The sequence below is a fragment of the Natrix helvetica genome (assembly GCF_964273705.1).
Source record: "Natrix helvetica genome assembly, chromosome: 3".
Lineage (NCBI taxonomy): Eukaryota > Metazoa > Chordata > Lepidosauria > Squamata > Natricidae > Natrix > Natrix helvetica.
In genome coordinates this window covers 129425631-129497719 of record NC_138549.1, presented here as the reverse complement: position 1 = coordinate 129497719, position 72089 = coordinate 129425631, and the positions used below count along the sequence as shown (strand labels likewise).

At 40.1% G+C, this 72089-nt stretch overlaps 1 protein-coding gene and 1 long non-coding RNA gene across 2 annotated transcripts; one reads left to right on the top strand and one right to left on the bottom strand.

Annotated features, from left to right (window-relative positions):
- Positions 1 to 13425: 13425 nt before the first annotated feature.
- Positions 13426 to 18364, bottom strand: LOC309389295. The gene is made up of 2 exons (XR_014174925.1): positions 18230 to 18364; positions 13426 to 16295 (listed from the first exon to the last, which is right to left on the bottom strand). It is a non-coding gene; the product is annotated as an uncharacterized lncRNA (long non-coding RNA).
- Positions 18365 to 18601: 237 nt separating this feature from the next.
- Positions 18602 to 40825, top strand: NUAK2 (NUAK family kinase 2; the record flags this gene model as incomplete). Its single annotated transcript, XM_081947483.1, has 7 exons — positions 18602 to 18808; positions 27782 to 27902; positions 30667 to 30818; positions 32712 to 32777; positions 34158 to 34277; positions 34661 to 34793; positions 37838 to 40825. The coding sequence occupies 7 exons, from the start codon at positions 18602 to 18604 to the stop codon at positions 38974 to 38976; spliced, it is 1938 nt and encodes a 645-aa protein (XP_081803609.1). The 3' UTR covers positions 38977 to 40825.
- Positions 40826 to 72089: the final 31264 nt, after the last annotated feature.

Genomic DNA, 72089 nt, shown 5'->3' with positions numbered 1-72089 from the left:
TGGCATCATTTGGCAAGAGCTGGAAGAAATTCTACTTTTCCTCCTGAGCGCTATCTTGCTTCATATCTACTCAAGAATGACTGCAAAGAGGAGAAAGAAAAAGTGTCATTGTTTGAATGCAGGGTGCAGAAAAGGGCCATGAAAACGATCAAGATGTCAGAGTGGCTTTCCTATGAGAAATGGATAAAGTATACAGCTTAGAGAGCCAGTTTGGCATAGTGGTTAAGGCACTTACTCACTTCCAGGCAAGATGGGTGGCATATAAGTTGAATAAAGTGTAATATAAGTTAAATAAATAAATAAAAATAAATGATAAAAATAGATTAAAATAAATAAATAAATAAATAAATAAATAAATAAATAAATAAATAAATAAATAAATAAATAAATAAATACTAGAAACTGGGAGATGATGAATTCTAGTCCCATTTTAGGCATAAAGCTACCTGTAAATTTGTCCAAGCAGGCAGTCTCTGAAAATCAGACACAATTAAACAAAAAAAACATAGCTATTAAGCTTGGAAAATGATTAAGGATTAGGGTATTATTTAAAATTATACACGAGGTAGAAAGGGTTGGTAAGAGAGGTAATATATTAAATAAAAGCACGTCCACATGCTGTTGCAAACCAGTCTCCAGTTTCTGGAACTTCATACACTGAAATTTATTTTATAATATAAAATATACTTTTATAGGGTAGAATTGTTTTTTCGTTGATGGTTTTTCTCCCAGTCTCATTTTATAAATGGAATAAATAGAATAGAATCTTTTATCAGAAAGTAAAAATAGGACAAAATGCGGGAATATCCTGGAGAGGAATAGCAAAACAGAAGCTCAATTAGCCTTTCTCCTGGAGGGAACCTGATATAAATGATTGTCAGTGCCAACAAGTGACATACCTCTTGTTGGGGATGTCTAAGGCAAATTATATGAGTCTTTTTTGCAAGTCCATGAGGAAAATTAAGTCTATTTTTCAGCAGTGGGATCAGAGAAATTTCCTATCTTTGAAAATGATACTTGATGGATCTCACCAGGCCTAAGGCGACAGGAGAAAACATAAACCAGGCAATTTAAGCTGGTGATCAAACCAGCTCTATTGCACAGGGTCTTTGATCGTAATTGCTAATTGTGGCAGAGTTAGTTATCTTTGCTGAGGTTGATGGGAAACTGCTTGTCAGGATAAAACATTAAAATAAAAACCCTCTGTCTGCCAAAAATATAGATATAAACATATCCAGTTGCTTCTGAAGTCTCACCCATAAAGACCTGGTATATGATGATTTGATAGATGGTAGGCTAACTGTGCTTCTGCAAAATATCTGGACTTCATGTATTGAAAGAATGTAATTTACACGTAAATATGGAATGGCCTTTGTGCTTGAGCATGCTTCCATACCAGTGCTGGGTTCCGGATTCCGTTCCAACCGGTACGGTTGGAACGGCCCTAGAGTTAGGCACATGCACATGCATAGTGTGCGTGCACACCTATGCGGTGAGCGCATGCGGTCTAGCGTCAAATGACTCTTCCACAAGCCTCTGTGATGCTCCAGCTGCTCAGCGGAGCGTCACACAGGTGCCATATGCGCCATGTGCGTGCACAGAAGCGCCAACAGCATAAAGCACCGGTAAGGAGTGTGGGCGGATGGAGGGGCCCTCCGGAGCACCGTACCAGAACGGTATCCGGTGCTCCGGGCAGGATCCGGTACGTTCGTACCGGGGTGTACCGCCTGCAACCCACCACTGTTCCATACTTCTGCTTGTATTTAGCATGTTTAGTGCATCTATTTTTACAGTATTTATTTCATATAGTTTGATTTCTAAATAACTGTAGCATTTCTTAATGACCATGGTGATCAGTTTATGACTGCTGTGTTTGCTTAATGACCACCACAAAAATGGTCCTAAAATCAGGCACAGTTATATAATGACCCAATTTACAACTGACAGAACCCTCAACTATAATTGTGGGCTCCTTTACAGTTATAAGTCAAGGATTCCTGTAACCAAAAATAGTCTATGTAAATGGACTCTGGCTTTGTCTGCCTAGACTAAGCGGGACCAATGGTACAGTATTTTTTTAAAAAATTAAGAAATGAGAGATCTCTATCTTCCATGAACCAAAACAGGAGAAATGCTTTTGTCTGGGGTAGGAGAAAGACTGTCAGTATTAACTGGAAGCAACTCTCTGGGATTGCAGATTTGTAAACCCCACCCCCCCGGAAAGCAAGTAATAGAAACATGGCTTCTCCATGACCAACATGATCAAGGACCCAATGAAAAATCTGACATGAAGACTCCTGCTATCCTGACATCTTCTGCTTACACAGGAAGTTGATTGATATATGATGAGTTTGGGAACAGACAGCATTGGCTGGATATAGTGCTGAAGTAATTGACCTCTCATGCAGATGAACATGCATGGCTGATTGTGATTCACGGTCTGAATTATGGGTTTTTATAGGTTTGTTCATTCCAGTGGACTGTAGCTATAATACATAAGGTTACATACAAAACCTGTCTTTTATTTCATCTTTTATAGAAACAGAGAATGGCTTTGGAACAGAGACAAACACAATTAGAGCCCAAACAGACTTCAGATAGAATCCTTAATATTGCCAAACCAAGATGCAACTTGCAGTTACTAACTGCGCCCAGAGATTTCAAAAGCTGGTTTGTCATTCTGTCTCCAATAGCTCATAGTGAGCCTATGAGCAGATGGTACCAGCTGGGATGTTTGTTTGTTTTCCTACCACAATCTGCCAGTGTAATCTGTTCCTAATGGGGCCCAGGTGCTGCCCCTTTGAAGTTCCCTTTTATATAACTCTTAGCATTTGATATTTAATTTTTAGCTTAGTGGCTTGAAAGGAGAAGAATTTTGTTGGGGAGTTCAATCAAACAATTTCTGTTTTGGAAAGATTATTCTTAGGGCTGAAAGTGCTGAGTTTTGCAATCCAGAAGAAGTGGGCACATTTCATTTGAAATACAAGGAACATGGCCTTGTCTCAGTAGAACTGAAGCAGATATTTTCAATGCACAATTTCAAAATTTTGATCAGAAATATTCCACAGACTTGTTTTGCATTAGAATCATCAAGTAATCCTGATTAAGACTAACTTTATGATACTGCAGATAGACAAGAAGTATTCTGCTTAAATTTATAAGCATAGCAAAGATCTATGTTTGGCTTAATCACATATGGCATATTGTCAGGTTTCAATGCCATTGGAAGAAAACTGAGTTATATTCTCACTTTGGCCAAGAGTCATCTGGGTGACCTTGGGCTAGTCCTTTCGCTCAGCCGTAGGAAAGAGACAATGGCAAACCACTTCTGAAAAACCTTGCCAAGAAAACTATATCAATTAGTGGCCCGGTTATGCTTGTCTTCATTATGACATAATTACTGTACTTACTGTACTATTTGTGCCAGGCTTACAAGATTTTCTAAACATTGGTTATTCAATTTGATAAAAGAGAACTTACTTTTGAAATTCTTTCAAAGAAGAACCTTGGTGAAATAACCACGCCTGGTAGTGCACTCCTGTATTTATTTAATTATCATGTGGCCAAAGGATGCGAGCACTTTTTCTTGTCCAATTTTCTCTCGGCCATCTGCAGCCTCTTTGGATTCCTATGTTTCCATTTAATCCCAAAGGGGAAAAATCATATAGGACCTTCTCCCATCAGGATTTTCCTATGGTGACCATTTTCACCTAAGGATAGTGGTGGGCAATTAATTTTCCCAAGGGGCCACATGAGAAACTGGGACAATTGTGGAAAGCTGCCTCTGCCATCTCCACCCTATTGTTGCAGGCCAGATAGGGACAATCAAAGAACCAGATGTGGCCTGCAGACCATAAAATGCCCAAATTTGACCCTTACCCTTGAAAAATATTCAGAGCATCATCTTCCCCTGGAGAACTTCAAGGAAATAATTTCCCCAATTTTTCTTACTACAAATTTGGTGGAGAATGTTAATTTTTGTCTACATTTGCATCTATACAAATGATTCAGCATAAGCTCACATCAGTCAAACCTCTATCCTCATTTGTTCACTTTTTGGGGTGTGTGTCAAAAGTTTGTTTTCCGACTAATGGAAAAACTCTATTAACTTTACTGAACAGCTGGCTGTCTAGATAAAACATCTGAGTCATGATTTGCTTTAATTAGTTTTTTTTTAACCAACCAGTAACTTCTCTTTACCCAAGTCAGACAAAAAGCAGGTGTGAAATTAACCCTCCTTTGAAGAACAACCAAGACATTAGCTCTAATCTAATCTTCCAGTTTCAGTGGCAAATAGGGCAAACCCATTAACACTACTAGGGAGAAATATTTGGGGAATAATTTATAGCTCTCCAATTTAATTATTGCTATTTGGCTACTGCAACAACAGAAGTTCTCTGCCAGTAATACGAAGCATGTTCCATCCTGCTAAGCTTTTTCCATCCAGTTCTATAGGATCAAGAATTTGGGGAGAAATGGGCAAGAAAAAGAGACCTTTTTCAGTCATGGAAGTGAATGACTGTCATTAGGCAAGTGATTGCCTTGAGAGAATAAATGATGAAAATATATTTGTATAGACTGAACAATGAAAATCTGATCAGGAAATGAAAAAAGTTGGTTGAAAGTGGCCCAGACACTAATTCTAAGGGATTTTTAAAAATGAGTATGTTTAAATGCTAAGACTGAAGTTATATAACGTCAGAACTTTCCAAGAAGAATATATGTTTGAGGCTAGGATTCAATGCACATAATCATATTTATGTGCAAGGTGCATTTCACTCTAGTTGTTTCAAATTCATCATAAAGGATTCTCACCATTTACAGATATTTTTTTCTAAAATAAAATGAGTTCTATGTTTGTGACATACCCATATAATCAATCCATCCCTTTAGGTCACATAAGCAGATACTACTCACTTGCAATTATATATATTTCCTCTTTCTCCTATGATAGTCTTATCCAAATATATCAGGACTTCCAGATATTTTGGAGTTAAGCTCTCACAATTCCTAGCCAGTCCTCCCATAATGAAAGACATTAGCCTGAGGAAAGGTGTTGCATGCACTGTCCTGAAAATAAATCTTAGGGATTTAAAAAAACTTAGGTGTGGTTTGTGGAAAGCATTGTGATTTAAGGATGGTGGAACTGTTCTATCATCTAGTCAGTCTGTTGAGTTACTTGTAAACTAGCTGTCCTTCATCTGGTCATAATGTACAATGGAGATATTTGTACTGCTAATAATGGTGCACGGAATCCTATATCAGATGGGGTTGCATATGTGCTATGGGCTTCCCAGTAACTTCAGCAACATTGGATGACTACATTTGACAGCATTTTAATTGCCCGTGATGTCTTCATCTTGTGCCACGCTGACGTCAAATGAGGAGACGCACCGGAAAACACTGCTGCTCAAGTTCTCCCCGAACATTATCTTGAATCCCAGTTATGTCCCTTAAATTGCATTGACTGAAAAAAACATGTTATAAATGTGCACATGGAAAAATATCCAGGGTTACGTAGGTTTATTTTTCTTGTTGTAACATAAGGTGGATATGCAAGGTTTTCCAATTAGTACACAAAACAACCATGAAAGGAGGTGATTCTCATGCAGTAAGATTTACAGTTGTGGAACGTGGTGTCCTAAAATCTACTCTAGGATGCTGTGTTATTTTCAGCTGGCAGAGATAATCAAAGTCATGAGGATAATGGGAAAGATGGAAGTAGATGGGGTTAAATACTTCCAATACAATTTTATGATATTTCAAATAGTGTACATATTTCAAATGTATACACAATTCAAATATTTTGGCCACCCAATGAGAAGAAAGGACACACTGGAGGAGAGACGAATGCTGGGAAAGATTGAGGGCAAAAGAAGAAGGGGACGACAGAGAATGAGATGGTTGGATAGAGTCACCGAAGCAGTAGGGGTGAGTTTAAATGGACTCCAGAGGATGGTAGAGGACAAGAAGGCCTGGGTTGGACACAACTTTGCAACTAACAATAATATACACAACTCACAGATTTGTATGACCCAATTTAAAAATTCTCCATGATCCAATATACAAGTGGAGACCACAAGATCTGCTTGACCTAGGTTTATCTGAACTGCACTAGGGACAGACCACAAGGTTCTGCCCACTGGAGGAGGGCACAGACAACCTTTATATATTTGTATAGTAAATGCTGATCAGTAATGACATCAAACACAAGCAATATGATTTAGATTGTTCTGCCTCTAGTGAGATAACCAGAATAATAAAGTGGAGGTCAGCACCACAGTAGTCAATTTTTATAATGGTTTTCTTTCTAATTCTTATTTAAAAATACAAGTGCTGATTTAATATAACTTGTGAGCCAGCATCTGCAAATGCCTAAGCAAAGCTATTAAGGAGGTGTACTTGAATTAAGGAGCATTTGGAAGTATAGAGGCTTTTGTTTTACTGCTTCAATACTCTAAATCTTCTTTAATAAGAGGAATAATATAAACCGTATATTAGATATCAGGTAATAACTGACAGACAACCAGCAACAGTTAACTGATTTATTTAACTTAGTAACTGAACTGGACTGAAAGCCGGTTGACAGCTATTTATATTCTCCAGCTGTCAAGCCGGTAGCCAATAGGGGCTCGACGCTCGTGCCGCCCTGGAACCTGTTTGAAACGACCAATCCTGGGCGCGCGTGGACAGGCCTCCTCTAGCGCCACCTGCTGGTGGACGCTCCGAGTATACAACACTCCTTCCCCCTTGTCCGCGCATGCGTAATCCTGGAACCTGGTTGGCCTTCTGCGCACGCGCTGCGATCTTCTTAGCTGTGGAGTGACCGTCGCCGTAGAGGGAGGATCGCTTCGAGGAAGTGTCCATGAAGGCCCAAACCGTGGAACTCCTCTCAACTCACCAGGTAGATAGCTTGCCGGTATCGGATCATTGATGTGGCCGCCGGAGCTAGTTGTTCGCTCAGATCTGGGCCGATGGGCGGCGTCGTTAGGTCTTGGTGAACTTGGAATAACGTTTGGAACATTTGAGCTGTTTGATGAGGCACCAGTGTCTCTTCGCCTCAGCTGATCTATGTGCCTCCTCCACACTCTTCCATCTCCAAGGAGGACCCTATAGGAACAGGGCCCTGTTAGCTCCGATACAACACCAGGCACCCATTTAGGATCCCCTGCAAAGTTTTTAGCGAACACTCTTTCCCCTACAATGAAAACCCTAGGGGGGGGAGAGGAGGGGTAGGAAGGGGTAGCGTAAAAGGGATGCAATCTGTCTAACGTCGTACGGAGTTTCCTTCCCATTAACAACTCGGAAGGGGCTTTGCCAGTTATTGGGCAGGGGGTGGTGTGCTGGCATCTTAAGAATGTGGCTACTCGTTGCTGCATTGGCAAATGAGCCATGCGTGCCAGTGATTCCTTGGCAGTGCGCACCGCGCGCTCTGCCATTCCATTAGCCGCCGGGTGGAATGGAGCCACGGGAGCGTGGCGAATGCCCTGGCGTTGGAGAAATGTTTGAAATTCTTGTGAAGTAAATTGGGGCCCGTTATCTGACACTATGATGTCAGATAACCCATGTGTTGTGAATAAGTTGTCTAAGATTTTTATAGTGGCTGCAGACGTAGTGGAATGCATAGGGAACATTTCTACCCATTTTGACCACGCGTCAATTACCAAGAAGAAGGTGGTTCCCTCTACTGGTCCTAAAAAATCCACGTGGAGTCTGCTCCACGGCGATCTGGGTTGTTCCCATTCTCTGGATGGGGCTGCTGGAGGTGCGGGGCGGACCTGCTGGCATTGGGGGCATTTCTGTACCCACGCTGCAATGTCCGCATCCATGGAGGGCCACCAGACGTAACTGCGCCCCAGGCATTTCATACGGACAATGCCAGGGTGGCCCTCATGGAGACGAGATAGCAGTGCCTGGCGCAATTTGCTTGGGATGACTATTCTGTGTCCCCAGAGCAGGCAGCCTTGGAGAGATGACAGTTCCGTTCGGCGGCGATAGAATGGCAGTAGTGGCTGATCTATATCAGAATTAGGCCATCCACTGCGGACGAAATAAATTATTTTTGATATGATGGGGTCTGCTTTGGAATGTATTGCTATGTCTGATGCAGACAGTGGAAGTTGCAATTCATCTAAAAGGCAGATTGTTTCTGTAGGAGCTGGGTCCAATACCGGAATCGGTAAAGGGCAGCGGCTTAAAGCATCTGCATTTCCCATTGTAATGCCTGGCTTATGGATCAGCGTGTAGTTATAGGCTGATAAGAATTCCGCCCAACGGGACATGCGGGGAGATAAAATTTCTGGAGTGGGGCGGTCGCCAGCTAAAATGCCTAGGAGTGGTTTGTGGTCCGTTAGGAGGGTAAAAGGCCGCCCATACGGGTAATGGTGGAAACGTTTTACTCCCGCAACGGCGGCCAGCGCCTCCTTGTCCAGCTGGCTATAATTACGCTCAGGCTTGGACAAGGTGCGGGAGTAGAACGCTATGGGGGCCTCTGAGCCGTCAGGATATACGTGGCTCAGCACTGCGCCAACTCCAAATGGAGAGGCGTCGCAAGCTAGCTGCAGGGGCCATTTCTCGTCGTATTGCGCTAGCACTGGTGGAGCTGTCAAAGCCTTTTTGACAGCCGCGAGCGCCTGCGCCTCGCGGCTGGTCCAGAGCCATGGTGCTGAAGAGTCTAAAAGTCGGTGGAGGGGCTCTGCTAACGACGCTTTGTGGGGAATGAACGACGAATAAAAATTGAGGAGGCCTAGGAAAGCCTGTAACTCGACCTTATTGGTTGGGGTTGGTGCGGAAAGAATTGCCTCCACTTTTTTTGGTGATGGGTGGATTCCATCTTTATTAATTAGGAATCCTAGGAATTCGACGGCAGGAACTCCCAATTTACACTTTGATGCCTTAAGATGGAGGCCTGCAGCCCGGAATTTTTGGAGGACCGCACGTAGGGATTTTATTAGCGTTGGGGCGTCTTTGGCTGCGATGAGCACATCATCGAAATAAGGTGTGACCCCAGGAATGCCATGGAGCAACCGCTCCATCAATCCTTGGAATATTCCTGGGGCCACACTGACGCCGAATTGCAGCCTTCGACATTTAAAAGCCCCGCGGTGGGTCACTATTGTCTGTGCCAGTGCTGTGGCTTCATCAACAGGCAGCTGTTGATATGCCTGGGCTAGATCTAATTTTGCGAATATCTTGCCTCGTCCCAATGTGTGTAGTACGTGCTGGACTACCGGTACTGGGTGGGGATGTGCTTGGAGCGCTTTATTAATTGTTGTTTTAAAATCTGCGCATATTCTTATAGAACCGTCAGATTTTAGGGGAACAACAATTGGAGTTTCCCAAGGGGAAAAATCGACTGGTTGTAGAACTCCTTGTTCCAGGAGTTTGTCAATTTCCGCGTCTACTTTCGCCTTTAAGGCGAATGGTAGACGTCTGGCCTTAAGCCTGATGGGAGCTATTGAGGGGTCCAGGTTTAAAGATATTGGGGAGCCCTTGTAGCAGCCTAATGATGGTGAAAAAACATCTTTGAATTCCGAAATTAGTGAGGTGAAATTGTTAGTAGGTAAGGAAGAGTATTGCGTTGCGTGGATGCCAGTTATTGACAAACCCAGAGCACTGAACCAATCGAGCCCCAATAAAGAGGCCAGGGGATCCTGTACCACTAATAATGGTAGGTGGCCTGTGAAGGAGCCATAAGTAACTAGTAGCTTAGCGCAGCCTAGGAGCTTGATTGAGTTTCCCTGGTAGTCTTTCAGGCGGCAGTTTGCAGGGCTGAGTTGCTGTACTTTGTAGTGGGGTAGAATAGATGACAATGTTTGCCAAGAAATAATTGAGCGAGCTGAGCCTGTATCTAGCTCCATAGAGCAAGGCCGGCCTTCGAGGGAGATAGTCAGGTGCATCTTACCGCGACCTCCTGCAGATGCGGATGCTGAGTCGACAACCCATTCGGGGTTATATTCTTGGATGTCCCCCAGAGATAGAGAATTTAGGCGGCGATTGGGTGGAGCAGGTGCAGAAAAACGGTAGGCAGCATTTTGATTTTGTGGCCGGTTGTCAGGAGCGGCTGAGCGGCATATTGCTGCTAAGTGTCCTTTTTTCCCGCATTTCCGGCAAATAGCTGCCCTAAATCGGCAGGTTGAGCGTGCGTGCTTGCCGCCGCAGCTCATGCAGGTACGACTGTCTCTAAAATTTAGTGATTGCAGACGATCTATTGCTAAGTCAATTTCTGATTGTATAGAGGAGGCTAGTTGTTGATGGTTGACTTGAGGCGATGGAAACGGTAGACCCGTTGGCAACGGCTGTGGCAACCGTCTACAGTCAGGGGTTGACTGTTCGGCCATCTCCGCTGCGCGAGCCTCATCAACGGCAATTTTCAAGGTAAGGTCTGACCGGGATAGAATTCGGCGATGCAATTTAACGTCTTTTAGACCGTAAATAAATTGCTCCAACAGGGCTTCGTCCAAATCAGCAAATTCACAAGGAATAGCAGCCGCACGGAGCGCAGCCACGTAGTGGCTTATGGATTGCCCCTCTCCTTGAATGCAGTGGCGAAAATCTTGTCGCCTTGCAAAACGTGAAGGTGCTGGTTCATAATGGGTTTTTAGTTTTGCCATTAACGTTTCCCAAGGCACCGTGTGTACAGGGGTGGGAGCTGAGAGAGCTCTTGCGGTTGCGAACATCTCTGGTCCACAGTAGTTTAAAAAGATGCCTCTTTTCCTCTCCAGCGAAAGGCTTGTTAAGTCGTGTGCCAGGAGGAAACATTCAAATCTTTCGACGAACGCCTCCCAGGTTTCTGCCTCCACACGAAATGGGGCGAACATCGATGAAGTCGTCATTGTAACTTGTTTTGCTGGGTCGGATCCGCCCGTCCTCGTCGCCAGTATTAGATATCAGGTAATAACTGACAGACAACCAGCAACAGTTAACTGATTTATTTAACTTAGTAACTGAACTGGACTGAAAGCCGGTTGACAGCTATTTATATTCTCCAGCTGTCAAGCCGGTAGCCAATAGGGGCTCGACGCTCGTGCCGCCCTGGAACCTGTTTGAAACGACCAATCCTGGGCGCGCGTGGACAGGCCTCCTCTAGCGCCACCTGCTGGTGGACGCTCCGAGTATACAACACCGTATTTCCACCAAATGCTCAGCAAATAGAGACAAAATGATCTGGTTCAGAATTTTCAAGTTCTGAGATTTGTTTACACTGAGGTTTCCTGGTAGTTTAAAAGTTGGCACTTTTGGTAGTTGGTAGTTTAAAAGTTGGAGTTCATATTATGTCCTTATATATTATTGTAATCCCACTGATTTAGAGCGCAGACACTTGTATCAATATATATGCTATCTTTCAAGTATCACAACACAACAAAGAAGGACTAGGGGTGACATGATAGCAGTGTTCCAATATCTAAGGGGGTACAATAAAGAAGAGGATATCAACCTATTCTAAAAAGCACTTGAAGGCAGGACAAGAAAGCAATGGATGGAAACTAATCAAGAAGAGAAGCAAGTAGAAGTAAGGAGAAATTTCCTGATAATTAAAACAATTAATCTGAGGAATAGTTTGCCTCCATATTGTGGGTGCTCCAACACTGGAGGTTTTAAAGAAGAGATTAGACAACCATTTATCTGAAATGGTATAGGGTTTCCTGCTTGAACAAAGAAGTTGGACTAGAAGACCCCAAAGTCCAATCCAATTCTTGTTATTCTGTTTTTCTGCTTATGAAAAAAAGTTGACAGTTTATCTCAGTTAATCTCATCAGTCTCCACTTTTTCACATAATTATTTCTAAATTTTTGATAAAATTACTTGCTACTATATTTTTTCATCATCCCTACAGTTCAGTGACCATGTGGAGTAAAAAATGCACCTATAACAATATATTGGATGTGGCCAGCAGCAATTTCCGTTGTGACTCAGACAAAAGGAACTTCAGCTGTGCCTCCAAAAATGGGCAGCAATAAATACTTTTAAACACAAAGGAGATAACAAAGCTGTGTTTATTTTTAACATAATGCAACCAGAAAATCAGAGAAACCTTGACATTTTTTTACAAACAGGAAGCTGAGGAAACACCTCCACTAAACTATTATCCTCTCATCCTTTTTCTTCATTTATCAGATAAGCTCCAGCAAACAGTCTCTGTCTGGGCTAGGTTATTTTGAGAATGATTTCGCAAGGTTATGCTAACAACTGTACTGTATAATTTCTCACTGATATATACATGTCTAGATGCCATTTGATATTACTTTTATTCATGGAAAAATTGAAGCTTTTTCTAGATTTAATTTATGACAGGCAAATTTGTTTTAATTTTTTTTAAAAATGTGTCTACCTTTAGTATAAATTCTCTTACCCCAAGTTTTATGTTCAATTGGGTTTTCCATTAAGAAAGAATTGAAAAAAACTTTTAAGAAAACACTATGGTCTATATTCTTTCTTTCTGGACCTTCGCAGGCTTTGAACACAGTAAATTAAAATGTGACTTGTAATTTAATCCTCAAATACCTGTGTGAATCCAGTCAATGTGACTAGGTAATAATAATAATTTATTAAACTTCTAGACCGCCCCCTCTCCCCGAAGGGACTCGGAGCGGTGTACAGGTACAAATTTAAAAACCATACACTCGAAATATACATAACTAAAATTGAATTAAATATCCCCTGTACAAATTTATAAAAATTAAAAACTTAAACCTTAAAACCAAATCATAAAATTTAAAAATACAAACTGAGGTGGGAAAGCTGGAATTAGGCCAGGCCGGCTAGGTGGAACAGGTGGGTTTTGAGTAGTGGTTCAACATTTGTGCAAAATGTGAAAACTGAGTTTATTGGGAAAACAGCGGTAAATTAGCCATGGGCTAGCATATTATATGAACACAGCCATTATCTGTACTTCAGGCATTGTTGGAATTAAACACTCTGAATTTCTTATTGCGTTCAGAATATTATTAGGTAGGAAACATTATGAAAAACAAAAAGGTAAGCGCAATATATCTAGTTCCTTGTAATGCTTGAACTATTAGGCAGGAAAAAAGGACTGTGGGACGTGGAAAAAAGTAGTCAGAACATGGACTAGGATTGGGTCTTGTTCCAATGATGGGGAGGGGCAGCAGCTACTCAAGAATGACAATACTATACTATATAAGGAGGAATATATGGTATTCCAATATATATATGGAATATTATATAGGGTATTGCGAGCTGCAAGTCTATTTAATGATTTAATCTGTGAACTGGGAAGACCCAGCATGTGTGTACATATATTTGCATAGTTAAACCTGTTTTTCATTAAAAATACTCCAAAGTAAATCATTTTCTTCTATTAGAACTGGCTTATTTGAGATCTGTTCCTGTTGGCTGCTTTCTGAACAATAATGTAACTTAGATACAAAAATTGAATACCATACAATAAGAAAAAGAAACCTCTGCTGTCAATTTTTTTAATGTTTTGAAACCAAGGCAATGGACATTTTTATTGTCCAGAGAGGCATAGCTGTTTAACACACAGTGGAGAAGCTAATACATTGACATAACTGCACAACTGATCATTTATTAACTAGTCATGATATAAACAATGCATTATATGCACAAAACTAATTGAAAACATAGAGTAGCCTGCTTTAAGACTAGGGGAAGTCATTAAAAATGGAGGGAGAGGAGGCCAATACAAGACAGGATATATTAGGAGTTCAATAAAAAGTTCTTCATAGCTTGCATTACACCCTTCTTGGCAAATTGCTTGATAAGAACCAAGGATTGGTGAATAAGATGATATATTCCTTATTGTCTGACATTCCTCAATCTTGTGTGAGTTTGAAGTAAGTTCTGAAGAGTCTATTTTCTTTATAGTGAAAGTATGCAATTTCCCATAATGGAGGGTCTGTATGTATTATCAGTAGAAACAAAATCGCCTGGGGGATGATCTAAAGATTAAGAAAATCTAAAGAAAAAGAAAATCTTTCTTTTTCACCTTATGTCCTTCTGCTTTACATTTCCTATTTGGATTTTTTAAAAAAATCTAATGGCCTCCTGCAAAAGATCAAATTCAAAAGACAACTATAGAATACAACTCGGAATGTTTTGAAGCCACATCAAAGAAAATAATTAAAGAACTGTGGTGAAGGTTTAGGAGCCCATCATAATATAGCTGCTTCTTGAAGGACAGGCATTTATCAAACATAAGAATTAGGCGTAGGTTAGACATTTGGTTGCACAGCAAAGTTTTGATATATTATAGAAATAATTTAGTGTGTTGGAGCGGAGAGGTTGATCCAGTGATTCCAGCATAATGTATGTAGAAAGTATTAAAACAACGTGCATGTACTAAAATGCATATCAGACCAAAGTTTCAAAGAAGATTCAACCAATTGTTCCTGTGACTCTCACAAGCAAAACATAATAGTCAAAAGTCTGCTGATGATATATGTCAGCCAGAGATGGTATTCAGCCAGTTCTCTCCGGTTCGGGTGAACCAGTAGCGACAGCTGCGGGAGGCTCTGCCCACCTGCCCTGACGTAATGCGCGAGCACTGCACATACACAAAAGGTGGTATGCGTGTGCTCACATTCGTGAACCGGTAGGGAAGTTAAGTGAATTCCACTGCTGATGTCAGCATTTCTCAAACAGAAAGCCCTTCTCTTTCCAAACTGTAGTAATTTAATTCCAGCACATCTAGATGAAGACTGCTGTATAACTTAACTTTAAATTCATTGTGCTGGAGATGGACACTCTATTCTTCAATAGTCATTGCTATTCCTTAAAAACTATTTCTTTATTTTAGTCAAATGAAAGAGAACCCAATTGAAAATACAGAAACTTGCCATTTTCATCCACAACATTATGATAGATAGCTTGGCAATTCTGCAAGCATAATACCGGTAGTAGCTGAATTCTTCCATGGAGGACATGGTAGCTTATACATATTTAATCTCTGTGTCCAAATGAACCTCATTTATTAACCATATTATGGTTTATTAACCATTGGCATTTATTAGCCATTGGCATCTCAATGATGCCAATATAATTTTACCCATTAGTTTAAATAGCATTGCAAATTCAGTAAATGGATTCTGCAATAAAAATAAAATATTACATACTTTCTATGTGAACATTAATAAACTAGCTTTCATTTGTTTCTTTTAAATCAAAACGCATTTGAATTTATATTCTGCTTTGTGAATATAAACACCCTTTGCTTTCTCCATAGAGAGATTCTTGAAGTGTCTTGAAATCCTCAGGACTATTGTTACGATTGGGCTTTATGTCTTGAATTTTAACAGAATTTGATATATCACTTCATGTTTCTTAAGATACCTGACTTTTTCCTTTATAGTTTAACACAAAGCACTCCTAATATCAACATAACAAGCACTTGATCATCTTATTACTCCTAACCAACTAAGAGTTACATGATTTTGCAATTTTTGCAAACGTTTACAGTGATGTATTTATACAACTGTATAGTTCACAATGCCTTGAACCTCCAAGATGGGCATTAACTTGTATAACCACATTTTTTTCTTATTCTGTAGCACAATTAGTATTTCCTATAAAGGAAAGCCTATCTGGTTCCTTTCATGGGAAGGGGGTGGCACTAATCAGGTAAAAAAGCATCTTTCCCGGAATGCTTCTTGTTGTAGTACAGATGCTCAACAGAAGAAGCCATTGTGATCTCATGTCATCACACAAATGACATTTTTACATTTGTGTAAGTTGCATCATATCACTGGTGTCAATTGTGTCCCTATGTCATGACATATATCACTTCACTTGTCTATTTTCAGCCCCACTGAGGATGCCTATGATTTTTCCCTTTCTAAAAATGAGGCATTGGGAAATTTTTGTATTAAATATACAAATTGTTCCAGATTTTTTTTTTAAAAAAGCAGTTCATTTGAGTAACTCAAATTAAGACTTTAGCTGATGAGTATGATGGATTCATATTTATAGACTATAATGTAGAAATCCTAAATTTATTCTGCAAAACTCTTATAACATTTGTGAATATCTATCAAGTGCTATACTAACCAAACTAATTTTGATTGCTATCCGGTAACCAGATAAGTTTGATTAGTCTTGATTGTGTTAGTATATTGCCCTTTTATATACGGCTTCTGGTCGAGTCTTTGAAGTTCTGGGAAAATCCAGGTCTGGATGACTAACTCTGGAGTTATCTTACTCTTCAATCAGTGAATGGCTTCACATGCCAAAGTCATGCCGAAACTTTTGTTTTGACTGCTGTTGGAACTTTCCTCTTTAAGATCCGAAACCACAATGTAGTAATCATTCCAGGTATTCTTATGTTCCAATAGGAAGGGGGAATGTGGAGAAAAGGATAAAAAAATAGATTTATAAGCTTTTATTATATACATTTTAAAGAATATATCCAGTGCAAGAAAGCTCCTGGGTATATACTTAGTATATTGTTTAATTTCTCACAACATTAATTAAATTAATGATCAATAATATATAACAGACAAGGAACACTACAGAAAGGATCCTTATAAGGATTTGAAGTCGAGCATAAAACTGTGTTATAAAAAAAAAAATGACTTAGATATATAATTTTATATTAACAATATGCCATATGATTATCCCAACAAAAGTTTCTTAAATGGCTATTCCAATATGAGAACAGTTTATAGTTACATTTCAATTATGTATTTACATCTTCTATTTAGCTTTAAATTGCTCATGCATGGTCATGCATATTTGGTCATACATGGTCCCATTTTGTCTTCACAATAAACCTTTGTGATAAGATTATAATGAGAGATTTTGGCTTGGTAATATATATTGTGCTATGACATGGTTTATTTTTCCATGGTTTAATGAACAGTATGACTGGACTCAATATGTTGAACCAGAAACCATGGATTATAAATCACAATATCTGGATTATAGAACACTTCATGTAAAAAAAATAAACAAATATAAGGTGGCTGATGATGGGTTTATATGAATTTAGATATGGCAAGTCGCTAAACTAGGTCTGCCATATTTCCAAGGTAGGGATTATAAAATTGGTTCTACTTGTACATATAAGGAAACAATAAATTTCTCCTTAAATAAAGACTGTAGTTCATTATGGCAAACCTCAATCTGTTGCTTTCATACCTCTTGTTATTGGTTATTGTATCTAAGTGTTGTTCTTGTAAATCAGGGATGAGCAGAAAAAAGATCTAATTAGTGGACAGAGCTCTTGATGCTCTTGCAGTTCAGAAATGTTTTCTGAAACCCTATTTCTTAACAATAATGGGAACAAAATGACACCACCCCACACACATATGAAGAAAATTTAGAATAAATTGGAGAGGATTTTAATTGGGAAAGACCAGGAGCTCAATTCAGTGGAGTATGTACTATTTTTAATTGTATGTATTGTAAACAAACCAGAGTTTGTTTCAGAGTTGGGCAGCCTCAAAATTGGAATGTTAAATTAAATTCTTACAAAAATCAGGAGACTTTCTATATTTAATAGACTTTATCAGACCGGATGGTAAATCCAACAATGTGGAGGGGTGTAGCAATGGCTGTTGCTAGGTTAGATTTCTCAAAATTTCTCACAGTTGAATGTCTCCCAAAGCATTGGTATGGGGTTGTGTATTGAGGCATGAGAAAACCAACTGACATTGGAGGGACCATCTGTTTTTGATTCATGTATTCTGATGGGTTCAAAACTTAGAATCCAAGCCAAAACCAACAGATTGTGCTACAGCTATTAACAATTCCTATATATATATAAAATATTATCCCCACTGGTTCAATATAGTTTGCCATTAACCTTCTTTTGGTCTTCTGCTTGTTAAATTTCTTATATTTATGAATGCAAATAGTCTCTTGGGAATCTCAGCCAGATATAAAAATAACTACTCCATTATCACTCTTTGGGATATATCTTATCTCACAGAAAGATTCTCATTGTGGGAATGAATTAGACAGCCTGCCGAACATCCTGGCCTTTTCAGAAGGTTACATTAAAACGCACAAATAAATCATTTCTTTTTGTGATGTTCAAGAAAGAAGAGATTGCTGATGTGTGTGTGCGCGCGCGTTTATATTAATATATTTTACGTGGCTCGATTCTTCCAGGAATAATATTTCCGTCTCTGTACATTGGACAGCACATTCCACTGTTAAACTTCCTTGGGAATAAGTACGCTGAAGTTGACTTTTTATTCTTTTTCTGCAGCTTTGATCATATTCTTTTTTTTTAACCTCTTTAACATACCTGACGATATGCGTGCCGGGAAATAGGCCTCAGTGAATTCCACCGGGGTGTTTCCCCCACCCTCTTTTCTCACGTGGATGTGTCTAGAAAAGAACGCACATTCCCGCGTTTGCCCCATTGTCTCCTTTGCAAAACTACCCCCAGCCGCCTTACCAACTCCGCTCCTCGCCACCCCCGGGCGCCACGCGCGCGCAGCGACACCTTGCGAAACAGACGGGCGCCCACGTGACTCTGCGTAACCAATAGCTGCAGGAGGGAGGGCCCGAAGCGGGCAGGTTTGTAGCATTTATTTGCACTGTGTCGGCCGGCCGGCTCTAGGATTCTAGTCGGCCGGCGGTCGTTGAAGTGGCGCGTCGGCTTCGCGGGGCGGCAATGGAGCGTGTCCCGCCTTGCGAGGCTCCGGCGGTCTCCCCGTTCAGAGAGGGGCTCTTCCACTTCCCAAAGGCGCCGGTGAAAAAGCAAGCGGTAAAGCGGCACTACCACAAGCACAACCTGCGGCATCGCTACGAGTTCCTGGAGACGTTGGGCAAAGGCACCTACGGCAAAGTGAAGAAGGCGAGGGAGCGATCCGGCAAGCTGGTAAGGAGGATGAGCGCGTTAGGGTTTTTTTTTTTTTTAATTCCAACTTGCTCTCATCTGTTGCCTTTCGGCTGGGTTATCGACCCGGCTTCCCCGTCCCGGGGGTGGTAGGGCAGGGGGCGGGGGATCCTGCTGGCAGAGAGGATGGGGGGGGGGTCGTGAGGTCCCAGCCTCGCTTCTATTCTGTGCGCCTGGTTAGAGAAGGCGTCCGGTTTAACAGTATACTGGTGTGCGCCTGATGCGGAGGCAGCTGGAAATTGAAACTCCGAAGTGACCTGTGCAGACGTGCTCCGCGTCTATTGAGGTTACAAGCCTTTGATTCCAGGAACCTGCCTGCAAGGTTGCTTGCTGTTCGGCTTGTTTGCAGCGCGGAGAAACTTTGCTTTTCAATAAACCTGCATGAAGTCGCGCTAGCAATATAGCAATCAGAAAGAGAAGCTATCACGTGTTTATTATTCCTACATTTAATTTCTTTTCTTTTCTGACCCAGTCAGAATCCTTGCCTTGTCTCCCTCTTACGGATTTTTTTTTATGGATAACCTTAAGGAAATCTGTCCATCCAAGGGTTCTTTTGAATTTTCCCGCTATTTGTTTGCCTGCGTCTGGACTTGCAAGTGAAGGAAAGCCCTCTGCCTTCCTAGCTTTAGTCTGTAGGGTTTAGCTTCTGTTTTTGTCCTCCAGTTTGTGTAGTCCCATGTAACGGCAATCTGTCCCTCCTCCCTTTCCTTAGCATTACAGAATGCTGTGGTTTCGTAGCCGTGGCTGGTGATCCCTTGCAGCTGATGTAATGAGGGTTGATCTCTCCTCCTTCCCTTCTTTTTTCCCCCTTCCCCGGTAAACAGCACAGGGCTCACTGGCTGCTGTAGCTCAACTGGCAAAGCTATTGACTGCGGAGGGCTTTTGGCTGGAGAGGGGAGGCGTTTTGCTGCACAGTGAAAGTAATTAGGAACCTACACCCTGCAGGGTTTGCTGATGGAGGGGGGGGGAGATTAGCAGTCTTGCAAGAAAAAAAACCCGGAAAGCCGGCGAGAGAAATGGGATTGCATAATGGTTCATTATTTTAATTATATTGCACACTAATTGTTATACTATTTGCAGAAGAATTTTTTTTTACAACAATGTATTGGATTAATCTGCAGTTCCCTTCCAGATATTATCAATGTTTACCCATGAGTGAGGTCTACACATTTCAGTTGGGTTAAAGATGTCTGTGCTGGTAGCTTTAAGCAAATGTTTCCCTGTTTCTGTTGAAAAGGCATAAAGCTAAATGTAGGATACCTTTAAAACACTAGGAGTCAACACTGATTTAAAGATGCACACAGACATACATAAATTAGCTTTTGTTTGGTTGGATCACAATGGATTTTACAGCATTTGTTATGTAAGTGGCCCAGCTTATTGGATAAGGAATTGGATTCTAGGTTAATGCAGTAGTGCAAGAAATAGTGCAAAAGTTGCACAGTGTGTTAAATCAAAATATACTTTAACAATGCGAATTAACATGCAGTGAGACAGGCCCATGCAAATTAAAGGCAGGCTTGCCAGACTTCTCATGCCTCCTTTAAATCATTCTAGCTAGTGAGAAAGAGTGATAGGATTAAGGGCAATTACATCAGAGCAAGGGTGATAAATTAGAGTGCTCTTGCAAAGCTCCCTGCATGGTTTTTCATTTTGATGATAGTGTTTGTGAGCCAGTGGCCTTTGGTGGACTGAGGATATTCTATGGGTGATTTTGCCAGAGTTGTTGATGCTTCCCCTTTAAAAGAATGGGGGGGGGGAAGATGGCCATCTTGTGCTTCTATGTTTATTTCTTCCCCACTCTTCAACTTTTTTTTAATGTTATTGATTTTGGCATGAATTTCCTGCCTGTGTACTGTTTGCCTCACTTGAAATACTGAAAGATAGTCTTATTGGCTGGAAGTTAAGGGGTGGGGTAGGTACAGTATCCAGAAGATCAAGATCCAAAGGTCTCTGATATCTTCCTTTAAACCTTGTTTTTCCTGTGTAAATTAGCATTGCTACAAGAATGTGCATTGGGCGGTTATGTAAGCACAGTGTAAATTTGCCCTAAAGCCAGTGTCTTGGCTTTCATTCAGTAGAATACTGTAGTTTGTTGAAAGAACTCATCATGATGGTATTGTTTGTCTCTCCATAAACCCCTACATAAGATATATTGCTTAAGCAGGATTGACAAAAGCCTAAAGTTTAGGAATAAATTATCCATGGCAGCACCATTGGTTTGGAGCATTAGTAAGCTGGGCCAATGTGGGAAGTAAACAGTTCGAGTCATGCTGACTGAAGTCACAGATCTTGTTTCTCTATGAAAGGAGAGATTACATGTTTATACTAGCCTGAAAGAATAAATATTATAAGCTTACCAACAAAAATAGCAAGTAGTACAACTTGACCTCTTTTTTGCACCATGCCCAGGTTAGTCAAACTTGAATCCACATCCTAGTAAGCTACTTTTATCTCTTTCTTTTTCTGAGAAATCAAACATTCTTGAAGCAGGCAATGACAAATCAATTCTGTGTTGTTGCCAAGAAAACTAGATGGAAGTCCTCAGTAATCCCCAAAAGCTTAGCATGACTTGACTAAGTCTTTATCTTTTTATTCCAAAGCCAGCATCTTGGGAAATATTCATATTGCAGTACTGTATAAGTGCTTCTAATTAATGATGTATCTCCTATCTTAATTCAAATCATAGCTTTGATTATCACTCTTGCCTCTGCTTTCAGTTGAACAAGTTGTACATGATAATTGACACCTCTGTTCAGAGGATACATCTTGTTGTTAATTGTATTGATCAGCTTTCCCCAACCTACAAATGGCAGCTATGGCCAGGAGAGCCTTTGCACAACTCCATCTGATGAGCCAATTGTGCCCCTCCTGGATCAGGCAGCCCTTCAGTTACTCACACCACTGTCATCTTAAGATTCAACTGTTGCAGTGTGCTCTACATGGGACTATCCATGAAGACCACTCAGAAGCATCAACTGGTCAAGAATACAATAGTGTAAGCAGTGGGGGCCTGCCTAGGCATGCTTGCATGACACACCTACTTCATGAGCTGCACTAGTTGCCAATGTGCTTTTGAGTGTGATTCAAGGTGCTGGTTATCACCTGTAAAGTTCTATGTGACACGGAGAGCCGAGGTTATCTGAAGGACCTTCAATCTCCAATGGTGTCTGCCTGACTGGTAAGAGCCATTAGAGTGGGCATTCTCTAGCTCTCCTTGATTAAATAGTGTCATTTTTCAGGACCCAGAAAGTAGATTCTTTGACACACACCTGGAATCTTGTCCCTGCAAAATCCTACCATGATGACATTCTAGAAAGCCTTGAAGACCTGTCTGTTTTCCCAGATCGTGGGGTAGGGTAGATGAGACCCCCTTATTAGATGTATTTGTTACATCATCATATTTTATCTTTTTGTATTTATTTTTTATATTGTCAGCCACCCCAGAGTTGATATGGGGATGGGCAATCATGAAATCTAATCAGATAAATAATAAGACTTGAAGGCCTTTGGATGTATTGGAACTGCCATTCCCAAAATTCTCTATCTTGATTCAGTTAATTTAACCCTAGTGATGGTCTTGTCAAATTACTTTCCCTTACTATGTTTAGATTTAGACTTCAAATAAATCCAAAAAAGTTTGCTCAGTAATGTATCTGATAAAAAACAAAATAAATTCAAACCAGTGTAGAAATCAAGACTTGAAATCAACATAGAACATGGATGTAGCTGAAACATTTAACCAACTTTTATACATTCATTTTTTTAAAAAAAAATGTTCTACTACTTTCCATTGCTTTTGAAAACTATTCCTATTGTAACTACCCTGAATTGCTTATGTAAAGAAATTTGAGTACCTTGGTTTTTTCTCTCTTAGAAAGTGCATATGAAACTACCCAGTGCATCCATGGTGAAGCCTGTTGGCTTCCATTTCAGTTTGTTATTTTGTATCTATAAGCTAGAGAGAATAGCTTTTAGTCCTTGGCTCTCTGCCAGAGCAAACTGTAGGTCTGGATTTCTATAGTTTTACTAACAGAATATAGTACTTACAATCAAGGGATTGAGCTGTGCAAGAAAGAAAAAGGAGGGTGATTTCCCCCCCCCCAAATAAATTAATTATCCACCCCACCAATACCCAGGATAGCAGCAAATACAAAGGATTTTGACAACCGGATTTAAGTCATGATTTCTTAGGAATAAGGCAATGCATAGAATGTGGAACTCATTCTCACACAGCTGGCAAACTTTTATTACCTTTTAAAGATCTCTTTTCTCATTAAAACCATAATTAAAGTCATATTTGAAATGAGCGCTCAGACCAAATTGTAACAGTGAAAAAAAAAGCTGACTGGCGATAAAGATTGTCCACCTGCAATCATAATTTGCAGCTGTATTCTACAAAATGGTTTTATATTCTAACCTAGTCTTTAACTAGAATATGGGGCTGATTGTCTTAAACCCATTTGCCAATGTTCCACCTGCGCATAGTCACACCCTCCATCTAGAGTCAAATGGAGTAGATTCAGTAGAAACCAGTCAAGGTCTATAATATTGATTATTCTTGCATGTATGTCATCAAACATTTTACAATGCTTTACCCTCAATATTGTATGTTGAGTTTTTCTAGAGATATATGTTTAATTTAGAGTGAAAAAGGAAGTCGTATGACTTAGGACTGCATAGTTAAATGCTGTGTCGGGCAGGGAAAGGAGATAGATACAAAGCATAAAATTTGAGTCTTAACAGCATATTGTAGGTAACAGTAAAATTCCATAGAAAGATATACTACTATGTAATTTGTAGCAGGAAAAGTAAAACAACAACAATTCCAGTCTGCTAAACTGTTGTCTCTTATATGTGAGATTACAGTTCTCAGAACATGCAAACAGTACAGCCTATAGTTGTGTTGATTCAGGATGATGAAAGCTGTGTCCCAACCAGGGGTAGAATGCTACTGGTTTGGGCCGGTTTGCCCAAACCAGTAGTAAAAAATGGTAAAAAAAAAAGTTTAAAAAAAGTTCCGACAATCAGCTGTGCCACATAATTTATATTCCTAAAAAGCAGGAAATCCTGCTTTCTAGCGAATCTAAATCGCGCAGCACACCTGTCCCCACCCCCAACCCGCTATTCTACTTACCTTCGCAGCAGGGGTGAAATGCTCTGAAGTCTGCTATCAGTTTGCTTCGGGCATGCACGAAGCAAACCGATAGTAGACTTCAGAACATTTCACCCCTGGTCCCAATGCACGTTGAAGATATCAGAATAGGCAATAAATATGAACAACGGCTTTGCCGCTTGTAGCTTTTAGGATTGTCCTGATAAGACAGAGCATTAGCCAAGTGTATTTGTCCCTTTATTCTGGGCAGTTTTCATAGAGGTATCTTTTTTCTGAGGGATGCATCTTGGACAATGTCCTCAGAATGAAGACACGGTGGTGCTTCAGCATTAGCAGCTCTGACCACTTTAGGCAACCTTTCTAAACTTCTAAGGACGATTCTGCCTAGCTTTGAAGAAACATTTCAGACCTCTGAGTCAGTTAGGAGTGCAAGTTGGGGTTTAGATTTAAGAAGTGGATGGGAGGAGGACTTTTATAGGTTAGAAAAGGCAACTGCTAGTTTACCAGGAAACACTTTGCCCACCAGTGATGCACATTCCAGAAGCTTATCCAAATGATGAGGCAGTGAAGTGGGAAGAACTGGAGATTGAACCCTTGAACCTAACACAAAGGCCATTTAATGAAAGAAGCTTATGCTTATATTGTAGTTCTGCACAATATAAACCGCAGAGAGGAGAGCTGCTGATCTACAGATATTTTGGATCACATTCTCAGAATCTTTGACACTGGAGATGCAGTTCATTGCCCATGTACTTATTGGTGTTAAAACTTTTGCATGATTATTTCCAGTCTTCTCTTGCACTAGTTGTTCATTTGTGTCTCCCCCTGCCCCATTCCCTTTGAAATAAACTAATTAACTCCTATAGTTTTTAAAACAAGTTTTTCATTAAGACATGTTAATTGGGTAGAACATTTTAATCTAGAAGACATGATTTTGGGAAAGGCTGCCAAATAATGAATGAAACGAAATGTGTAGGTAGAAAGTCTTTTCTTCAGTTTCTTTTATCTCTTTTCGTTATCTTTTGTGATAGGAAATCATGCTCTAAATTATTTTAGAATCTATATTATTTAATTCAGATATTGGGAAGGGTTCATGTCAGTTCTTGAAAGTATGGATCCTTACATACCACTCACACTAGATGTAGTTCCCAGTTTGCAGGGGGGGGAGTGTATTCCTTGCACAGGCAGGCCTACTTCTAACCTCTTTGATCTTTTTGTTGCAAGAGATGATTCATGACAGATAAATATATCTCTTGAGTTCATATAATTGGTTTATATTTTGGAAATACATATCCTTCCCTTTAAAAAAACAACAGCACATCATAAAGAGGAAGGAAATGGTGAGGATGCAATGAGGGATCAGACAGCAAGGCTATGACGATGATCCCAGTGTGACAATTCATGTATGGCAAGTGGACAACCTCTTTTTTAGTTTATTATTTTATTTAAAAACTAGAAAGAATGTACAGAAAAAGATGTAGGAAAGGTATAAAACATATTGGGAAATAGGATACCAATTCTTATTCTTATTGAATTTTCGAGTGAACATACTCTGTTAAGGTAATTTGAATCACTAAAAAAGCTATAAAAAAGTAAATAATTAGTTAGATAAGTACTGAAAGTTATAGATCGAATGAAGACATAATTCTATCTGTAACAGAAGCTGAATTTTGGATGCAGCACAAATCCATATATAACATTAAAATCCAACAATAGTTTTCAGTTAGGATTAAATTCGTTATCAGTGTAACATGTTATTCTTAAATCAGACCAATATTCCCATTATCTAATTAGCCATTCTTCCAAGGAAGGAATCAAAGATTCTTTTCCCCCAGTGGAAAAGTGGCCAACATTAATGTGCAAGTATTAGATGAATATCTTCTCACTGCTTAGCGTTTCCTGAAAACAGTTTCACATGAAATGAAGAATAATATTCACATTAGTACCAAGGCAAAATCATATACCTCTGTTTTGCTTGTAACCCCTTTGAAACAAAAATAGATGTATATCTGCGTACACTGACTCTCAGGTGACTGATAAAACTATTCTTTCTTTAGCAAGAAGGGACAGTGAATTTGCTTTTTAGACTTCCAAGTTAAGATTCAACCTAGCAGGTTATCCATCTTTTCATTCTACCACTAGTTTAGTTGGGAGTCCAAACGATTTTGTTGCTGTGGACTGAAGAACATGCCTTAAAATACACCGTCATCTTTGGGAAGAGTTGAATGCTCTCTGCCCCCCCCCCCCCCCTCTCTTTATAGCAAAGAAGGAATTTGAGTTCATTGTGGCTGGATAGGAGAGCTCTAACATTTCTGCCTTTGGGATGCAGGACTAGGCCTCCCTTTCCTTGTTGCCAGGAGACTTAGTATTATGTGTCTTCCAGGATCCTTTTACAGGATTAATGCTGTTCCGCATTCTTGTCTGAGGGACGATATGGAGGTTGTGCCGGATTCTGTTGAAAATTCAACCCAAGACATGCATTGTCTTCACAATCTCTTTGAAAGAGGATTAACTACATCTATTCTTTAGCGTGCTCACTTTCCCTCTCCTCTCCTTCTTTTACTTGGAAAAGAATTTTCATAATAAAGCAATCCATAGCAGTCTTTTATAAAGTTTGCTTCTGTTATTTCAGATTTGCAGCATTTTGACTAGCTGGCTATGTTGGAGGAACTTCTGTGTTCCTTATTATTTTTAAATGTATCCGTTCAGAAGAGAAAATAGTACCTGGAACTTTATGTATATGTCTTTGTTCTTTATGTATATATGTTTGTCTTTATCTGTATTTTATCTGTTTTGATTGTACGCCGCCCCGAGTCCTTCGGGAGAGGGTTGCGGCTAATCAAATAAAATTATTATTATTATTATTATTATTATTATTATTATTATTATTATTATTATTATTATTATTATTATTATTATTATTATTATTATTATTATGGCTTTATTTCGGTGCCAAGCTTTTTTTTTAAAAAAAAAATCTGACCAAGTGACTTATTTTCAGCCATAATGGATGGCTGAGGATAACAGAATGTTTTCATTTGCAGCAAATAAAACATTTAGAGTCATGTGCTCTGCTCACTTTCCATTCACTAGCTATGTTTTATTGCAAGAATTCTACCAAAACACCAAACTCCTGCTCTGTATTAAGCCTGTGCAAAGTTGCTGCTTTGAAAAGAACCAAGCAGATACTTTGTTTAAAGAGAAACAAAAGATGTTTAATTTAAAAATGAAAAGTCCTTTTCTTAAGAGGATCTTTAACCAAAATGTTTCAAGTGCCAGTGTGCTGACATCTTTGTGGTTAGCAGATAAATTCTTGCATTTCTTAACCCTTAAAAAAAAAAACTTAACATCATAAACACAGAAATCTTTAAGCACTGAACTAATTCAATAAAAAGGACCTAAAGAACCTTCGGATTGAGGCAGAGATAAATCACAGAAAAAATATTAAAACCATAGAATTCTCAAAATGTATGCTTCCAAATGGAGGATGTTAGTTCCAGGGCTCAAAATAAAAGCAAAGTAAGAAGCAATTTTTGGGGTAGTGGTTAAGATGCTGGACTAGAAACAGAGAGCATGACTTCTAGTCTTCCCTTGGGCATGAAAGCCTGCTGAGTAAATTTGGGCCAGTCACTCTTTCTCAGTCCAATTTTTACATCGCAGAATTGTTATAGTGGGGAAAAATAGGAAAGAAAAGCATTACTGTGTGCACTTGAAGCGATGCACAATAAAGGTGGGGTACAAATTAATATTTTTTAAAAAAAAAATCAAGAAGTGCATTGACACGTTTTACATTTAGAAAGATTGCTTCACTGTTAATTTGGGGAAAATTGCATTTCCAGGTTGCTATCAAGTCTATCCGGAAAGATAAAATCAAGGATGAGCAGGATCTTCTCCATATTCGAAGGGAAATTGAAATCATGTCTTCTCTCAATCATCCCCACATCATTGCTGTTCATGAAGGTAAGAATTGTTTGTTTAAGTTTAAATTAAATCCATCTACTTGTTTTTTAGGCCCTTCACTATTCAGAAGGGGGGGGAATGGAATTTTAGAAATTGTAGCTATTTTTAAGACAGGGAACGTTTTTTATCTCTATAGTTCCAAAGCTGCTTAATGCTGCATTTGCAGAATATGAACAGGTAGCTAAATCAATATATTGTAGAGGAATGATTTATTTATACATATGCTGTACTTTGAATTGCCTCAATTGCCAAACTTTCTAGGCAGATTATAATTTATTGAAACAGATGGTTAAAGATTGACTCATCTGATCTGTGGCTTAATAGACCTCTTGCATTTACAAGGGTAGAAAGTTCTAAAAGAGACACTTGGTAAAGAACTTTCCTTTTTCTTTTTACTGTTGCATATTGGCACAAGCTGGAAATGTGGCAGTATAAAGTATAAAAACATCTCAGGGCAATGCCCAGGAAGAGTTTAAACTGGTTTGGTCAGTCTTGATTAGGAGGCCAATTACATAGTATGTAGAGGGAAAAAATATTAAGATTTTCTCTTCAAGCAGTGCTGGCCATGTTTCCAGTTTTTACACATAAATAAATGCTATTCTTTGCCCTTTAAACACAATGCTTGAAGTGCAGCTGGATAAGTGAAACACAGCAACACTGAAAATCTCCCATTGCCCTTTTCAGTACTGTTCGTATTTGCTCCTTGTTTTTTCTTTCTTTTCTTTTCTTTCTTTCTTTTTCTTTTTTGGTGTGTGTGTGTGTACAAAACAAGTTGTACATGTTCTGAACACCAGTTGATTCTTGTAATTTTGAGACTAAAGAACTTTGAGTCTGGTTAACTTCTTTGTTCATTGTATAGGTACTATGTACAATATCATGAAGGCACGACTAGGTGAAAGATCTTAAAGTGTTGTATTGTTAAACAAGAAATAGAAAAGTTAACATTTCAAAAGTATCATTCTGATTATTGCAGGGGTATCTGGGGATGTGGTCAAAAACATCATGATGTGTGGCCGTGATTCTGCCATCAAAACTTCACTTACCATGTTTCCCCGAAATTACAACATGTCCTGATAATAAGGCCATGCCACATTTTTCTGGTGGACAAAAATATAAGCTCTCCCCTGCAGATAAGCCCCCTGGACAACCCCCCACCTCAGGCCAGGCAGAGCGCCGCTCACCAACCTAGCGGTATCCCGAAGGTGCCAAGCCGCGGGAACCGGGGGGGAGGCAAAGGTGATTGTGTTGCTTAGTGCCTTTGGGATACCGCTAGGTTGGTGAACGGCTCTGTGCCCAGCTGAAGAAGGGGGTTGCCAGGCGGCTGCTCTCTTGCCAGCGGGCTGCCAAAGAGCCGGGCATAGCCTCATGGGTGAATGGCTGTGTTGCGCTGTCGCAGCAGCGCAACACAGCAGCCATGAAGCAACCACACTCACGAGCAGCCACCCGACAAACCCCCTTTCAGCCGGACACAGCGCCATTCACTGACCTAGGGGTATCACCAAGCCGCGTGAGTCTCTGTTCGCTGCCTGGCTCCCGCAGCCTGGTGCCTTCGAAATGCCAGTGAATGATGCTCTGCACAGCTGGAGAGAGGGATTGCGCAAGCGGCTGTTCCGCTCTTGCTTGCATGCCTCCCAGCCTCACAATGCCCTGGCCCAGCTCTCTCCGTGGAGCCAGGGGATTTCTGCTGCCGCTGCTGCTGCATAGCTTTTTCTGCGGCTTCCAAACTGAGTCTTCCGGCAGTGGCCACTCTGGGTGTATGCTCTTTGGTTGTACGCTCTACCGGAAGCTGGCCCACAACCATAGAGCGTATGTCCAGAGCGGCCACTGCCAGAAGACTCGGTTTGGAAGCCGCAGGAAAAGCCATGCAGAGGTCCCCTGACTCGCGCAACCCCCCTCTCCAACCATGCAGAGCATCATTCACTGGCATTTCGAAGGCATCAGGCTGCGGGAGCCGGGCAGCGAACAGATGCTCACGCGGCTTGATGATACCCCTAGGTCAGTGAATGGCGCTGTGGCCAGCTGGAAAGGGGGTTTGTCGGGTTGCTGCTCATGAGTGTGGTCGCTTCATGGCTGCTGTGTTGTGCTGCTGCGACAGCGCAACACAGCCCTTCGTCCATGAGGCTGTGCCCGGCTCTTTGGGAGCCCGCTCGCAAGAGAGCAGCTGCCTGGCAACCCCAAAACAATAAACCCTCCCCTCATAATAAAACCCGAGCTATATTTTGTGTGTAAAAAGAAAATAAGACCCTGTCTTATTTTCGGGGAAACACGGTATTTTTTATGTGTCAGACATGAAAAATGGGCCGAGCTTTGGTCAAACCATCTTAACTTTTTAATTGTTTTATTGCTACCGATAGTATTGTAGTCCAGAATCAAGAAAGGCAACATACAAATTGGTAAAAGAAATAATCTGGTCCTGTTCTAAAGTTAAACCATTATTATATTCAGTGATGAAAAGAGACTATCCATGTACTGATCCCTCAATTCTTTGGCGGGTGGTATGGTCTGCGACTAAAATTTTGTTTTAGTTGCAGCTCATGATGTTTCCGAACTGGAATTTCGTTAAACCTAAATCTAATTTGCCTGCTACAGTACATACCGCAGCAGTGTTAAACTATTTGGCCATACATTTGCACAAATATACAAATTTGCAGGTTAGGGCAGGAACTAAAGTGACAGGTTTATTATTAGAAGAATTTGGCATTAAGATATCTAGAATTCTTCTTTATAATTGTCCCTAACCTTTCCTCTGTTCTTGTTTATATAGTATTTGAAAACAGTAGCAAGATTGTCATTGTGATGGAATATGCCAGCAAAGGAGATCTTTATGATTACATTAGTGAGCGTCAGAGATTGACGGAGCAGGAAGCTCGGCACTTCTTCAGGCAAGTGGTGTCGGCAATCTATTATTGTCATAAGGTTAGTGAAAATGAAAAAAAAAACTCTAAATATTTCCATTTGATATTTTCATCTCCACGTTTTACATCTAGTTATTTAAGATGGTTGAAAGCTGAAACATAATTACCTTATTTGAATATCATAATCTATCAAAAGCACAAGAGGATTTTTTTCTTTCAGTTTTCCCTTCTAGCAGTGTAATGCTATATTAGTTATATATTAATTATTATGGAATACATCCATGTGGACTAATTAATAACATTGTTGGCTGGTGTCCTTAGCCATTTATATACATGGGGAGCGGAATTGAACTTCGTTCTCATTCCTAGCTTTCATAGGAGGATGAGTTTTCGCCTTCCGTTATGGAGGATGTAAACATTAGAAAGTGGACATCTTCCTCAAAGTGTGTGTGGGGGGGGGGGGAGGATTGTGTATTAAGATTCCTGTTACGTACAACATCTGCACAAACTAGTTGATGGTGGTGTTAGCTGAAATGTCCCATCTGGTCCTAGGGAGGCAACTGTGAGAAGCTGTATTAGGAAACACATTTACAGTGGAAAACTATGCTAGCAAGTCAAAATTATAAGGTGGTGTGATTTTCGCCTGCTGGATTTGGGGTACTGCTTAAGGCAGTAGGCTTTCTCAATAAGGATGGTTAGAGTAGTATGAATTTCAGGTTTACCCTCAGGAAAATCATATTGGCATGACGTTATAGTGGATTAAAAACGTGATAATGTAAGTCTTGATTTTTCCTTTACTTACAGAAGGGTACTAGGGAAACCTAGATTGTGCTGTCCTATAAATACAGCAAACCCTACCTCCCCACTTTCCTGTTTTGTTTGGGTGTTTAATGGGAAAGAGAACAGATAGCAAACTTTTCCATCATTGAGAATGAGCTCTCTTCAAGGTAATGGAGCCTGAGCAATCATCTTTAGAAAGAATACCTTGCCACAATTGCATTAATTTGCCCAGAGCTTTCAAATTACATGCCAAACATAAGTCACTTGTTATATTGGGAAACACCTGCTTCCATTCATTTTGTATTCAAAGCTAATGGCACTTGAAAGTCAAGGGGAAAGCTTAATGTAACAAGACTAAGGTACAATTTGGACAACCTGCTTCAAATAGAGCTTGTCAGTCTGGAATTCTAGACGTTTACTGGTCTTATTTTGCAAGCTTTGTTCTTGGAAGAAAGGGGAAAAAATAGAAGTAACTCAGGAAGTAATGCTGGGGCTCTAGGAATGTTAAGGGCTATAGATGAGTGTGGGCAGTCGGTGGGAACGTACTGCATTCCTTTGCAACTAATTCCATTGTCTTAGGACACAGTTGGAAAGTGATAACAACTTGCTCTTTGCAAAGAAATGTACTAGTTAGGAAATCTGCATTTTGCCACATCACTCTATTAGGGGAACTAGCAAAGTAGCAAAAGGAAATATGTCACCAAAGCATCCTGCAGACATTATTGGGAGGGTTTTACTTCATTGTGATTTCATCTATGTTACCTAATAACAATTGTGCAGGAAGTTCTACTACTACCATTCCCATACAGTTGCACATTCAACATGTTTATTGCATAGAAAATTATAGATTTGAAGCATTTTTATTCAGTGGTACAAAATAGTTCTTAGCAGGAGGCTTCTAGGGCTTTAGTTCTCATCTGTGGGTTGCATTGGTAAGACTGCAGGAATTCCATATTATTACTCCGCCTTCTTTACTTAGTATGCATACGATGTGTCTATGTTTCACTTACATCTGTACCTCTATGTGGTGGCTTAGTATTTTGCTTCATAGAAAAATAAATATTTAAGCAAAATGCTAATACATGACACACAGTTAGATGGGATGAACTAAGGTCTTTGTTCCCTCTTCTAAGAGGAAAAAATAAACAGGCTTCTGGTTTTTTCCCCCCAACAGAATGGAATTGTTCATAGAGATCTGAAGTTAGAAAATATTCTTTTGGATGCAAATGGAAACATCAAGGTAAGTTGGAATTGGCCTGAAATTACATTTGAGCACTTCTTCCTATGGTAGTTATTGAAGAACTTAAAATACGATGAAGGGCAATTTAAAACAGCAATTTTGAAATGTTTGGATAATATGTGATGAATACCCCACTTCTCAATCCTCCTCCACAAATGCAGATATTTATATTGGCAGGATGGATTTTAGTGGAGATGCTGGTATGTTAAGCCTTCCAGTGTGAAAATGTTCTAAATCATCTTAAGAGTTTGCACGACGTCATTGCAGATTTGGCTAGTTAGGCAGCAAGACTGAATATTTATAGCTTGACAATGTTCCCTTATTTTGTAGAATTCAAAACATGACTAAGATTCACAAGCAGTCAGCTTTAAAATTGGCTACTTTTAGCAAGGTTGCTACATTCTGTGCCTTCAAGCTTCAGGCACTGATGCTTCCACTTTATCCACTGACATCTAATAGACTTCAGAGTTTCGGAAGGGAAATATGACTCCTTCCTTTTTTTTTATGTCTTCAAAAAACTAAAAGATGGTGTTATACAAACCTTTGATTTGACTATTTGTGTGTGGATTACTTGACTCCTTTTAACAAAAAAAAAAGATTAAAAACAACTAGTCGCCAAGAAGTTTAGCTTATCTTCTGTTCTGCTAAACAAGCAGATTGATAACGCAGAATGGAAGTACAAGGTGACTCTTGGCAAAATAGAATACAAAAAGAAAATTATGTGGTTTGTTTAAGAACAAGAAAAGAAAGACATTTGTGAGGCAGTAAAGGAGACTTTGAAACATTTTTTAGACAAACGATTCAGTTGTGTATCTGAGAATGATTCATTATCTTATCACAATTAGCCAAGATGGCAAGTGTGATATTGGGTATAAAGGATTTGTAATTAAGCACAGATTGAGGGCACCAGATTATGTCAACATTGCACACACATAACAGTAGGGTTTCCGTTGTGATTCTGTGGTTGCCACCTTGCTCATTTTGATCCTTTTCCTTTAACGTGTTGCTGGGCCTAGGCCCCAATTTATATTACCCAAACAATAAGCTGTTGTCAAATTGCAAACTTTGAATATATGTGCCGTACTGTCTGGATCAGGGGTCCCCAAACTTGGCAACTTTAAAACTTGTGAACTTCAACTCCCAGAATTCTCTAGCCAGCTGACTGGAGAATTCTGGGAGTCTTAAAAGTTGCCAAGTTTGGGGACCCCTGGTCTGGATGATCGGACAACTCTAAATCTAGGACTGTGTTTATGTGGACAATGCAGAAACTGAAAGGCTTTCAGTAAAAATACAATTCTAATTGATTTGGGGTTGGAGAGCAATATTTTTTTCTGATAGAATTAAACAGAATTAATCTGAGATCATTCTTCCTCCTTATAGATTGCAGACTTTGGCCTTTCCAATGTTTTCCAACAAGATAGGCTTCTTCAAACCTTCTGTGGCAGTCCCCTCTATGCATCTCCTGAGATAGTTAATGGAAGGCCTTACAAAGGACCTGAGGTAAGAGAACTGATTAAATAAAAATTCCCCAGTACTGGAGAAGCATTAATACTATTCAGGCTGCAAACCACATAGCAGAAACTCCTGGCTTTTCCCACTGAATACGTAATTTTTGCAAGATTATGCACCTGGTCATGCATATTGCTTTTAATAAACCCATTGGATGCTTAAGAACAAACTGATGGCCAGAAACTACCATGCAGTTTATAGCCAGGATACACCCTGAAAGAATGACATTGTTGTTTTATTGGCAATGATCAGGGCAAGACATTTTTATTTGCACTTCCTGATGTGAATAGTGGTTGCCAACATAAAGATCAAGGAAGAGTTTCATTCCTTGGGTAGACTGATTGCAAGTTAACAGTTGGCTTTTATATCTGCAGGTTGACAGCTGGTCTCTTGGTGTTCTTCTCTATATTTTGATCCATGGCACGATGCCATTTGATAGCCATGATTACAAGACACTGGTAAAACAGATTACAAGAGGAGATTACAAAGAGCCCACCAAACTTTCAGGTAAATTGAAATCGGATGAAGGGTTTTCTGCCTAGGAAATAATTCCACTCTATTTTTATTAATCACATACCACTTTGAGTACTGTTTTTATTGCAGTAATAAAAATGAGTATTTTTCCAAGGCTTACATTTCTATTTCATGTGATTCCAGGAAGAACTGAAAACAAGATATTAAATTAGTGGCAGAGAAAACTTTATAATTCAAAAAGCCCAAGGATTAAGTGTAATAAAAGAAGGAAGTATTGTATTCTTTGACAAAGTGACAAAATTAGTGAACCAGAGGAATGCCGTCAATATAGTTTACTTGGACTTCAGTAAGGCATTTGATAAGGTAGACCATAACCTACTACTAGATAAAGTAGAAGAACGTGGGTTAGACAGCATCACCACCAGATGGATTCGTAACTGGCTGGCCAACTGCAGTCAATGTGTAGTCCTCAATGGAACTGCATCTACATGGAGGGAAGTATGCAGTGGAGTACCCCAAGTACTCTTCAACATCTTCATCAATGATTTGGATGAGGGAATAAATGGGGAACTCATCAAATTTGCAGATGACACCAAGCTGGCAGGAATAGCCAACACTCCAGAAGACAGGCTTAAGATACAGAAGTATCTTGACAAACTTGAACATTGGGCACTATCTAATAAAATGAAATTCAATGGTGAAAAGAGTAAGCTTCTACATTTAGGCAAGAAAAATGAAATGCACAGGTACAGTATAGGTGGTACCTTGCTCAATAGTAGTAACTGTGAGAGGGATCTTGGATTCCTAGTGAACAACCATTTAAATATGAGCCAGCAGTGTGCAGCAGCTGCCAAAAAAGCCAACACAGTTCTAGGCTACATAAACAGAGGAATAGAATCAAGATCATGTGAAGTGTTAATACCACTTTATAATGCCTTGGTAAGGCCACACTTGGAATACTGCATTCAGTTTTGTCGCCACGATGTAGAAAAGATGTGGAGACTCTAGAAAGAGTGCAGAGAAGAGCAACAAAGATGATTAGGGGACTAGAGACTAAAACATATGAAGAACGGTTGCAGGAACTGGGTATGTCTAGTTTAATGAAAAGAAGGACTAGGGGAGGCATGAGAGCAGTGTTCCAGTATCTCAGGTTGCCACAAAGAAGAGGGAGTCAAACTATTCTCCAAGGCACCTGAGGGTAGATAAGAAGCAATGGGTGCAAACTAATCAAGGAGAGAAGCAACTTAGAACTGAGAAGAAATTTCCTGACAGAACAATTAATAAGTGGAACAGAATTTGCCTCCAGAAGTTGTGAATGCCCCAATACTGGAAGTCTTTAAGAAAATGTTGGATAGCCATTTGTCTGATACGGCTAGGGTATAGGGTTTCCTCCCTAGGCAGAGGGTTCGACTAGAAGACCTCCAAGGTCCCTTCCAACTCTGCTATTGTATTGTCAGTAGATTGGCCATACTGCATTTCAAACTCTATTACCAAGTCAACTGCTTAACTTTGATTACAGATTAGTTTATGTCATTTTATGGCTGGATTACTTCTGTGGAAGGGTAGCTCTTCAGATGCTTTGCATAAATAATAATCTAGAGGAATTACAAAACAAAATGGAATACGCTCAGACGGCTGAATCTGAAAAGCAAAAAACTCAAAACATTTGTTGAGGCTTATTTGCAAACTGCTGGTGAAATACAGTATGATTGAATGGGTATAGAATTTAAATAGAACAACTGGCATGCTGCTTCTGGGGATCACAGTGGCAGATAAAATACTAAGTTCACCAAAAATATTACATTTAGCAACATTTAGCACAAGATATTATATTGATGCTGTAGTACTGATTGCTAAAATAGTTAATCCATTTTCTAAAAATTATTATAAATGCAATAATCAGATCAGACAGTCTTTCATATTTGATGCCAACACTGTAAAAACCAATAGTCCTGGAAATTGATTTTATGTACACTGAAAAAAACCTGTAAAGCTTTAAATCACTTTCCAATCGTTTATTTCTTTGCTAAACATTAACAAACCATATAGTTCCATAAAATATATCGTCGGCTTGATAAGCACTGCCAGGATATTGTATGCTTTTCATTGGAAATTGGGTGTAATTCCTTCCATAGAACTGGCAATATTATGACAAATTAAGTAGTCGGAATGGGCATTAGGCTAAAAAGTAATCTTATATTTGAGAAACAGATATTTCTGAATTGTAATTCTATATATAGGCTTGTATAACATTTAGAGTTTGAGTTTTTTCTTAACGAAGGCTTTAATATCTAAGTTTTACTTTGATGAATAAGGGGAGAGTTCTTAGACAAAAATCTTCGAATACTTTTTTTAACTTATAATTACCGATTGTGCAAACAGATTATAACTTTTTCTTCAACTATAAAAATGATCTCTTCTTCCCATGTCATATCTCTTATCTAGAAACAAGTCCTTAAAACCTCACAATTTAATTGTGATCAGCAAAAGTTGATTAAAGGTTACAGAGATAAAATATCTATTTTAACTTTGATCAAACAAACCAACATTATATTCCTTCCTTTTACTGTTAATAATCTTGATTTTTAGCCCCTTCAAATTATATTCTAGAACTTGATTTCTTTCCATTTTTTATGATTCCTTCTAACAAAATTCTTCAAAGCTTTAGCAAGTTTCCTTTGAAAATATATCATTCCACCATAATCATCAGCTCTTCTTTAGTTCAGAGCAATTTTTGATTTGCCATTTCTTCTAGGTAAAATATTTCATAGTGAGTTAACAGTGAAACAGTTTTAAGGAAGGCTTGGGCTGAATAGCTCTTCTTATGGGAGGCTTTACTTTGAATTCTTGCACTGAGAAGAAGGTTAGATTTGATGTCCTGAATTACCCCTTTCTGTGAATGTGAGATCTATAAAAATATATTCTTATATTTGCAGTTTTGAAGCTTCTGGTGGATACAGATCCAGGGCATTAGCTGAAATAGGATCTTTTCCTCTTGTGCTAAAATTAGGAAGTACTTCTGCCAAATGAAGCATGCCCCTTATCTGTATATCTCATATGATTTCTTTGATTTGTAGATGCCTGTGGCTTGATCCGATGGATGCTAATGGTGAATCCAGAACGCCGAGCTACCATTGAGGACATAGCCAGCCATTGGTGGATCAACTGGGGTTACAAAGTACCAGTTGGGGAACAGGAATCTTTGCGAGAGGATGAATCTCCATTGGCTACTGTTGCAGATTGGCTTCGCCGCTCCTCCAGGCCTCTGTTTGAAAATGGCTCCAAGATGCGCTGTTTCTTTAAACAACACATCCCAGGTGTCACGTTGGAGAAGCAGCGTTCACTCAAGAAGTCAAAAAAGGAGAATGACGTGTCTCATGCTGTGCAAGAAACGGGCCTAGCACCAGAGAGCCAATCCAAATCAATCCTAAAGAGACCTAAAGGCATATTGAAAAAGAGAAACTCTTGTGAGAAGTCCCAGGGTCCTTCTTCAACGGTGGTAGCTCCTCTTGATACGCAGAAAGAAGACAATACTAGATCTGCAGTTGAGCTAGCTTGTGTCCTGTCCTCCAGATCCTTGGCCTGCCATACAGCGGATGTTGTAGCTGTTCCTCCAGTGCCCAAGAAAGGAATTCTGAAAAAGCCACCGAAGAGAGAGTCTGGCTATTATTCGTCTTCAGAGCGTAGTGAATTTGCAGATGTTTTAGACTCTGAAAACATAGACTTCAATGCCAGTGTCTTTGTGGGCACTTCCTCCTCCACTCAGAACTCCAGTGGCAACCAAGCCAGGCGGAAAGGTATTTTGAAACATAATGGCAAGTATTCCTCCAGCAGCACTGAGTCTGATGATGTGCCTGACAAAGTCCTCCCAACATTCCCTGAGCTGATCTTGCCCAAGCTGTCCCTCGCTTCCCGCATTTGCCCATCCAGTGCTGTGAGTGAAGACAGCATCCTTTCCACAGAGTCCTTTGACCAGCTTGATTTGCCTGATCGAATGCCAGGAAGTGGAGGGGTCTCCATGCGCGGCTCTGTCTCTGCAGATGACCTCTTGCAGCTGGAGGAGGGAGATGTGGAAACCAAGGGCCGCCGACTCCGACGCTGGACAGTGACTCAGTGCCAAAAACCTCTTGCAGACAGTTGTTTCTCTCTGGCAGACTGTGATAATGTTACCGAAGTCTACAAACGGGCTGTGACAATCAGCATGAAACTAAGCTGATGGACTCATTGCCAATAAGGACCACTGACACATGTTTGCTAATTGTGGCAAACATGTTTTACAGCCCAGATTCTGGCATTCTCCAAACAATTTGCACTTCCCATTCAGATGGATAAAGAACTAAAGAAGCAGAGTCTTTGTCTTCACCCCGACAGGGCTGGGAGGCTAATTTATTTTTGCATGTTCCTTGTTTCTTTGAGAATGTAAAGGAGCATTTACATTCTTAACATTGCCTGTAAAATGGTACAACAGGGTAGGGCTGTGTGTTTGGAGAGAGAGAGAGAGAAAAAGAATATGTTGATAGAAGGGCAGTGGCTGTAGGAAAAAAAGTAAAAAGGTGTAACGGGCTTGGAGTACTGGAGGTTGGGAGAGAATGAGAAGGCATCTGTTCTCTGCAGGAGTAATGGACTAAAAGGGACACACTTTTTTTCTCCCAACACCATCAACAAAAAAATACAACTGGAATCATGAGTAACTCATTCCATAACATTCTCCTTGAACAGCCTTTATCTCTCCAAACAGACCCTGATGATCATCTCTAATCTTAGTGACTGGAGTGATTATATTATTTGCACTGTGTTTCTTTAATTGCACAAAGAAGTGAATGTGTTAGAAATGCCTCTGAAGGGAAAAAAAAAAGATTAAAGCAAGGTACTTGGAAAGGAACAACTAAGGTTCTGGTTCATTGGAGGGTATCTGCACTATATATTATTTAGAATTCTAATTACCCTAATATACTTGGATTGAAAAGACAGAGCAAAGGGGGCTCACTAAAAAGATTCAGTTAAGCAGCAAAACAGTTGATAAAATGTAGAACATCCCCCCCCCCCCCGTGGGCTTCCTTCTGTTAGACTACAATTCCCATAATCTTCAGTCGATGTAGGCATGCTGGCTGAGGAAAATGGAAGTGAAGGACCAACATATATGGAGGGAATCATGCAGGAAATACTGACTTCTTTGAAGTTAGATGCTCTGGTAAAATCTGGATATAGTAAAGGCATAGAGAAGTTCAGAATTCACTATTCTGATTTCTGTTTTGGTTTTCTTTTTAGAATGCTAAAAGGGCCCTTTGTCTTGAACTTGATTTAAAAAGTGACTAAAATATGGTACATTTTTTTTGCTCCTGCCCAAAAAGAATCCAAAGTATAATTGCTGTAACCCAACTGTGTTGTAAAATGATTGTTCCTGAAGCTTTCAAGTAGGCACTTGTGTTTCCAGAAATGTGTGCGTGTATAGCTAGCTAGGTTTGAACTAGAATATGCAGTCTAAAAGGTCAAAGTAATGAGGGCTAGGTGAAAATTGTTTAGTGGGGAAACATGTTTGTGAATAGTAAGGCATAGCAAGTTTTTAAAAAATAAGCATCAGGTCCTTCCAAATTACAATAAATATAGTTGCCTTTGAAAAGATGGTAGGCTATGACTTGGAACCCAAAAGATATTCACTTAACGCATAGGAAGATACCTTTCTTTGAACTTCCTGATGTTCTCCATATGTCCCAGAGGGTCTCTTTGTTGTTGAAGTGACCCTCCTGAAAGTTACTGGAAGGAAGGAAAGGGCAGACAGCCTCATTCTGGGGTGTCCAAAAATTAACCTGTTTTAGGAATCCAGTTGTTATATTTTCTCCAGATGCCTGTGCCTTTTATATATGGGTTGCAAAAAACCAGTATGTTTGCTAGATAACATTGGAAAAACAGGAAAACAAATGTCTTTATTTTCTAATTATTTCTGGATTTTTGTGGAAAGATAAATCTGGTTCTTTTGTCAAAGTAGTGAACTGTTGCATTTGTGTGTTGTTTTTTTTACAAAAAATACTGCCTTTTTGACCAATATGTATTTGACAGAATTTTTTTTTAAAATAAAGAAGGTATTCTCTTTTTTTAAGGCAATATAGTGTATTCATAATCGGAAGAAGGCCATCTGCAAAAGTGTCCATATTGTAGCATTTGAATTCAAAGTACCAGATGCAGTATCTTGTCATGTATTTTCTGGGTTAACCTTCAAAGTACTATGTTATAAAGTATTGTTCTTCCATCCGAAAAAGATAAATTTCTAGAAAAGTGGGACCAGAATTTTTTTGTCTGTGCATAAATTGATGCAATGGTTATGCAAGAAATAATAATAAATAATAATAAGGAATTGTGTGTTGATGTTGATGGTTACTGTTTCTATTGTTTCCTGCCCAGGCCAGTCATTTTAGACTCCCTGCCAGAAGGGTCTCTGTAGGGGAGGGCAGAGTCCAAAGAGAAGAGATAGCAAATAGAATATTTTGGTACAATCCCCCCTCCTTTTGTATGCTCATGCTCTTATCACAGATGACTTAGCCTTCCATCCTTCGGAGGTGGGTAAAATGAGGACCCAGATTGTTGGGAGCAATATGCTGACTCTGTAAACCTCTTAGAGTGGGTGCATAAGTCAAAGTGCTATTGCTAAATGCTGCTTCTTGTGCCATATTCATCATCGGACGTTGGAGACCATGTTGGCAATCCTATTTTTATCAACAGCTGCACAAAAAAGTGCTGTTGAGTTTTGTCCAAACCAGTCCCTTAGATTTTGAAGCCATGATGTTCTTCTGCCTGAACCTCATTTGCCTTCAATCTTTACTTGGGGGATTAAGTGAAGTATGGCATATTTTTTTGGGTGTCGCATCACGTGTCCCAAATATTCTAACTTTCGCCTTTTTATAGTTTTGATGATTTCCCGTGACTTTCCCAGGCTTATCACCTCATTTCTGATTTTGACAACCTAACTTATACATAACAGCCGCCTGTAAATCCGCATTTCAAATGCTTGTAGTCTCTTCAGGTGGCTTTCTGTCATAGACCAACTCTCCATTCTATAGAGTGCAAAGTACTAATTGACTGAAGATATATGGTGACTAGCTTTGGCTGGAAGGAGGCAATAATAAGTAACAATGCTCTTTATTTCTGAACGATGATGAAGGTATCACAAACTCTCGAGACAATTTAAAGTTAGCTCATTTATTTTTTTTTAAACATCCAGTTACATAGGGTTCATATTTCTTTGGCCTTCTTTGCTTTTCCTAAGGTATTTTGGTTTATGATACTGCAGATAAAAGAAGTAGCAGAGCCACCCGGTCTGAGCTATTAAAACAGAGATAACAATTCTGCTGATCACACCAAAGGCCCATATAATCTACAGTTTATTTTCAACAGAGTGCTGATCTGATTTCCCTGAAAAATGTTAAAACAGGCTTCTTATCTTTGATATAGTCTCATCCATCATGAACTTATCTGCTCTCTTTTTGAAGCTGTTCAGGCTGGTGATTGTTACTGCATATAAAGGAAGTTAATACCACTGTTGTAACTGCATTTAGAAAATGAAATGCAACCTTTGTCCCCTGTTGGTTTCATTAGGTGGATCTAGGGCTGAGTTATATGAAAATGAGGGGAAAACCTGGCTTTATCCACTACGCTTTCAACAAACACAATTCTCCACAGTTCTGTCAGGTGTCTCTTTGTTTACTAAACTAGAAATATGCAAATACCGTAAGCTTATAGAGGCATTCAAGCTTTATAATATTTTTAAGCACACTTTTCTGAACTTTTCCCAGAATTAGAGTACTGTATACTCTAATGTCCAGCAATCACAGGCATTAATGGCATACCAACTCTGGTTGCATTATACACTTTTATGTAGGCAATTCACAAGAGACATTTTTTAGAAGTCTGTAATATGAAATGCCATATAAAAACTGTAAATCAAAGTCTTCCCAGCACTAAAGTGTTGTACCTGCCATTTTAATATTTACTCACTTAACTTTGGAGAGCTTCCTTATGCTTTTTTATTATCTGAAATAAGCTGGTGTTACCAGCAAATTTTGTCACTTCATTGCTCACTTCCAAAATTTGGGGAGGAATATATTCTATGTCAGGCTAAAAAAGCAACAATAACAAAAAGCAGAACCGTACTGCTTTTTCTCCAAATTGTAACTGCAGCTTAACTCTTTGCCACTGGAGCTACCAAGGCAAAAATATTATATTAGAGATATAATAATACATTTTTTAGCAAACTGCTTGGAGGAGAAACATGGAGAAGATGGTGGTAATCCTGCTCTGAACCATAAGTACACGTTCTCTTGAGTAACAGCTCCACAACAACAAAAATGAAACAATCCCCAACTCTTTTCAGTAACATCTGAAATGCTAATGTACGGAAACTGATGAACCCACTATGTAGAACTCTGAAATAAAGCCAATCCCAAATCTGCAAAAAGAAATACAAGAGATAATGGTATAGCCATTTATTTGGACCTCTTCATCAGATTAAATGCTTGGTCTTTAAATTCCCAAGTATTTATATGAGGGAGGGAAGCCGCAATTACAATTAATTATCCTCCTTAGCTTTTTCCAATTACAAAGCATCATTTCTTAAACATATACAGCATGGATTTCATTTTACTTACATAGATTCCTTGCTTTTCTCACATTTATGTTTGGAATATTTCATAATAACTCATAATATTCTTGTCAAGTCAGTTTGGGAACTTCATACTAATGGAATCATACTTTGCAAAATTCCACATGCAATAATTATTATAATTTGCGATATCTGTTGACATTTACCACATATATTCATTGTCTCTCTCACACTCACACAAATACTTGCATGCATACACACAACTCCAGCATTTTAGATAGTTTGATAAAATGAGCTGGGAGCTGTTTCGATAACATTTCTTAGTTGGAGAAAAGGAACTATCAGGTTCCATCTGATTTTTAATGACTCCAACAATTGCTGCATTTTCTTGGTAATTCTTGATCTAATTATGGAAAGATTTGATTTTTCTGGAGTGTTTCATTTGTGCATTAGTGCATAGGCAAAGGTATATAATAAAGCTTGCATCAAAATCTATTCTGCTTCATGATCCAAATATTTGTCAGTGGGAATCCAAACCAGAATCAACTCTGCTGCTAATCAGAATGAGGAAATACCCTTAGATAGCAGCTCTCTGTTGTATTATAGGGACGCGGTGGCTCAATGGCTAAGACACTGAGCTTGTCAATCAGAAAGGTCAGCAGTTTGGGGTTCGAATCCCTAGCACTACGTAACAAAGTGAGCTCCCATTACTTGTCCCAGCTTCTGCCAACCTAGCACATAACACATAACAATGCAAGTAGAAAAATAGGAACCACCTTTAGTGGGAAGGTAACAGCGTTCCGTGCGCCTTCAATGTTTAGTCATGCCGACCCCATGACCATGGAGATGGCTTTGGACAGCACTGGCTCCTCGACTTTGAAACAGAGATGAGCACCGCCCCCTAGAGTCAGGAAAGACTAGCACATATGTGCCAGGGGAACCTTTAACCTTTACCTGTTGCATTGATTGAATGTATGATTGTATGCTGATGTACGTGCTTGAAGCTTGTCTTACAACCCTAAATGGCCAACTGTCCTTCTGAGAAATGATCTCAAATAGGAGTCAACTCAGGAGTGAATTTCCTTTCTGAGGGGAGACAGTGCCATCTTTGCCGTCTCCCAGGCAACAGAATGTCTCGATTCAGATTAAGAATGATTGCATGGCTACCTATTAAGTCTGCAGGTCAGATCATACATTTGGCAATTCATAGGAGAATGAGAATGAGTTTGTAACAGTCTGCGAAGGTCAACATTTAGCCCTTTAGAAAATGGATGTGATTTGTCCATTTGCTTTTGTGTTGTTGTTTTTTAAAGGGGGGGGGGAGTTGTATCTCAAGTATAATAGAAGCCAGGACTAGCCAGGCTGTTTAAAAATGTCAAGTTGAGAAACAATGATGATTAGGGAACTTGAGGCTAAAATGTTCAAAGAACAGTATCAAGAACTGGGTTGTCTAATCTAATGAAGAAAAGGAGTAGAGATGATATCAATCTTCCAATATTTGAGGGACTGTCACAGAAAAGAGGAAGTCTACCTATTCTCCAAAGCACCTGAGGGCAGGAGAATAAGTAATGGATGGAAATTTATCAAGGAGAGATCCATCCCAGAACTAAAGTTTCCTGGCAGTGAGAAAAATCAATCAGCTTGCCTCTAGGAGTTGTGGGTTCCCCATCGCTGAAGCTTTTAAGAAGAGATTGGACAATCCAGGTTGTCCAGAATGGTATAGGGTCCCTTGCTTGAGCAGAGGGTAGAACTAGAAGACCTCTAAGATTTCTTACAACTCTGTTGTTCTGTATTCTTACCTATGTATGAACTGAGAAGAAAGGAATTATTTCCTCTTACCAGGTGAGTCTTTTTGTGCTCATTTATGTTTCTGAAATTGTCCCCAAACACTATAAAATGCCGTAATAGTTTCTTCTATTTCCATTTGGTTAATGCTAATTCTTTTTAAATGCCTTGACAAAATCGCCTACCTTTAACCTACCGGTAGCTGTTAAACTAAGCCTAAAATGAAAAGAATGCAGGCCTGGAATTCACCCCCTCCAGTCCACTTTCAGATTCAGATGAAATTAACAAGGTCATTGTGCAATTTGCCCCCCTGCAGAGAATTCCCCACATGCTTCCAAATCCATTAAGAAAACCTGGGAGTACTTAAAACCATTTTGGGAGAACAAGATGATTGGTCAGTTCAAAGTCCTAAGAATCTCAAGGTAGGGAGAGCACAGAAATGCTGTTTACTGCCAAATCAGCAGACATCATCCGACAGAAGAGAGGTGAACTTCAAAATTGTTCTTTGAGTGAGCTTTCCACCAGAGTGATCTTTTCACCATCTTATGTCCTTTGCTGTTCAATGACAACACATCTTGTTGACTGGGGATAATTATACAGAGAATAGAAAATGGCCTTGAAGGACAGTGGGAAGAATGGTTTCTGAGGGAATGATTAGACATACAGCTTGAGCCCATATAAAAAAAAACCATCAGAAACATCACCTTCCTAATATGCAAAATGATAAAATATGGGAGGAAGGAAATTCAAACTTGCTAGAGTCTATAGTTGTATTAATAGTTTTAGACCAATATGGCAATTGTTTATGAATCTGGTCTACCATAGGGTGCTGACAATAACATTAGTTGTAATTGAACCTATCTGAATGATCTAAATTTGAGAACATTACGTCATGTAGCTCATGCCGAGAGGTTTTTGGTTTTTTACAAGTAACCATATTGATGGAACAGAAATCAGATTGCTTTGCAGACTCTTTGCATCCTCCTCCAACTCAAAAAGATTTAGGTAATGGTTGTTCATGAAAAATAATATTATGTACATTGGAAAAGAATAGATATGATTCTAGAATGTCAGCTTCATTCTTCCTTAGTGGTTCAAGGTTAGAGAAACTGAAAAGGGCCCACAATGCGGATCCAGGTATTTTACAAAGGAATGAAATTCTCCTAATAATCTGTAAGAATTCCCCTCCCAATCCAGAGTTTCTAATTTGCAAAGTAGACCAAACCCACACACTGGTGTGTCTGCTCCCAGACCTTGTATATCTACCGCTTTCATCTGGGACAGGAATGTTAATAGGATGGAGTCCTGGCCCCAGTAGAGTATCAATGTTCAAGGGAGAAAATGTGTTTGCACTGTGTGCACCAAGGATTAACCGGGTGTCCTTTCAAAGCAAGAAGATTTTCTGATCTTCCCCAAGTGCCTTTGAACTTTCCTCACAGCTGAGATCCTACCACCTCCTCCCCCTTTACTCTTGCTTTATCCCCTAGGCGATATTGCACAAGGATTTCTTGTTGCAAGAAGTGAGAGAAAAGCTTGAGACAGGAAAATAGGCCAGCATCTCCTATTGCACCAGCATAATCTCAAACTGTGCTTAGTGGTGAACTCCTGAGTAAAGCTCCAAAGTTTTCTTCTTTCCATTTAACTTTATCTCACAAATTTATATATTTCCTTCCATCCATCCATCTATCCATCCATCCATCCATCCATCCATCCATCCATCCATCCATCCATCTATGGAATAAATGGGGATCCATCGGAGACATTCTGTTTGAGGAAAGTGAATGTATGGTAATCTTCCTTGATTACAGTTTCCTTTGTGGTTCCTTGACTTTCCTCTCATACTATTACAGATGGTACCATCCTTTAAGTAGATGTACAATACTGAAGGTAGTAAGATGTCTTCATTACATCCTTGGCATCCTTTAACTCAAAGTTTGCAGACACCAAGTCTCCTTCTTGATTTCCTTCCCAATAAAAATTGTGGTACATTTTTGCTCTCAGCATTTAGCATTTAGGTCATGATGTTAATTTATCTGGAGAAAGGATAAGGATGGAAACGAAGGAAGGAAAAGAGGTTCATTAAAAATAAGCAAAGGAATGCTTAATGAAATGCATGTTCCTTTTAATATATTTTAAATTATATACAGCATGTTCCTTTTTAATACTCTGTTACTTTTTAAGAGCTATGTCCCTTTGGTGAACAGAAGTGGCGTTTTGTTCAGGATCTGATGCAGTCTGGAGTTTAGCGTAAGAATACATCTGCCTCATCTCCTCTATAAGCTTATATATAATGTGTGTGCAAACTTCAAAGAATCCTAATGAACTTAGATGGTAGCAGAAGTGTATTTATACATTCCTTTTTAAGGATACTCTGCCATATATAAGATTCTGTGCTGGACCAATAATGCCAGGAAAACAACAACTAATAATATTGCTGGCTGAGTTTTCATCAGCTTTCCTTAAATTTATTCCCTCCAGATGTGTTGAGTTTCAACTTCCATTCTATTCTGTCATATGATGTAGGGTTGTTACCATTATTGCCCCAAAGAAAAGACTACATTTATAAGATGAAAAAGATGCCAAGAACAGTCACTCAAAAATTATGCAATGAATACTCTGAGTCTTCAGTGGATTGCTTAGAAGCCAGAAAAGTAGAGGTGAGAAAGTCAGTTAACAGAATACTGTAGTGCCAATGAGTATGCATAGCAGACGATTATGGCTACAAATAAAAACAAAAGAAAAGATTCTCTATGCTTAAGTTGTACAACAGAAATTACAAAACACAGCATGTAGCAAGACTGGTTCAGGAAGACTGAGAGGAAATGACAAAGCAGAGAAAATTTCTAGACTTGCCTTTTTCTTCCTCAGTACACTGCTTCAGAGCCAGGTTAGATTTCAATCCTAATGTGGTTGATAACATTTTAACCTTACCTTTCCTTCAAGAAGCTTAGAGGAAACCCATTTTATCTTCCCAGAAATCTATAAATATATTTCAATATACTTCAATATCAGGGGTGGTATACACTTACCCAGTGGCGTAGCGTGGGGGGTGCAGGGGGGGCCGGCCGCACCGGGCGCAACATCTGGGGGGGCGCCCTGACTCGCCCTGCGCCGCCCTTTGCCGGACTGTGGCCGCCTCTTTCCGCGCCCGGCTCGGCCCGCGAACTAAGCTCCCTGGCCCCGGCCCGCCCAGGCCCCTCCTGCACACTGCCTACCTCCCAGCGGAGCCGGCAAGACCCGCCGCGCCGCCCCCGCGGGAGCCGAAGGAGAGCGGCGCTGCGCTCCGTCTGCCGGCCGCTGCAACGCCACCGTGTCCTCCCGCTCCGCCTGGAGTGCCCCGGGGAGCTGGTGCCTTCCCAAAGCCCCCGGTGCGCCTCCCACCCCCGCGGCACCTGCTTTCCTTCAGTCGAGCCTTTTCCCGCTGCCCTGTCGAGCTCCTCCTCGGGAGGAAGGCAGGAGGCCAGCATGGAGAGCCTCACTTGACTGATGCCGACCCAGGGGCAGCTGCAGTTGGGCCGCCCTCGGGTTAGGGGGCGCAAATTACTTGCCCCGGGTGCTGACAACCCACGCTACGCCACTGCACTTACCTTCCCTACTGGTTCGCAAATGTGAGCACCAGTGGTAGGATTCAAATTTTTTTACATGTTCTGTGGGCATGGACTGGTGGGCATGACATGGCTTGGTGGGCATGGCAGGGGAAGGATACCATAAAATCTCCATTCCCTCCCCACTCCAGGGAAAGGTTCCTGCAAAATCTCCATTTCCTCCTGATCAGCTGGGACCTGGGAGGCAGAGAATAGATGGGGACAGGGCCAGTCAGAGGTGGTATTTACCGGTTCTCCGAACTACTCAAAATTTCTGCTACTGGCTTTCCAGAACTGGCCAGAACCTGATGAATACCACCTCTGGTGAGCGCGCTCGTGCATACACAACCAAATCCAGTCTCCACAAAACATACCTTATAGTCAAACAAAACTACTCTAAAATTCTCTGTAAACAAAAACTGATATATGCTACAGTGCTGCGCAGTGATCATGTAAGCCCTACCTCTGCAGGCTTTTAAGAAAATCTTTAAAAGACGGCTGTTTTTCCGGGTATGAGAATTGAGAAGTGAAAGGGGCAGATGTCATTGCAGAGCTGGTGTTGCCCTTGGCAGCCATTCTCTGTATATTATTGTAGTTCCTGATTATTGTTGGGGGTTTGTTGTTTATATTGACTCTTTAAAAATGTGTTAGCCTCCCAGAATTTTTGTTGCAAGATAGGCAGCCATATAAATTGACTAAATCATTACTTAAATAAAAGCTTAATCAGCAAAAGGATTGTGCTGGTGGGAATTCAATGTCATATAAGATTTTTGTGCCAGTAAACAAAGGTTAAAAACTATGAAGTATGAGGTCTGATATTAATATTGCTATTAAGAAGCAGGTTTTGATTCTGGGTTTCATGCAATTAAATTTGGCCAGTGGATGCAACTCTGCTGTCTGGCAATTTTAAATAACTCACCTATTAGCATATTTTTTACTATAAACTCCCCTTCTCTCTTGTGCATATTAGGTAAAAGCTGGAAAATCTCAAGCCAGCCCATTAACCCTTGCTTTATCTGGGTTCACAGGCCAATTCTGTGTCACAGAGAAGGTGTTTCCTGGTCAGCCGTAGGTGATTTCCAATGAACTGGTGCTGACCTCTACGCTAGGACTGTAGCCTAAGGAGTGTGGCTGATCTAGCAGCTGGAAACAAAGGACTGTGGTTTCTTCTTATTTTCTGAAGGAAGGAACAGAGGGAAGGGAGGAATGTTGTGGCTGAGACCTTGCTGCTCCATTCTGCTCACTCCTAGAAAATCTTACGTTGCATTGTTAATCGATTGCTAAACTACCATGACATGACTGTGAAACCAAAGGGAATTTTCCACCCCCTCTTCCAATACAAGTTGTTTGTGGCTGGCTCAGAAATGGGTACTAAAACACAAGCCAGACCACAATTATCTGGAATTGCTGGGTAGAGAGGCCTTTCTTAGGAACTTCCTTTGTCTATCATGAAATACTTCTCCCTGGTTTTTTTAGATGTAAGCAAGCAATGATACAGCCAAGTTCTTTTCCTAATTATATACCCTAGCCACTAACGTATTTCTAGAATCATTCTTCAGATGGATTACACAAACACGACCTTCATTTGTGGTTTGGAAATTTAGTGCAAGGCTTATTTTTTGGAGAAGTAGTAACCTGAAAAGGAAGTTCACCAAGGCAATGAGAATCCTGTTCTAACGTCATACTTGAGTTTTGTGCAAACAACAGAGATAGCATTGATCTCACAGTTGTCTCCTAAATCAATAGCTGGTGGCTAAGGTTGCCTAGTCAACAGCAACCTTTCCCCAGAACTTCGCCACAGGATGGTGGTTACAGGTTGCCAATTCTTAAAATAAAAAGAAACAACTATATCAAGGCACAACCCAGTATTAAAATATGTGTATCAATTACTAAATCATCCACCCCCACCTTTTGAATATTGTAGTATTACACCCCAAATTCAGTACCTATGATTACTGCTCAACATTCACAACATATATACTTACACATTTTTGCAAGAGTTTACCCCACACCATTTTTAAATTTTATAACTCCTGCCACCTAGAAGCCACTCTATCAAAAAAAAAAAAATGGCAAAACACAAGGCCACCATTGGGTTTGCCAAGAAAGCACTTTCATCAAATTTTGTATCTCTGCCAACTCTAAATCTTTTCAGAAACTATTCCATATCAGAAGGGGAAAATATAAGTTTGTCAATTTGATTTACAAACCACTGCCATGTCTCTATGTTTACCTATTATGGAAAGTAAAGCAATATTTTAAAAAATTCTTTTGGGTCCAAATCAGAGTTGATTTGAAATTGATTTTAAGAAAGAAATTAATCTTATCTTTTGTGTCATTGCCTCTTCATAAATGAATGGTATACACCCCTGCAGTTCAAAGAGGCATCCATTAGAGTTTCATCCTTAGTCTTTTCAACAGAACAAACTCTGAAATGTCAGAGATAAGAAACTGGTCCAAAGTCGCTCACTGAGTTTTCATGATTATGAATGGGGCTTGAACTTTGTCTCTCTGGCCCACTAATATAATCACAGTAAAACATAGGTCATCACTGGATTTTAATATTCATCCCATTTTGAAGTCCAAATATTCTTTTCTCCAATATACTTATTTTTATATATAAAATGATATCATCACTACAGTACTGTTTCCTTATCATAATTGTTTCCTTATGCTGGTTTCCAATGCATGTAGTCATTTCTTCTAATCCAAAAAGTGCTGTGTCCCTTGACTTCCCACAATATGTTCTTACTAAAACCACAAGACAATGAAAAGTGCATGTGTGCCCAGAACAACTGCCTGGTCAACAGAAACAGATTTCTTTCCAATAGCACAATAGCAGCTTACCCAGAAAAATCTGGATTTTTAAAAAAATTCTGTTTCAATCATGTACCATTACATTCTATATTTATAGATAATAAAATAGATATTTTCTTTATGTTAGCCAATAAAAGAAACTAAATTAGCCATTAAAGGAAAATATAATTTTTAAGCTAACAACTATCATGAATATTTTCCTTTTTATGACTTGTAATCCCTTTATTCAGGGTAGAGTCTGGGTGACTAGATGGAGCTGACTGAGCATTTACTGGTCAGATGCCCTTCCTGACACCTACATGGAGTTCACAGCAGATATTTTTTCTTTGTACCCTAGGAGAGCAACATCTGCTGCTACCTAGGATTGAACTCTCAACTTTTTGAGTGGTAGGCAAGCATCTTTATTACTAGGCTACCACACCTCTTGACAACTACCATGAACGATTCTTTATATTTTGTTCTGAAGTCTTATCCATTGGCAAAGCTATGATATCCAGTGCGCTTGTTGCTTGAAGCAAATGTTGGAATCCATGTACAATTCCTAGTCCCCACTCCCCTTTTTTTAAAGTTACTGGCTTATTCTATCAGTTTCTCTAAATTTCCTATCAAAGTACAGTGAGATATGAACCATACATAGGAAATATATTAGAGAGGGACAAGCAAAATCGCTGCATATATCATTGCAATGTCAATAAATGCATACTATTCAAAGACCCAAATAGTATGCCCAAGAATAAGCGGGCTTGCTTTCCTATTCAATGCCATTAAAATGCAAAAGGAATATTTCAAATTATATGTCAATCCAAGATGACTTTCCTAAGCAGTTCACGAAATGACCCAGAAATCTGCTGCTTAAAGTTTTTCTTAAATCTAAAAGATATGCCACAAACACACCTAAAATCATTTCTGGGATCACGATCGTAATCTTTGACATAAATTCAATGAATTTATTGTCACTTGCATTTGTCTGAAAAGATAGATTAAACTTTTTAAGACAGTGGCAGCAAATCATTCACCATTCACATTCCTATACCCCACCAAGTATAATTCTTCTTGCTTAAGTATCGTTTCAACTAAATATGCCTTTGGGGCCAAAGCATGCTAAGACTAGGCCCTCGGAGTCCCCATAATGTTCATAATTGCCTGAATTCTTCCATTATTTTTTACTCACTTGACCATAATGTGATGCGTGCAACAAGTGCCATAAATATGCTATTTCCAGCCAGTGTATGATAAAAGTGCATGTTATGGCCATCAATCCATCTTTCATCAATTTTTTTGTGGTTTGTTGTTATAGATAAGTGAATAAATGTGGCTCTATTGTTAACAGATGGAGAGACAACATCAAAGACTCACTACAACAGCATCAATTAACAATGGCTGCCAGAAGAGTAAGAACCAAAACTTTTTATCTCCCTCAACACCCGAAGCAGTAAAAGAGGAAGGGGAAGAAGAGGAGGAGGAAGAGGAAGATTGCTAGCATTAGTGATGGTGATCAAACTACCCTTCATGGTTTTCTATCTTGTCTTCCATTTGCTATCTTCTAATGAATTAATTTCCTCCTTTTTTTCTAGGCAAAATGTCAAAAGGGATGAAGTAATTGCCTATTTTTCTGTATATCATCTAGCTAACACATGGTAAAAACAATCTTAAAGAGAATTTAAACAGGTAGGAATCAACGAGACTAATTATGCTTAAAGTGGCATCATGTAATCAGGACCTTAGTTGTGTAGGGGACACTGATATTTTGTTAGCAAAATCTGGAATGCGTAGAAAATTGTAACAGCCCTTCCTGTGAGTTGATTCCTGAGGTCTCAGAATACAAATTCAGCATTTCTGTAAAGCTGCCCAAAGAAGCTTAGACTCAGTGAACTCAGTAAGGATATGGAGAGAGAAGAATTCAGCTTAACTGTTTTGAAATCAACTTTTTAAATAAATATATATATTTAAATATATATATATTTAAAAAGTATATATATATATATATATTTAAAAAGTATACACACACACACACACACACACACACACACACACACACACACACACACACATATATATATATATATATATATATATATATATATATATATATATATATATATGTAAGGTTGAGATTGTCTTTGCAACGTTTCGGCAGGATCTCACCTGCCATCTTCAAGCTTGGGCTTAAAATGGGAACAGAGCTGCCGTCTTTCTGTAAGTCTTGGTGGGAGGGGATGGGGTGCTGGCTTTGTTTCAGTAAGTGGAATGATTGGTTGTGTGGTTGTATCATGATTGGTAGATTGGTGCTGATTGGTGCAGGCTGTGTGTGCATTGTTGTTTTGTATTGTAACGGCTTGGGTGGTGGGTGGTGTTCGTTTGTTGGCTAGGGCTGGTTTCCAGATGTTTGGTAGGCGGGAGGTATCATCACGTTTATTCATGTTGTGGGGGTGTTTCTCTATTTCGATGGCTTCCATAATTATTCTCTTGTGGAGGTGTTCTGTTTTGGAGATTAACCTGGCTCCTTCAAAGTTTATTTCATGTCCTGTAGCTTTAAGGTGCTGGAAAAGGGAGGAAGTTTTTTTTCTTTTTTTCTTACTGCGTTCTTGTGTTCTGTGATGCGTGCATTTATCCTCCTGTTTGTTTGTCCTATGTATATTGCCGGGCAGATTTTGCATGGTATTTTGTAGACTCCTTGGTTTTCTAGCTGGATTTTGTCTTTGGGGTTTCTTAAGATGTTGGCTATTTTTTGGTCAGTGGTGAAGGCTGCACCCCATCCCCTCCCACCAAGACTTACAGAAAGACGGCAGCCCCGTTCCCATTTTAAGCCCAAGCTTGAAGATGGCAGGTGAGATCCTGCCGAAACGTTGCAAAGACAATCTCAACCTTACACGGGAAAAGACCGGAATACAACAAAACAAGCATACCTACACCCGTGAAAATCTACGAAAACACACACGCACACACACACACACACACACACACACACACACATATATATATAACAACATATAGAACTGGGCTGCATTCAATGCAAAATATTAATTAAGGTAATGTTTTATTGTTGTGCACTACCCAGAATCTCTCTTCTTGAGATTGGTGGTTACATACATTTAATAAACAAACAAACATGCAGAAAGGTAATTTGTTTATTGGTAGATGGACTATTACTAATTCCTTCCTATGTAATGTCTTGGTATATTCCCAGTCTGATCCAATAATTCTGTAAATTTATGGCACTAATTTTAAAGAAAAACTACGAAGTAGATCCTGGGTCTGCTTACTGCTGTCCAATCTAATTACTGCAATTATTCCAAAACCATTAAACTTCTTACATTTCCTAACTTAAGATGCATCTTTTCAAGATTTTTAAAAAGTGGGAAATCAGCAAATGCATGATTAAAGATGATATCTCAGTATTTTCTATTTTGTCTTTGAAAACACCCTTTCATTCAAGGGCAATAGCTTCTGGTACTGCTCTTTCTTCCAATGCTCTCTCATCTCTGCCTACAGCACTCTTCACAAGAAAGAGCTTACTATTTATCCAGTGACGATTATTAATGATTCTCTTTGATCTGTTTTCAAAGATGGCCAGATTCAGTCCTTACTTTAATGTGAGTTAAGAGCCAGATCTATAAGTCAGTTAAAAGTTATGAAGGTCTTACATAATTCTTAGTAAATATATTTAGATTCAGTATTTTTGTAGCGGGTGCTCAGGCCTCTTGGAAACAGAAATACAAAGCTTTGCAAAAATAAGGCTGAGCAGTAGGAAGAAGGGGATTATGATACATTAAAGTTTCACTGCAGCAATTTCATATTTAAATAATAGCTAAATTCAAACTTGGAAAATACAGGTAGTCCAGAGCTGGGTTCTTACCGGTTCAGACCAGTTCGGCCAAACCAGTAGTGGTTTGGCCGTCTTACGTTGCTGGAACCTGCAGTGACTCAGGCCTGCCATGCCCTGAACCGATTCTCCTGGCAGCGCCATAGATGCCGCCATCTTGTTTTTGCTTCTGTTCATGCACAAAGCAATTTTTATTGGGGAGCGGCCACGAGGGAACCAGCAATAGTGACTGCCGGAACCCACCCCTGAGGTAGTCCTTAACTAACCACCATAACGGAGCCCAAAATTTATGCTGCTAAGTGAGAAATTTGTTCAGTTACATTTTGCAAATTTTTTTTACCACATTTGTTAAGTGAATCACTGCAGTTGTTAAATTAGTAGCATGGTTGTTAAGTGAATCTGGTTTCCGCGTTGATTTTGCTTGTCAGAAGGTCGCAAAAGGGGATCACATGACTCCTGGACACCACCGCTGTCATAAATGCAAGTCCGTTGCTAAAAATCTGAATGTAAATCACATGACCATGAGGATGCTGCAATGGTCATAAGTGTGAAAAATGGTCATAAGTCACTTACTTCAGTGCCGTTGTAACTTGAAACAGTCACTAAGTGAACTGTTGTAAGCCAAAGACTACCTGAAATTGCCTTCTACTTCCTTAGGGAAATAATTTCTTAGACAATAGTGATATTTCTCTGTGATAAATCATAGACTGTACTTTTAAACACAATCTTTTTACTAAATGATGGTATTTGAAACTTACAATCTATGATTTATCACAGAGAAATATAGCTATTGTTTGGGAAAGAATAAGAACAACCGCATTCTTGCTGTAAATTGGGATAATGCCACAGATGGAAAAAAATGTAATGAAATGCCAAACAATGTCTATAAAAAGTGTTCTTCTAAGACTTTGTCTATTCAAAAAGCAGGACACACAATTGGACTCACAACTTCTTGAGTGAATGTTTTAGAATGAAAACCATATTTACAAAACAAAACACAATTTGTTGCATCTTACAAAAGGTGAGACAACTCTGTTGCTACTTGTAGCCCTCAGAATACAATTTATGGCTTCTCAACTATAAGGGTTCCTGGCTATAAGTGATTCCTGGCTAAAGAGAATATTACATTAATAAATTTTAGTTGCCTCTCAAGACCTTATCCACTCTCTCAGATAGATGAGAGGAAATGTACACAGTCAGACAGATAGAAACACAGAGACACACAGACACACACACACACAAACAAACACACACACACACAAATTATGCTCATGTACTCTGACTTTTTAACTGCAGGGCAATAATCACAATTGTGTTAAGACTTCATTCTTATCTACATTAAATATTTTAATCTAGATGAAGGATGTCAGAGTCTTTTTCCAAATCAAGCCAAGTAACGGGTCAAATGTTTGGAGAGCTTGATTGCTTCTAAATTTCAGTCGCAAAGTAATTTCATTGGCTACACAATGTTGACCTCCCCCCCCCTTCTCTTTTTGCTTTTTTGCTTTTTGGATGGTTAAACCTATTGTACAGTTTGGGTAATGGTTTGTTTTTGGACCCATTTAGCTCCTTCTTAAACCTATGTAGCTTAGAAATAGATTGTGAAAATCACTCACTTTTTAAGGTGGCAGAGTATGGGCTTGAACCGTTCTTCTTACGGTTGGGAGGATAGAATAGAACCTGCAATACTTAGATATTTTGCCTATGTGTGAGTGACATATCTTTTTATTTACTAACCATTGTATGTTTAATATTTTCCCCTTTCCCCCGGGTATTCATTTGCTTGTATTCCAGATACTTTTCTGAAATACCGTGTTTTCCCGAAAATAAGACAGGGTCTTATTTTCTTTTGACCCCTGAAATAAGTGCTTGGCCTTATTTTCAGGGAGGTCCTATTATTTTTGATGTGCAGGAGGCAGCAAGTGTGGTCACCTCATGGCTGCTGCTGTGCTGCAATATTTTCGGGGAGGGCTTATTTTCAGGGGAGGGCTTATTTTAGTGCATGCACTCAAAAACCAGATTGGGCTTATTATCCGGGGAGGGCTTATTTTCAGGGAAACAGGGTAGAAGTCTGATTTCAGAGGCTTTTTTTTAGTAAAATAATATATGAAAGTAATATCCATTCTCACCTGCATGAATTGGAATGGCTGAATAATGAACAGAATACTCGCTAGAGGTAATACAGTAGAGATGATGACTTATTGAGAAACTGATGTATTCATGGATTGACAGACTGGATCTACTCAAGGAGTTCTTTCAGAACTAGATCACTTTCTTCCAGACATATTCTGATAATAGCTTCTAATCTAGTCATTCATCTTAGGAGAGATCTATGAGTCAATGTAAATCACTTCACATTTCAAATTGTCTGTGAGATTTGACGTACAGTGATGCAATATGGAATTCTCTCCTTGCCTTCCTATCAATTATGTCAACACTTCATGCCATCATCTCTTATCCGAATTGTCTATCTTCCCTGTTCCAATAGCAATAGGTTTTCATGGGCCCTGTGTGGGTTTAGTTTCACTTATTTAATTTGGAGACATTCCTCCTCTTCCTCCTCCAATAATCCTACTTTTTTTTTCTTTAGCATATCCAGAATTCAGCCCTTCCTTGGATATGCTAATTTATTTTGGTTTATGAGATCTGAATTCATAGAATGAGTTTACAAATGGGGTGACATATTTCTGGTGATTAGGTGGGTCTGCTGGGAAAGTTTTAGTTTATTGTATTATATGGAAAATTGAATTTTTCAGATGTTAGCTAGAAGAGGGGAGAGAGAGAGAGAGAGAGAGAGAAATGAAGGCCTCATCAGAAGGACAGAGATAAAATAACATGAACTTTGTACTCCTGGAGACCTTTGACCTCATGGGCAGAAGTGATAAACACAGGCATATATGCCAGTGACTAATAAAAAATACAGCTGTGACACTTGCCCAGCATCTCCATTGTTTGTGTAATAACAAAGATTTTCCTTTTGATTTGCATTCTTTTGTGGTATAACCCCTGGGCCAATAGCCACCATACACAAACACACACACACACACACAAATGAACGCAGAAAACACCACTAGAAAGGGTACATGCATCTATGAGCTATGGCTGGAATATTTCATGTTGGCAGTTCTATTCAATGCATGTCATTATCAGGGTTTCTGGAAAAGAAGGAATGACTGAGCTTTTCTTTTTCAAACACCACACAAAGAAAAAAATGATCATCAGGCAGGATGGGAAAAAATAACAGTGTGTTCATACAATATATATTTTAGTCATTCCAGTAACTGGGATGAAAAAACAGCTTAAATGGATTTCTCCCAAAGTTTATCCTCAAGCAATCTCTTTACTCCATGTGTATTAATAACAGACAGTTGATACTATTACTAATGGAATTTCCTTATTGTATAAATATAGGAATAAAAGCTTTCCTGCATATTATTCTGCCCTGGCAAACAGTTCCTACCTGAAATACATTGAACAATTAATTTTAATATTTTTATTAACCTAATAAAATATTAAAAATTTAATTTTATTTTATTAAACTAATAAAAACATACATTACAAAAACATAAAACATAACATTGAAAATAATGGGAAAAGGGGGAAGGGGAAAGGGGAAGAGAGAAGTGTAGGTTAATAGAGAAAAAAGAAACAAAAACATTGATTTCCACTCTTTTCCGCACAGTAGAATAAAATAATAACATTACAGCCACAACTTTTTACTTTATATATGTAGTAGCAGCCATTTTTGTAATAGCAAACCTATATAATCAGCAAAACCAAAGTCCAAGTTGCAACTTTTTCTATCTAAAGCACAAACTCCAGGAACAGTTTCCAAGTAAAAATGAAGTTGGATCTTGGCAGATTGACTAAGTCTCTAAATAATCTTCCGTGGATTTCCATAATTATTTGAGAAAAAAGAAATAAGAAGAGGAAAGACATCTACAAAAAATATTGTTATTTGAGAAAAGGACAATAATTTATCTTTTCATCAATTTGATGAGCTATATCCCAGGATGATGTGTTATCCTGAAGGATCTATTGATCTCAGACTTTTAAGTCTTCACCCCAGTCCAACTTGTTAAACTAGATCAGGGATTTTGTCTGCAAAAACTGGGGTGGGGAGCATCACATGGTGGGATGATGATTCATTTTTACAGCCTGACACACGAAGAACAGGAAACAAATTATTTCATCATTGCTACCACACCACTGTTTTTAAAAAACAATTCAACCTGCAGTCACTAAGACATAGTATTAATAAGGAGCTCTACTTCATCACCTGTGGTCTTCTCCAAACATAGGAGATGTATGTCATGTTCTCATAGAATCATCAAATCATATATTTGGAAGGAGTCATTTAGGCCACTGAGTCTAACAGCTCTCAGTACAGAAATCCAAATTAAAACATCCTGAGCAAATGGATGACTGTGGAACACTTCAAGAAAAGCGGAATTCACCATTTAATTAAGATACTGGTTTCTTTTGTTGTCCATTAGTAAAGAAATTAGCCATTACTAGAGAAATTTGTCCTAATATTACATTTAATCTGTTTTGCTGTAATCTAATCCATTATGAATGAAGACAAATATACGTGTCTCAGGTTAATGTTGCAAGATCCAATCTGGGTCGGTCACAGAGGTTTTTTCTTCCAGGCTTTCAGACTCATGCAGGAACCCATCTTCAGGGAACTTCTCTCTAGCAGAGCGTGTGCTGTTCTGTGTGTGGCATTTATAATGCTTGTTGTAAGTAGCTTTTTGATTTTGATTGGGGTGTGTTGACAGCTGGCCTTTAAGTCATTAGCTGTCATTTTCTTGTGCGGCCAAGCTCCCGCCTTCTAAGTGCTTGATAGGCTGGTGGTAAATCAGCATTCTTGTTGACTGACGAGGGGCCTATTTCCCAGGCTTCAAACATTTCCCTGGCTGTTTTTGTGCCTGCTCATCCAACAATCTTAGTAGCTGAAAAGTTGAATGTGTGTGCAGTGCAATGAGTTTGGGTCTCCTTGTCTGATCGGTTGCTTGTGTTGTTGCAATCTGGTGGTTAGCTTCCTCAACGTCTGTCCTACATAATCACAGAGGCAACCCATGCAGGGGATTTTTCGTATTCTTCAGTGTATAAGATGCACCAGAGTATAAGACGCACCAGGATTTCGAAGAGGTAAATTTTTTAAAAAAGGTTTTGCCTTCCCTGGCCCCCAGGAACACTCTGCAGGCCTCCCAAATCCTCTACACCCAGAGAATACATGCAGAGAATTTGGGAGGCCTGCAAAGAGCTCTTGGGGGCTGGGGAAGACAAAAACGGGGTGTGCAGAGGGTTTGGGAGACCTGTAGAGAACTCTTGGGGGCTGGGGAGAGCAAAAACACCCCCATTATGTGAAAAATGGGCCTGTTTTCGCTCATTTTTGCCAGCCTGCAGGAGCACTTTGCAGACCTCCCAAACTCTCTGCGCATCACTTTTTGCAAAAAACAGGATATGCGGGGATGGATTTTGGAAGGCCAAAAATGGCTGTATTCAGTGTATACAGGTGAAACTCGAAAAATTAGAATATCGTGCAAAAGTTCATTTATTTCAGTAATGCAACTTAAAAGGTGAAACTAATATATGAGATAAGACTCATTACATGCAAAGCAAGATAGTTCAAGCTGTGATTGGTCATAATTGTGATGATTATGGCGTACAGCTCATGAAAACCCTAAATCCACAATCTCAGAAAATTAGAATATTACATGCAATCAATAAAACAAGGATTGTACATAGAACAACATCGAACCTCTGAAAAGTATAAGCATGCATATGTACTCAGTACTTGGTTTGGGCCCCTTTTGCAGCAATTACTGCCTCAATGCGGCGTGGCATGGAAGCTATCAGCCTATGGCACTGCTGAGGTGTTATGGAAGACCAGCATGCTTCAATAGTGGCCTTTAGCTCTTCTGCATTGTTCGGTCTCATGTCTCTCATCTTTCTCTTGGCAATGCCCCATAGATTTTCTATGGGGTTCAGGTCAGGCGAGTTTGCTGGCCAATTAAGCACAGTAATCCCATGGTCATTGAACCAGGTTTTGGTGCTTTTGGCAGTGTGGGCAGGTGCCAGGTCCTGCTGGAAAATGAAGTCAGCATCCCCATAAAGCTTGTCTGCAGAAGGAAGCATGAAGTGCTCCAAAATCTCCTGGTAGATGGTAGTGTTTGGTAACTATTGTATTTCCCTATCTGCTCATCCAAGTCATTAATAAAAATGCTGAAGAGTTTAATATCCAAGATCAAATCTGGGGACTTTTCATTCAGTACTTTTTTTTCCCAGTTTGATGAGCACCATTTGAGTATACATAATTGTTGAGCATGCTATGTATCCATTAATTGTTATGCAACCTAAGTTACACTTTACTATCTTGCTAATCCAAATGTCATGGGTATCTTATCAAATGCTTTTTTGAATCCAGATATGTCAACATTATCTGATAATGTACCAAATATACCATATTCGAAAAGAAGAGTAAGGATAGTCTGATTCATCCTGAAGTTGGGCAATCACATTGTTTTCAAAGAGCTTAAAATCAATAGCTTTATGTTCTGTTCAAGCATCTTTCCAAGCACTGATGTCAGACTAGTTGTAGACCTCCTTTTGGAAAAGAGCACTCTTAATCTATTTTCCAGGATTGCTTAAAGAAAATAGATAAAAATGTAGTCAGCTCATCAACCAGTTCCTTCAGACCCTAAGTGAAAATACATCTTTCCATTTGTTATTCCAAAGTTCAATTCACCCCCGGCATGTAGCCTTTGAAGATCGTCAAAGGTTTTGCTTTTATTTACAAAGGCCTGAATCCTCCATGATATAGTTTAAGCCTTCTTCATCTTGCTGTCCTTCAGATATGTTGGAACGACAACCTCTAGAACGGAGTCAATGGGATTCATTTCTGAGTAATTTTAATTACAATTGTGCTGTAGAGCTGCCATTCCATCAACACTTACCTAGAAATAAGAAGTACTACGGTCCCTCCTTTGTTGAACAGTTTATTATCATTTTTCCTTATCCAATCACAATGGCTCTTGCTGATAGCAAACTCAGGTGAGAAATGTCAACAGGATTGTAGCTAAAAATAGGATTGCCGAGAAACAAGAGCAATTTGTATCAACACACTCAGGAGAATTCAAGGTTATAGAAGTACACACTGTAATTTCTCAAACAAAACTTCCTTCTTCAAGAAATGAAAAACAAGAGCCAAAGCTCAGAAAGTCAAATATTTTTATTTGTCCCGGCTTTTTAAATAATTACATTTAGCGCAGGTTAAAATTCCAGGAAAGAAAGAAACTTTTGCCTGCTTTGTACCAGTTTTCATAATCAATTTCTTTTGCATTTAATACCAAAATCAAACATGAAAAGTCATATATGCTTTCTGTATAGTGCAAACACTATAAGGCCTTTTTGATATCTCTCCCTCCATCTTGAACATGGATGCACTCCAGTCCTTTCTCTTACTGCTTGATTTTTGACATCTGTATGTACTCTTTGCACAGCCTGCATGGCTGCCAGAACATCTGGACATTATGGTATTATAACACTAATATAACTTAAAATAAAAGCTACAGCTAGCACTTCTCTTTGACACTCTAAGTGAAAGAAATTTAATTGGCCATGGTGTCTGGGAGTTGTACAACCTTACAATTTGATTCTGGGAGGGCAGGAAATTAGAAAAAAAAAGAACAGAAAAAAGAGTAGACAAAAGAGAGCTCCTTCTGCCTCCTTCAGACACCCCTGCCAATTACTCTGTTTGTTTGAATCAGAAAGGGAATTTCCAGATTGGAAGGTTGAAAGAGAATAACCTTCAACTGCTCTGAGCAAATGATTGGAAGTTGACTCATACACCTTTGATAAAATAGAGGCCGGATTTCACTTCAGGTATTTGTGGCTTCTGTCACCTTCCCCCAGCCCCAACATGTATATAGGAAATATAGAAACAGAGATGTTACTTGGAGGTCAATAAATGTTTTTGCATTTAGCATTAAACCCAACAAAAGAATCAAGGTACAGTGTGTCTGTGTGTGTTCATTCAAACGTGTGTGTGTGTGTGTGTGTGTGTGTGTGTGTGTGTTCAATCAAATATTCAAATATTTATATTTCATTGTTTGATGTATGGAAGCTCACACATGTATGGAGAGAGGGGGGGAGAGGGAGAGGGAGAGAGAGAGATGCATGCTTTCTTGTCTTTTTCCCCACTACAACAGTCCCCTGACTTAGGTTGAACTGAAAGAGAGTGATGTGCCCAAAACCACCATCTATGGTGCAGTGAGGACTTAACCTGGTTCTTCTCAGTCTCAGTTTAACTGTTAACTCTGAATCGAACCTGGCTGAAGCCATCTTATGCTGCTTCACAGTTGCCATACACTACGGGGGGAAGATGAGGGTGAAATAGCTAGACCGTCTCATAGACAAAATAAAGAGCTCTCCCATGGGAACCAAGGTCATCCCAACAGGTGGCAGTTGGAGGAATAGCAGAAGTGATCAAGGGAGCTCGCCACTCAATGTGACCTCTGACAACTGGGGCGGGAAACTTTTGCTCTTTTAAATATACCACAACCATGGGAAACTTTTTAGAATTGGTTTTCACTAGCTGTGCCGATATGATGTGTCCAATAAACATGTTTTCTGAGGAATGTTCCTGCCTTGAAGTTCTGATTTCCTTGGACACGTCACTTGGAACACTGACCGTATCATCTTGTCTTCTGCAAGGGATATCAATCCATTGAAAATAGGTCAACCATGTGGAACTGCTTGCCTGGAAGGAGTGGGAAGTAAAATGATGGGTAGGTAAATGAATTCCACTGATAAAGAAAATACCCCTGAAGAAAAGCCAGTTCATGTAGGAAAGGAATAAGTAAAAGTTGGTATTGACTCTCTAGAGAGAAAGTGAAGGAATATTCTGTCACCTGATACTGACTACTATGATTTCATTCACTTTGATCTCTAAAAGAAGAGTGTGTTTAATTACAAATATGTTTTCTTGAACTTTGTTTTGTGTTGGTGTACGTGCTAAGTCAAGGCAAGGTGAGTCACATTTCACAGAGTTCTTTGTTTATATTGATAATGTCTACATTGTGTTGGCAGATCCACGGTATTTTCATACATTTCAGGTTTCAGTTTAATCCACATGGAAAAGAAGAACCTTCATGGTTGTTTGGAAGTTTAAAGCCCATAGTAACAAAATCATACCATGAAGCTCAAAGTCACTCATTCCTCACCTAGTAACGATCATCTCCAGTTGCAGTCATTAAAAATAATAGAAGCTGTATTTTATCTCTTATAGAGAGCATCATGGAGTTTGGGAGAAACCATTCTAAAGTAAAATGCCAAATGAAGAATAAATAGCAAGGCATGGATAGTTGTGTTAGAGATTTTATAAATCCCTGCCAGATTATTTGTCTTCTTGTGCTACTTCTTGCTCTGTAGCTCAGTAGATTAGATAAGACAAATGAAGGATTGTAGGGGGAATAGACTGTGTGTGTGTGGGGGGGGGGTGTATGTAAGTGTATGCATGTGTACAACCAACAGAAACATAATATAATGACACCATCATCAAAGAGCAAGTTTTGAGGCTCTACCTTCTTGCCTGTTGGTAAAAGATACAGCATTGTTAGGATAAACTTTCAGTAATAAAATGTGTTTGGTCTTTAAGATGCCACTAATGCTTTGCTATTTTTGCAGCAACAGAAAATTGTTTTCTCTTTGATATATTTTGTTTCTCTGTCAATATTATTCATTTCTATTTGCATTCTCAATATTCTGATTTCTGTTCTTTTATCTTCAAAGATTGCATGATTGATATGAATCACTTTGTTAAAAATATAAATTAGCAGAAAGAATTCCTCCCTGTATTTTCCAAAAATTGTTTAGCAGAAAACAATTCACTGCCCACCATGTAACACCAAAGAACTGTTACATTTGAAATTATATTGATTTTTGGCCTAGCCCTAGACCACGGATAAAATGTATAAATAAAATAAGATAAAACAAAAGATGCAAGAATATAAAATTCTGCTGCAAGGGAACTTTTTGTCAAAGTGTTTTCTATATTTCTCCTTTATAGTTTCAATAGGATCTTTCTTTGTAGTTTGGATGATGAGAAATTTCTCTCCTTTACATTTTTTTTCTTTTTCTTTCTGCTTCTGATAGCTTGTCACTTTACTTCCAAAGCTTCTGGGAAAGGATGTAAACAGACTTTGATCTTCTCGGTAGAATGTAATATTAAAAGCAATTCAGCAAGACCATTTTGCTTCCTGCATTCCAGGATCTAAAATATATAAATGATTCTAAAATACACAAATAATTACATAATAAAGCAAACTTTATTTGAGGTTAAGGTGCTGGTCTAGAAATCCTAGGCCTCCTGTTGGCATAAAAGTCAGCTGGATGACTTCAGGCCAGTCTCTCTCAACATAACCCACTTCACAGGGTTGTTGTTGTGGCAGGGAAAGTATTAAGGATGTTAATGATCTTGAGTTATATATAAAAAGTGGTCTCTGGTGATTGGAAAGGCCCAACGGAGACTTCATTTCCTTAGAGTCCTGCAAAAAAATCAGGTGGAACAACGGCTGATGACCTCTTTCTATTGGTCCACCATAGAAAGTGTCCTCACATATTGTATTACAGTATGGTATCCTGGTTTAACAGCTGCGGGCAGGAAGGCTCTACAGAGAGTGATCAATACAATACAATACAATAGTAGAGTTGGAAGGGACCTTGCAGGTCTTCTAGTCCAACCCCCTGCCTAGGTAGGAAACCCTATACCGTTTCAGACAAATGGCTATCCAACATCTTCTTAAAGACTTCCAGTGCTGGGGCTTTCACAACTTCTGGAGGCAAGCTGTTCCACTGATTAATTGTTCTAACTATCAGGATGTTTCTCCTCAGTTCTAAGTTGCTTCTCTCCTTGATTAGTTTCCACCCATTGCTTCTTGTTCTACCCTCAGGTGCCTTGGAGAATAGTTTGACTCCCTCTTCTTTGTGGCAACCCCTGAGATATTGGAACACTGCTATCATGTCTCCCCTAGTCCTTCTGATCAATTCAGCACAAGAAACCATTGGTTGCCCTCTGACACCACTGGATGACATCGCCAGATCTTGCTGCTTTAGCAGAGTAAGGAAGATACTCAGAGATGATTCATATCCTGGTCAGTGTCTCTTTGCACTTCTACCATCAGGCAGAAGACATCAAAGTATAGCCAGCTGAACAAAGAGGTTTAAAGATAGTTTCTATCCTTGGGCTGTCAGACTTTTAAATACACTCCATGCACACGCTAGTTTTTTTTTCTTTTTCTATCTTTTTTTGTTTCTGCTATAATTTTGCACCAGTGAAGTTAAAACCAATTTTGTTGCATTTAAGTACAATGACAATAAAGATTATACTTATAAATACGATATCACATTTTCTTCCATTAACAGATTTTTACTATTTTTCCTTCAGTCAATCAATAACAAAAATAATAGAGCAGAATGATTAGCATTAGAATAAAACCTTAGTTTTCTCATATAGATGTTATTCTTCCAAGAAACATAGTGAGTACAAAGAGCCATTTGAGGGCAGTGGTTAAGGCTCCAGCCTAGAGAAACCAGAGGCTGTGAGTTCTAGTTCCACCTTAGGCAAGAAAGCCAGTTGGGTAACTTGGGACTAGTCGCTTGCTCACTCCAACCCACCTCACAGGATTGTTGTTGTGGAGAAAAAAGAAGCAGGAAGGCATATTAGATATGTCTTCCACCATGACTTATTTATAAAAACAATAAAGGTGCAATTAAAATAATCTTTTAAAAAGCACTTTTGAAAAACTTTGCCAAGAAATCTGCAAGGACTTGTCCAGACCGTCACCAAGAGAATGGAAGGGGGGAAAATGGAAGATAGTCACCACTGAATGGAAGAAAAAAAATGTGAGGCAAATAGACCCACAGAGCTCTTAGTAAACAGTAAAAATAGTAAAGCTAAATACTAAAGTTAAGACACTAGGCTAGAAATCAGGAGATTGTGAGTTCTAGTCTGCCTTAGGCACAATATCAGTGGGGTAATCTTGGGCCAGTCATTGCTCTCATCCCTAAGAAGCAGACAATGGAAAACCATTTCCATATTTTTTCTAAGAAAGCTACAAAGAATCCAAGCAGTCACCAGAAGAAATGTAACACCCTCTTTGTTGTGTACATAGAATTATTACCATTCAGTCCTGAAGAGAATAGAAGGGAAATACGAGGTCACAAAAAGGAATTTGAATCCTGATTTGCTTGTTCTATGGTTTCTTTTGATTCATACATTTTATGAAAGAAAGAATATTAGTTCCATCCAGTGCTGGTACATTGGTGAGGGTAGATCTATCTAAATACATAACGGACTAAAATCAGAGAATAAAAGTTATTTCTCCCTCTCTGATAATTATACAGCTTGGAATCACCAAATTATATTGAATGGTAATTCAAGACCGTATTTCTTCATGTGGCATTTAGTTCACTCTGGAATTTGCTAATTTAAAAAGATTAATTTAAACTTGTTACACAGCAGCAGATTCCCAAATGTATAGCAATAGCCACCCATTGTAAACATATTTACCAGTAACTGTCTATATTCCAGTATCAGTGGCAATATATCCATGTACCAGTTGTTAGGAATGCAGTGGCCGTGTGTTATTGATAGGACTTTAATCTGACCCAAATTAAATAATTTAGATTGCTTAGATTTTACACATGTTAGGGAAACAGGTCCCTGCCTATTGCAGAAAGCTATCTTCTTCAGCATATCCGTCTTAATGCCATCTTATGTCTACAGATTGTTCAGGATCTACAAATATTTGTCATAGAGGCAAACCAGCTGTTATTATGTCAATTATGCTGCTTCGTTGGCTGCTCATTCTCTGTAGCTTCAAACTGCCAGGTGTTCTCTTCAGGTAAAAGGTAACATGTCTTGTTTTAACTATTGGTTTGTATATACACCGTTCTGAGGTGGCAATAATAGAGGAGGCGGCAGTGCAAGTGAACGTTTATTAACAGCAATAACTTCTGACAGAACAGAACAGAGAAACCCCTGTCTGACAGCTATTTATACGGGTAGCTGTCAGACAGGGAACCAATAAGAGAATTGTATTTTTCTCGCCGGCCGGCAGGCGTATCTAGACCAATCAGAGGCGTTTTGGACAGCGCCATCTGCTGGCTGCGCCGTTTGGAACACAACACCCCTTTCCACTGGACTGAACAAACGTAGTCTCGGAGATATCCGGGGCGTCTGAGCACGCGCTGGGATCTTCTCTCCAAGGGTGTGGCCATCACTGAAGGAGGAGGAGTGCCAAGCCTGTCATGCTGGCGCATTGGCGCTGAAGGCCCAACCCCGAACATGGTGCCAGCTTCCAAAGGTAAGGCAACCAATGAGAATGCAACGGGTGCGCAGACTCAGAGCTAGAGTTTTTGTGAGTGTCTGGCCGGCAGGCGGCGTTGGTAGGGTTGGGTCCTTTTGGTGCACCTGAGCTGTCCATAGGCCTCTCCTGGTTGCGCTGATGTAGTTGGTCTATATGCCACCGCCAATGTCTCCCATCGTTGAAGAGGACCCTGTAGGAACAGGGCCCCTTTATCTCCGCGATGTGACCGGGTAACCATTTTGGGTCACCCGCAAAATTTCTGGCAAAACCCCCCTCCCGCACCAGAAAAGCCCTATGGAGGTCAGGATGTGGAAAAGAGGCATAGGTGTAGAGGGGGTGAAGACGGTCTAAAGTGTGAAGCCTCCGTCCCATTAATAGCTCCACAGGGCTCTTCCCTGTAGCTGGGCAAGGTGTGGTGCGTTGAGACCTCAAGTAGGTGGACACTCTGGTAGACCATGGCAGAGGAGCCATGCGGCAGAGAGCCTTCTTGGCGGAATGGACAGCGCGTTCTGCCAAACCGTTCCCCGCAGGGTGGAACGGAGCCACCTGGGCATGGCGTATGCCTAAACCAGAGAGGAAGTGTTGGAATTCTGTAGAGGTAAATTGGGGCCCATTGTCCGACACTATCACATCAGGGAGACCGTGGGTAGTGAACAGAGAATCTAACACGTGAATGGTGGCCCCAGAGGTAGTGCCTTTCATAGGAATTAGTTCAACCCATTTCGACCAGGCGTCGATGACTATGAAGAAAGTGAGGCCATCCATAGGACCCATGAAGTCGATGTGGATGCGACTCCATGGGGCCATGGGCTGTTCCCAGTCTTGGGGTGGAGTGGCAGGAGGCCCTGCCCACATGCTTTGGAAAGGCATGCAATGCTGCACCCAAGCAGCGATGTCAGCATCCATGAAGGGCCACCAGACATAGCTGCGACCCAGACTTTTCATCCGTACTATGCCTGGGTGCCCTTTGTGGAGGCAGGTGAGCACAGCGTGGTGAAGGGAGGTAGGAATGACAACGCGGTTGCCGCACAGGAGGCAGCCCTGGAGAACCGACAGTTCTGTGCGGTGGTGGGAGTAGGAAGGAACTGAGCCTCCCTGGAACTAGCGGGCCAGCCCCTGCGAACAGCATTTACGAAGAGGAGAGTATGGGGTCGGTCAGAGAGGAGTGAGCTATGTCCGAGGTGGACATGGGAAGGTGCAGGTCCTCAATGAGACAGATAGGGGGCAGGATCGGAGACCTCAATGGGCAGAGGACAGCGGCTCAAAGCATCTGCATGCCCATATGGCGACCTGGCTTGTGAATCAGGGAGTAAGAGTAAGCAGCCAGGAACTCCGCCCAGTGGGACATTCTCGGGGAGAGTATAGGGGGAATAGGGTGGTCTCCAGCAAGGATCCCCAGGAGGGGCTTGTGGTCAGTCACAAGAGAGAAAGGACGGCCATGCAAATAATGGTGGAAGTGTTTCACTCCCGCAACGGCGGCCAGCGCCTCCTTATCCAACTGGCTGTAGTTGCACTCAGGCTTGGATAAGGTGCAGGAGTAAAACGCAATGGGGGCCTGTGAGCTGTCAGGGTAGGAGTGACTAAGGATAGCCCCGACGCCAAAGGGGTAGGCATCACAGGCAAGGACTAAAGGAAGGCGCTCATCATATTGCGCCAAAACGGGGGGAACAGTCAAAGAGTGTTTGTCAGCCGCGAGCGCATGCGCCTCACGGCTCATCCAGATCCATGGAGCGGAGCTGTCCAGCAGCCTGTGGAGAGGCTTTTCAGAGAGGCCTTATGGGGAATGAAGGAGGAATAAAAGTTAAGGAGGCCTAAGAAGGCCTGCAACTCCACTTTATTTGTTGGGGTCGGGGCAGAGAGGATAGCATCCACCTTTGATGGGGAGGGATGAATGCCATGCTGGTCTATTAGATAGCCCATAAAATCAATGGCGGAACCCCCAGCTGACATTTAGACTTTTTTAATCGCAGGCCGGCTGCGCGAAAACGCAGCAAGATGGCCAGGAGCGTTTTGGCGAGTCCTGATCGGTCACAGGCAGCGATCAGGACATCGTCAAAATACAGAGTGACCCCAGGAATACCATGGAGCAATCGCTCCATTAATCCCTGGAAAATTCCCGGGGCCACACTTATGCTGAACTGCAGTCGCCGGCATTTAAAAGCACCGTGGTGCGTGACAATAGTCTGCGCAGCTGCAGTAGCGTCGTTGACAGGCAGCTGCTGGTATGCCTGCACGAGATCCAACTTTGCAAAAACCTTGCCGTGGCCTAGGGAGTGCAACACATGTTGCACCACGGGCACGGGGTAAAGGTGGGCTTACAGTGCCTTACTGACAGTGGATTTAAAGTCCGCGCAGATCCTAATGGATCTGTCGGACTTCAAAGGGACCACTATAGGGGTCTCCCAATGGGAAAAATCGACTGGTTCTAACACCCCCTGAGCCAGGAGCTTGTCAAGCTCAGCATCTACCTTCGCTTTTAAAGCAAGAGGCAACCGTCGAGCCTTAAGGCGAATGGGAGCTACTGTAGGGTCTAAGTTTAAAGAAATGGGGGTCCCTGTATAGCAGCCTAATGTAGGGGCAGAAACATCTTCAAATTCAGAGAGGAGAGAGACCAGGTCGTTCCTGGGAGTAGAGGAACAGCGGGTGGAGTGGATGCCCGAGATAGAGAGACGTAGAGCCCTAAACCAATCTAGGCCCAGCAAGGAGGCCAGGGGCGTTTGAACTACCAGGAGGGGCAGGCGCCCTCAGAACGTGTCATAACTAATGAGGAAATGGCCGCAGCCAAGTAATGGTATGGGGTTCCCTTGATAGTCCCTGAGACGGCAGTTGGCGGGTGCCAGCTGGTGTCAGCATAGGTGGGGCAGCAGTGTGTGTAAAGTGTCCCAGGACATGATGGATTGTGGGGATCCCGTGTTCAGTTCTACAGAGTAGGGGTGGCCTTCAAGGAAGATGTTGAGGTGTAGCTTACCCCGACGTCCCACAGAAGAAGAGGCCGAGTCGATGACCCACTCGGGGCACGCATCATCAGTGTCCCCAATGGAGAGGGAATTTTGGTGTTGAGCAGAAGGAGGCACAGATGGGCGGTGGAAAGCAGCAGGCAGGTCAGCCGTGCGAGGGTCCGAGGGGTTAGAACGGCAGACGGAGGCCAAGTGACCCTTCTTGCCACATTTTCGGCACACAGTGGACTGGAAACGGCAGGAGGATAGGAGGTGCTGGCCCCCACAGCTTAGACAGTTGTGGCCATCCTTGTGAGAGAGAGTCTGCAAGTGATCAATGGCCAAGTCCAACTCTGACTTGAAATTGTCAGAGGCTTGCTGGTGGTGCACTGTAGAGGTAGGAAACATTGGAGTA